The sequence below is a fragment of the Arachis stenosperma genome, chromosome 2 (assembly GCF_014773155.1).
Source record: "Arachis stenosperma cultivar V10309 chromosome 2, arast.V10309.gnm1.PFL2, whole genome shotgun sequence".
NCBI lineage: Eukaryota > Viridiplantae > Streptophyta > Magnoliopsida > Fabales > Fabaceae > Arachis > Arachis stenosperma.
The window spans coordinates 111,627,124-111,699,212 of NC_080378.1; the positions used below are offsets into that span (position 1 = coordinate 111,627,124).

The 72,089-nt window shown below is 40.2% G+C and overlaps 2 non-coding genes across 2 annotated transcripts; one reads left to right on the forward strand and one right to left on the reverse strand.

The window, feature by feature from the left end:
- Positions 1-30,072: 30,072 nt before the first annotated feature.
- Positions 30,073-30,180, reverse strand: LOC130965053 (small nucleolar RNA R71). The gene has a single exon (XR_009081110.1). It is a non-coding gene; the product is annotated as a small nucleolar RNA R71 (small nucleolar RNA).
- A 7,027-nt stretch (positions 30,181-37,207) lies between these two features.
- On the forward strand, positions 37,208-37,316 carry LOC130964704 (small nucleolar RNA R71). The gene has a single exon (XR_009080782.1). It is a non-coding gene; the product is annotated as a small nucleolar RNA R71 (small nucleolar RNA).
- The last annotated feature ends 34,773 nt before the right edge of the window (positions 37,317-72,089 follow it).

The window sequence follows — 72,089 nt, forward strand, 5'->3', positions numbered from 1 at the left end:
GTGGGATCGACCCTTACTCGCGTAAGGTTTATTACTTGGACGACCCAGTGCACTTGCTGGTTAGTTGTGCGAAGTTGTGTTTATGCCATGGTATTGAGCACTAAGTCCTTGGAGCCATTACTAGGGATTGTTTGTGTTTTATTGATCACAATTTCGTGCACCAAAACGCCAGAAAGCCTTTGTCACTGGGCGTTTTTCTAAACGCCCAGGATGCTGCACACCTGGCGTTAAACGCCCAGAATGGTGCCCATTCTGGCGTTTAACGCCCAAAATGGCACCATTCCTGGCGTTAAACGCCCAGAATGATACCCATTCTGGCGTTTAACGCCCAAAATGCCCCTTACTGGCGTTTTTTTGCCAGTAAGCTCATTTTCTCTTCTTTTTGAGCTGAATCCTTCTGTAACTCTGTGAATTCCTTCATTTTTGATACTTGCCTCTGTAAGAACAAATCATATAACCTCCTAATGACTGGGTTGCCTCCCAGCAAGCGCTTCTTTATTGTCTTTAGCTGGACCTTTACTGAGACTCACTCAAGTCTCAGTTTTGAGCATTCCTGCTCAAAATTGCTTTCAAGATAATGCTTGATTCTCTGTCCATTAACAATGAACTTTTTGTCAGAATCAATATCCTGAAGCTCAACATATCCATATGGTGACACTCCTGTGATCACATACGGACCCCTCCATCGGGATTTGAGTTTTCCTGGAAACAATTTGAGCCGGGAGTTGAAGAGCAGAACTTTTTGTCCTGGCTCAAAGACTCTGGTTGACAACTTCTTGTCATGCCACTTCTTTGCCTTTTCCTTATAGATTTTTGCATTTTCAAAGGCATTGAGTCTGAACTCCTCTAGCTCATTTAACTGGAGCAATCTTTTTCACCAGCTAACTGAGCATCCATGTTTAGGAATCTGGTCGCCCAGTAGGCTTTATGTTCCAGTTCCACAGGCAAATGACAGGCCTCCCATACACCAGTTGGTATGGAGAGGTCCCTATAGGAGTCTTGAATGCTGTTCTGTATGCCCACAGAGCATCATCCAAGCTCTTTGCCCAATCCTTTCTCGAGCTATCACAGTCCGTTCTAGGATTCTTTTTAGCTCTCTGTTAGAGACTTCAGCTTGCCCATTTGTCTGTGGATGATACGGAGTTGCCACTTTATGGCTGATTCCATATCTAACCATAGCAGAGTATAGCTGTTTATTGCAGAAATGAGTGCCCCCATCACTGATTAGTACTCTGGGAACACCAAATCTGCTGAAGATGTGTTTCTGGAGGAACTTAAGCACGGTCTTAGTATCATTAGTGGGTGTAGCAATTGCTTCTACCCACTTAGATACATAGTCCACTGCCACCAGAATGTAAGTGTTTGAGTATGATGGTGGGAATGGACCCATGAAGTCAATTCCCCATACATCAAACAATTCTATCTCTAATATCCCTTGTTGAGGCATGGCATATCCGTGAGGCAGGTTACCAGCTCTTTGGCAACTGTCACAGTTACGCACAAACTCTCGGGAATCTTTATAGAGAGTAGGCCAGTAGAAGCCACACTAGAGGACTTTAGTGGCTGTTCGCTCACTTCCAAAATGTCCTCCATACTGTGATCCATGGCAATGCCATAGGATTCTTTGTGCTTCTTCTCTGGGTACACATCTGCGGATCACTCCGTCAGCACATCTCTTAAAGAGATATGGTTCATCCCAGAGGTAGTACTTGGCATCTGAAAGCAATTTCTTTCTTTGCACACTGCTGTACTCCTTGGGTTTGAACCTCACAGCTTTATAATTTGCAATATCTGCAAACCATGGAGCTTCCTGGATGGCAAAGAGTTGCTCGTCTGGGAAAGTCTCAGAGATCTCAGTAGAAGGGAGGGACGCCCCAGCTACTGGTTCTATTCGGGACAGATGATCAGCTACCTGGTTTTCTGTCCCTTTTCTGTCTCTTATTTCTATATCAAACTCTTGCAGAAGCAACACCCATCTGATAAGCCTGGGTTTTGAATCCTGCTTTGTGAGTAAGTATTTAAGAACAGCATGGTCAGTGTACACAACCACTTTGGATCCTACTAGATAAGATCTAAACTTGTCAATGGCATAAACCACTGCAAGTAATTCTTTTTCTGTGGTTGTGTAATTCTTCTGTGCATCATTTAGAACACGGCTAGCATAATAAATGACATGCAGAAGTTTGTTATGCCTCTGTCCCAACACTGCACCAATGGCATGATCACTGGCATCACACATTAATTCAAATGGCAATGTCCAATCAGGTGCAGAGATGACTGGTGCTGTGACCAGCTTAGCTTTCAGGGTCTCAAACGCCTGCAGACACTGTGTGTCAAACACAAATGGTGTGTCAGCAGCTAGCAGGTTACTCAGAGGTTTTGCAATTTTCGAAAAATCCTTTATAAACCTTCTGTAGAATCCTGCATGCCCCAGAAAGCTTCTGATTGCCTTAACATTGGCAGGTGGTGGTAACTTTTCAATTACCTCTACCTTTGCCTTATCCACCTCTATTCCCCTGCTTGAAATTTTGTGCCCAAGGACAATTCCTTCAGTCACCATAAAGTGACATTTCTCCCAGTTTAAAACCAGGTTAGTCTCTTGGCACCTTTCAGGACAAGTGATAGGTGGTTCAGACAGGAGCTGAATGAGTCTCCATATACTGAGAAGTCGTCCATGAAGACTTCCAGAAATTTCTCTACCATATCTGAGAAGATAGAGAGCATGCACCTCTGAAAGGTTGCAGGTGCATTGCACAGACCAAAAGGCATCCTTCTGTAGGCAAACACGCCAGAAGGGCAAGTAAATGCTGTTTTCTCTTGGTCCTGAGGATCTACTGCAATTTGGTTGTAGCCTGAATAGCCATCCAAAAAGCAGTAATAATCATGACCAGCTAGTCTTTCTAGCATTTGGTCTATGAATGGTAAAAGAAAATGATCCTTTCTGGTGGCTGTATTGAGCCTTCTGTAGTCAATACACATACGCCACCCTGTGACTGTTCTTGTAGGAACCAGTTCATTTTTTTCATTATGAACCACTGTCATGCCTCCCTTTTTGGGGACAACTTGGACAGGGCTCAACCAGGGGCTATCAGAAATAGGATAAATAATCCCAGCCTCCAGTAATTTAGTGACCTCTTTCTGCACCACCTCCTTCATGGCTGGATTTTGCCTCCTCTGTGGTTGGACCACTGGTTTGGCATTATCCTCCAACAGGATCTTGTGCATGCATCTAGCTGGACTAATGCCCTTAAGATCACTTATGGACCACCCAAGAGCTGTCTTGTGTGTCCTTAGCACTTGAATCAGTGCTTCCTCTTCCTATGGATTCAAAGCAGAGCTTATAATCACTGGAAAAGTGTCACCCTCTCCCAGAAATGCATACTTCAGGGATGGTGGTAGAGGTTTGAGTTCAGGTTTGGGAGGTTTATCCTCCTCCTGAGGAATTTTCGAAAATTCCTTTGCTTCCTCTAGTTCTTCTTGATCAGGTTGAGCATCCTTGAAGATGTCCTCAAGCTCTGATTCTAGGCTTTCAGCCATATTGATCTCTTCTACCAGAGAGTCAATAATGTCAGCGCCCATGCAGTCATTTGGTGTGTCTGGATGCTGCAAAGCTTTTACAGCATTCAACTTGAACTTGTCCTCATTGACTCTCAGGGTTACTTCCCCTCTTTGTACATCAATGAGAGTTCGTCCAGTTGCTAGGAAAGGTCTTCCTAGAATGAGAGTTGCACTCTTGTGCTCCTCCATTTCTAGCACCACAAAGTCAGTTGGAAAGGCAAATGGCCCAACCTTGACAATCATGTCCTCTATTATGCCTGATGGGTGTTTAATGGAGCCATCAGCAAGTTGGAGGCATATCCTGGTTAGTTTGACTTCTCCAGTCAACCCAAGCTTTCTGATAGTGGATGCAGGTATTAGATTGATGCTTGCTCCAAGATCACATAGGGCTGTCTTGGTACAAGCGCCCTCTAATGTGCATGGTATCATAAAGCTTCCAGGATCTTGAAGCTTTTCTGGTAAGCTTTTCAAAATGACTGCACTGCATTCTTCAGTGAGAAATACTTTTTCAGTTTCTCTCCAATCCTTCTTATGACTTAAGATCTCTTTCATGAACTTAGCATAGGAAGGTATTTGCTCAAGTGCCTCTGCAAACGGAATCTTTATTTCAAGAGTCCTTAGATAGTCTGCAAAGCGGGCAAATTGCTTATCCTGTTCCGCTTTGCGGAGTTTCTGAGGATAAGGCATCTTGGCTTGATATTCTTCAACCTTAGATGCTGCAGGTGGTGCACGAAATTGTGATCACTACAACTTCGCACAACTAACCAGCAAGTGCACTGGGTCGTCCAAGTAATACCTTACGCGAGTAAGGGTCGATCCCACGGAGATTGGTGGTATGAAGCAAGCTATGGTCATCTTGTAAATCTCAGTCAGGCAGACTCAAATGGGTATAGTGATGAACGAAAATAACATAAAAGATAAAGATAGAGATACTTATGTAATTCATTGGTAGGAACTTCAGATAAGCGCATGAAGATGCCTTCCCTTCCGTCTCTCTGCTTTCCTACTGTCTTCATCCAATCCTTCTTACTCCTTTCCATGGCAAGCTCATGTAGGGTTTCACCGTTGTCAATGGCTACCTCCCATCCTCTCATTGAAAGCGATTGCATATGCCCTGTCACGGTCATAGCGGAATTCATCTGTCGGTTCTCAATCAGGCCGGAATAGAATCCAGTGATTCTTTTGCGTCTGTCACTAACGCCCCGCCCTCAGGAGTTTGAAGCACATCACAGTCATTCAATCATTGAATCCTACTCAGAATACCACAGACAAGGTTTAGACCTTCCGGATTCTCTTGAATGCCGCCATCAGTTCTCGCCTATACCACGAAGATTCCTTTTAAAGAATCCAAGAGATATTCACTAAGCCTCATATGCTTGTAGAACAAGAATGGTTGTCAGTCACCTTGTTCGTGAGTGAGAATGATGATGAGTGTCAATCATCACCTTCATCAAGTTGAAGAACAAGTGATATCTTGGACAAAGAACAAGCGGAATTGAATAGAAGAACAATAGTAATTGCATTAATACTCGAGGTACAGCAGAGCTCCACACCTTAATCTATGGTGTGTAGAAACTCCACCGTTGAAAATACATAAGAACAAGGTCTAGGCATGGCCGTGAGGCCAGCCTCCCAATGATCTAAGAACTAGATGTCCAAAGATGATCTAGAGATCTAAAGTGATCAAAAGATGAAAATACAATAGTAAAAGGTCCTACTTATAGAAAACTAGTAGCCTAGGGTGTACAGAGATGAGTAAATGACATAAAAATCCACTTCCGGGCCCACTTGGTGTGTGCTTGGGCTGAGCAATGAAGCATTTTCGTGTAGAGACTCTTCTTGGAGTTAAACGCCAGCTTTTATGCCAGTTTGGGCGTTTAACTCCCATTTAGGTGCCAGTTCCGGCGTTTAACGCTGGAATTTCTTGAGGTGACTTTGAACGCCGGTTTGGGCCATCAAATCTTGGGCAAAGTATGGACTATCATATATTGCTGGAAAGCCCAGGATGTCTACTTTCCAACGCCGTTGAGAGCGCGCCAATTGGGCTTCTGTAGCTCTAGCAAATCCACTTCAAATGCAGGGAGGTCAGAATCCAACAGCATCTGCAGTCCTTTTGAGTCTCTGGATCAGATTTTTGCTCAGATCCCTCAATTTCAGCCAGAAAATACCTGAAATCACAGAAAAACACACAAACTCATAGTAAAGTCCAGAAAAGTGATTTTTAACTAAAAACTAATAAAAATATAATAAAAACTAACTAAAAGATACTAAAAATATACTAAAAACAATGCCAAAAAGCGTACAAATTATCTGCTCATCAGCAGGTTTATTCCTTACAGAAGTGGTTGAAGAAGCCTTGTTAGAGGGATTACTGTCAGCACTCTCAGGTGTCTGATCTTCCCTTGGCGTTTGAACGCCAGGATTGGGAGGAAAATGGGCGTTAAACGCCAACTTTTCCCCCTTTTCTGGCGTTTGAACGCCAGAACTGGGCAAGGAATGGGCGTTTAACGCCAGCTTTCCTTCCCTTTCTGGCGTTTGAACGCCAATATCATTCCTCTCTGGGCTCTTACTGTCCTCAGAGGGATTTTGAACATTGGTTTGGTTGTCCTCTGTCAATTGTTCCTTGTTTGGCTTTTTGCTCTTTTGAGCAGTGGTATTCAGTGTTCTCCCACTCCTTAGTTGAACTGCTTGACATTCTTCTGTTATCTGTTTAGATATTTGCTGTTTTGCTTGATTCAACTGCAGTTCTATGTTCTTGTTAGCAACCTTAGTATCATGGAGCATTTCTTTAAATTCTGCTAACTGTTCTGTCATCAGGAGCAATTGTTGATTAAGCTCATTCATCTGTTCCTGAGGATTAGGATCAGTGGCTAATGCCATGACTTCCTCTTTTGGAACGAACTCATTGCTAGAATATAAGTATTGGTTTCTAGCAACAGTGTCTATAAGCTCTTGAGCTTCTTCAATTGTCTTCCTCATGTGTATAGATCCACCAGCTGAGTGGTCTAAAGACATCTGAGCTTTTTCTGTGAGCCCATAGTAGAAGATGTCTAACTGTACCCACTCTGAAAACATTTCAGAGGGGCATTTTCTAAGCATGCCTCTATACCTCTCCCAGGCATTATAAAGGGATTCATTATCCTCTTGTTTAAAGCCTTGGATGTCCAGCCTTAGCTGTGTCATCCTCTTTGGAGGGTAAAAATGATTCAGGAATTTGTCTGATAACTGTTTCCATGTTTTTATGCTTGCTGTAGGTTGGTTATTCAACCACCTTTTAGCTTGATCTTTTACAGCAAATGGAAACAGTAATAGTCTGTAGACATCCTGATCTACCTCTTTATCATGTACTGTGTCAGCAATTTGTAAGAACTGTGCCAGAAACTCAGTAGGTTCTTCCTGTGGAAGACCGGAATACTGGCAGTTTTGCTGCACTATGATAATGAGTTGAGGATTTAGCTCAAAGCTGCTTGCTTTGATGGGAGGTGTACAGATACTACTCCCATATGCAGCTGTAATGGGGTTAGCATATGACCCCAGAGTCCTTTTGGACTGATCAATCCCTCTTAGGTCCATAATGGACAAAAGGGAAATGATAATGATTGCAAGTAGAAAATTTTTTTTTTTGAATTAAACGAAAAATTAAAATAAAACAAAAGGAAAAATAAAAAAAAAATTCGAAAATAAAAAAGAAAACAAGATCAAAGCAAATTGAGAACTAAATCAATCAGTTAATTAAAAAGATTTTGAAAATAGCAATTAAAAAGATATGATTGAAAAATTTTTATGAAAAAGATTTGATTTTTGAAAAGAGGAAAGAGAAAAACCACACAAAGACACCAAACTTAAAATTTTTAGAAAATCAAACACTAATTTTCGAAAATTTTAAAGGAAAAACACAAAGAGGACACCAAACTTAGAATTTTTTTTGAATCAAAAAGGGACTAAGAACATGCAAAATCGAAAATTTTAAAAGAAAAACAAAAGCATGCAATTGACACCAAACTTAGAATATGAAACTAGACTCAACTAAAAGACTCTAAACCAACAAAAATAAAACAGTCCTAATCTAAGCAACAAGATAAGCCGTCAGTTGTCCAAACTCGAACAATCCCCGGCAACGGCGCCAAAAACTTGGTGCACGAAATTGCAATAACACTTTTGCAATCCCGCACAACTAACCAGCAAGTGCACTGGGTCGTCCAAGTAATACCTTGCGTGAGCAAGGGTCGATCCCACGGAGATTGTCGGCTTGAAGCAAGCTATGGTTATCTTGTAAATCTTAGTCAGGATATCAGAAATTATCAGGATTGATTGTGAAAAGCAAAAGAACATGAAATAGGTACTTGTTTTGCAGTAATGGAGAATAGGTTGAGGCTTTGGAGATGCTCCATCTTCTGAATCTCTGCTTTCCTACTGTCTTCTTCATCAAACACGCAAGGCTTCTTCCATGGCAAGCTGTATGTAGGGTTTCACCGTTGTCAGTGGCTACCTCCCATCCTCTCAGTGAAAATGTTCCTATGCTCTGTCACAGCATGGCTAATCAACTGTCGGTTCTCGGTCAGGCCGGAATAGAATCCATTGATTCTTTTGCGTCTGTCACTAACGCCCCGCCTGCTAGGAGTTTGAAGCACGTCACAGTCATTCAGTCATTGAATCCTACTCAGAATACCACAGACAAGGTTTAGACCTTCCGGATTCTCTTGAATGCCGCCATCAGTTCTAGCTTATACCACGAAGATTCTGGTTAAGGAATCCAAGAGATATCTACTCAATCTAAGGTAGAACGGAGGTGGTTGTCAGGCACACGTTCATAATTGAGAATATGATGAGTGTCACGGATCATCACATTCATCCGGGTTAAGAACAAGTGATATCTTAGAGTGGAAGCAAGCATGATTGAATAAGAAACAGTAATAATTGCATTAATCCATCAAGACACAGCAGAGCTCCTCACCCCCAACCATGGGGTTTAGAGACTCATGCCGTGGAAAATACACAAAGAAACGTGTAAAGTGTCATGAGGTCCAGATACAATGTCAAAAGGTCCTATTAATAGTAAACTAGTATCCTAAGGTTTACAGAAATGAGTAAATGACAGAAAAATCCACTTCCGGGCCCACTTGGTGTGTGCTTGGGCTGAGCAATGAAGCATTTTCGTGTAGAGACCTTTTCTGGAGTTAAACGCCAGCTTTTATGCCAGTTTGGGCGTTTAACTCCAAGTTTTATGCCAGTTCTAGCGTTTAACGCTGGAATTCCTGAGGGTGATTTGCCACGCCGGTTTGGGCCATCAAATCTTGGGCAAAGTATGGACTATCATATATTGCTGGAAAGCCCAGGATGTCTACTTTCCAACGCCGTTGAGAGCGCGCCGATTGGGCTTCTGTAGCTCCAGAAAATCCACTTCGAGTGCAGGGAGGTCAGAATCCAACAGCATCTGCAGTCCTTTTCAGTCTCTGAATCAGATTTCTGCTCAGAACCTTCAATTTCAGTCAGAAAATACCTGAAATCACAGAAAAACACAGAAACTCATAGTAAAGTCCAGAAAAGTGAATTTTAACTAAAAACTAATAAAAATATACTAAAAACTAACTAAAAGATACTAAAAACATACTAAAAACAATGCCAAAAAGTGTACAAATTATCCGCTCATCAGTGCTCAATACCATGGTCTAAACATAATTTCACAACTTCGCACAACTAACCAGCAAGTGCACTGGGTCGTCCAAGTAATAAACCTTATGTGAGTAAGGTTCGATCCCACGGAGATTGTTGGTATGAAGCAAGCTATGGTCACCTTGTAAATCTCAGTCAGGCAGATTCAAATGGTTATGGATGATATACGAATAAAGCATAAAGATAGAGATACTTATGTAGTTCATTGGTGAGAACTTCAGATAAGCATATGGAGATGCTTTGTCCCTTCCGTCTCTCTGCTTTCCTACTGTCTTCATCCAATCCTTCTTACTCCTTTCCATGGCAAGCTGTATGTTGGGCATCACCGTTGTCAGTGGCTACAGTCCCGTCCTCTCAGTGAAAATGTTCAACGCACCCTGTCACGGCACGGCTAATCATCTGTCGGTTCTCAATCAGGTTGGAATAGAATCCATTGATTCTTTTACGTCTGTCACTAACGCCCAGCCTTTAAGAGTTTGAAGCTCGTCATAGTCATTCAATCATTGAATCCTACTCAAAATACCACAGACAAGGTTTAGAGCTTCTGGATTCTCTTGAATGCCGCCATCAATTCTAGCTTATACCACGAGGATTCCGATTAAAGAATCCAAGAGATAAACATTCAAGGCTTGTTTGCTTGTAGAACGGGAGTGGTTGTCAGGCACGCATTCATAAGTGAGAATGATGATGAGCGTCACATAATTATCACATTCATCAAGTTCTTGAGTGCGAATGAATATCTTGGAATAAGAACAAGCTGAATTGAATAGAAGAACAATAGTAATTGCATTAATACCTCGAGTATTAATGCAATTACTATTGTTCTTCTATTCAATTCGGCTTGTTCTTATTCCAAGATATTCATTCGCACTCAAGAACTTGATGAATGTGATGATTATGTGACGCTCATCATCATTCTCACTTATGAACGTGTGCCTGACAACCACTCCCATTCTACAAGCAAACAAGGCTTGAATGTTTATCTCTTGGATTCCTTAATTGGAATCTTCGTGGTATAAGCTAGAATTGATGGCGGCATTCAAGAGAATCCAGAAGGTCTAAACCTTGTCTGTGGTATTCTGAGTAGGATTCAATGATTGAATGACTGTGACGAGCTTCAAGCTCCTGAAGGCTGGGCGTTAGTGACAGACGCAAAAGAATCAATGGATTCTACTCCAACCTGATTGAGAACCGACAGATGATTAGCCATGCCGTGACAGGGTACGTTGAACATTTTCACTGAGAGGATGGGATTGTAGCCACTGACAACGGTGATGCCCAACATACAGCTTGCCATGGAAAGGAGTAAGAAGGATTGGATGAAGACAGTAGGAAAGCAGAGAGACGAAAGGGACAAAGCATCTCTATACGCTTATCTGAAATTCTCACCAATGAATTACATAAGTATCTCTATCTTTATCCTTTATTCATATATCATTCATAACCATTTGAATCTGCCTGACTAAGATTTACAAGGTTATCATAGCTTGCTTCATACCAACAATCTCCGTGGGATCGACCCTTACTCGCGTAAGGTTTATTACTTGGACGACCCAGTGCACTTGCTGGTTAGTTGTGCGAAGTTGTGAAATTATGTTTAGACCATGGTATTGAGCACCAAGTTTTTGGAGCTATTACCGGGGACTGTTGAGTTGTGAAAAGAATGAATCACAATTTCGTGCACCAGGGCTTTTTATACAAACTGATTTATTTTAAAGTGGAAATTGTTATAAATAGATATGCTGTACAAAATGTATTTTTGGTGGTTATGTGAGTCTTATGAATTGTCTGGTTTTATCTTGAATGAATATGGTTGCCTATTTGATAGTAACAATGTCTGATTATGATAAATTGGAGATTTCTGGATTGGTTGATTTGAATGATTTTTGATAATTTGAAAGTTGAGTTTTGTTTTATTAGAAACTGATTTGGTCTTGAACCTGTCAGAAAGAGTTGATGATTGGTTTTGTCGGGGCCCGAAAAGGGTGGCAAAGTCCAAGTTTTAGGGGAGATGCTGCCGAAATTTCTAGAAAAGCTGAGATTTTGATTGGAATTATTATTTTGGAAAAGAATGAATTATGCTTTGACTTAAACGGTTGAGAAATAAATTATGTTTGAACTTGCCTTATTAGGAAAATCTCTATATTTTTTATGTAATTATTAAGAAAGGAATTACGCCTTAAAAATCAATTTAAATATGAATTTTTTTGTTTTGGAATTTGATTTACGTAAACAGATTTTGGAGGGGTTTTAATGGATTTAAAATAAACCTGGTTTTCAATTAATCTATTTCACTTTACGACATTTAGGAAGATCTTGAAGTATTTTCTAGAACTTTGATTTATTAAAATTGAAACACTTCCCGAGCCCTTGGGAACAGATTTAAGAATGAAACTGAAATTGGTTTTCGGTTTAAAAATGATTTGATTTTGGCTTAAGTTTGGTTGGTTTTGAAATTGGTTCGGAATAATTGAAAACACAATTTGGTTTTGGGTTTAAACCCTATTCTATTTATTCAACTCAAGAAGTTAAAGTATCGGAGGTTTTCAAGGAATTTAAGAAATGAGTTAGGTCATTCTCCCCTAAAGTCTTGAGACTCTGCTGAGGAATCTTACGACCAAATCTTGATTTAGAAATGAATGATTTTGAGTCTTTCAAAGAGATTTTTAACTTGGCATGGTTTTGATATTTTTGGAAGTGTTGCAAAGATGTGGAAAGTGGCTCCGTTTTGAAAAGTGATTCTTGGCTAGCTGTGATTTGACTATGTTTGTTATTTAAAAGTAAATGGGCAAAGAATGATTTTGAAATAAGATATTGAGCCTAATTGATTGTGGATATAATCAAGATTGATGAGTTATTGTTTGGTAGGCGTAAGGGCCGGGTTCGTCCCGCTTATGCTGAGAGATTTGATAATTGACGAGATTGTTGATAAGTCGCTTGCGCATGGCAAGGACGGTGGTTAATCCCGCTTGTCGAGGTTGCAGCGCTTGCGTAAGGACGGTGGTTAATCCTGCTTACATGTAGATGTGAGGTCAGAGGCAAAGTATCCCGCTCACATCCTTTCGGATCACAGGAGTGTGCAGGCACTGATATCCTGGACCGTGTGGCGGGCACATTATCCCAGAGGGTTCCCATTTATACGTGAACGAAGGGCAACATTCCCATGGGAATGTGTCGGGTTGGCAATTGAACCGACAATGTGATATCACAGCCAGTAGGACAGGCATTCATCATTTGCATCTATGTGATATTGTTTGGGTGTGCATATTGTATTTGGTTTGCCTATGTGAATACTTATGTTAACTGCTAACTGTTATACTTGTTGTAATTGTTCTTGATTGTGCTTGAACCACATTAATTGTGATTGTGTTTGAATTGATTGGTTTGTGATGAGTTGGTTGCTGATTGAGCTGTTTGGGCCAGGGGCCGTGTTGGATTGGATGGGCTTGAGGCCGTGATTGGTATATTGAGTCTTAGTTCTGTATAAAGTATCTAACCGGTTCAGCATATACTTAATGAACCTATGCTTGGAACGGGATGATCATTTATACCGCGTAGGTAACTGCTTTCATGGTTATGGTCTAGGAAAAACTTTTTAGACATTTTCTTTAAGAAAGGAAAAATGTTTTGTTTTAGAATATTTGAGAAATTTAGCAAGTCTTCAAAGAGGAATTTTCTGGATTTCGAATGTGAACCTATGGTTTTTGGGAAAGACTCATAAGACGAGCAATGATCACTGAACTCTAAGAATGATTTTATCTTTACGTATCTTGTTATAGCAAATTCTGTAATCCTATAGTGAGGACAAGCGAGGACGACGTTCTTACTCCCCTACAGGTTATTCCTTTTCAGGATATGGAAGACGAAGCTTCAGGAGGGTTATGTTATTTTCTGTTCGGTCTTTTTGTATTACCATAGCTATTGCTTTCCCTCGCCTTTATCTTTATTAAGTTTGTAAGAGGGATAGGAAATTATGATATGTATATTTGTAAACTAGTGTTATGTATATGTATATATATATATATGTATCTGATTTGTATGTACATGTATGTTTATATTTTCACGAAAAAGAGTTATTAAAAGGTTATGCAGTTTTAAGTTTTAAACAGGCTCATATTTTAGTCTTAAATATTATAAAAGTCGTGGTAATACTCGAGCTATCAGAGTGGCGCAGCCGGAAGCGTGACATTATGATAGTTAGGGTGTTACATTTGTGGTATCAGAGCGGTCTTTCCTGTAGAGCCTGAGGAATGGACTGACTATGCTTCAATTGCATACTCTGAGCGTTTGTCATGTATTAGGTCTTGTTGAATGACAAGAATTAGAGCTTTATGCACATGACGGTCTATTGATTAATGCCATTAGTCTTGCGTTGGGTGATTCATGATATTAAGTTTGGCCGGCTTAATACTAGTGAATTATGTATATGAAAGCATTGATGGGTTATCATAGATGATATACGAGTTTTGAGTAAAGTAAATCGTGGGTTTTAGGAACGTTAGAGACAATTTCTCGAGGTTACTCAGTTATGTGCTTTGGATTTTGTTGGATGTCATGTGACTTATTGTTTCTCAACCTATCTTGATGTTCTTGTTGTCATTTCTTTTGGGAAGCAGTTTGGTGTTTTCAATCCTATCTTTCCGTTCATATGCATTCTTCTTTGATCCTAAATTGCATATGCCAGTTTGAATTTCTTGGTGTATCTGTCTTTCTTTGTTTGAACTCTTTTCTTGACTCATGTAATTTTTCGACATGACTTTGAACTTGTCTTGATGCAGTGTGCCTTTTTATGTCCTTGTTCCTAGTCTTTTTTTTTAAGAAATGGTGATTCAGTTTTTCTCTTAATTGACTATATTTATAAACAATTTTCAAACTTTTATAAAATCGCTTTTGATTTGATATACACCTATTTATATGGAACTTTGAAAATTCCTTATGTAATTTAAAAACTATTTATTTCTAGTACTTCGCATGTTCTTTTACTAGTTTACGGAACTACACTTGTTTTAAGTACAATTTGACTTTTCAAATAATTTTACTACGGTTCCTATATGTAACTTTATTTGATTATGTACTTAGGTAATTTCCTAAATTCTTAAAAGAAAGGATTTTTTTTCATTTCAGTTAGTTTTCGTTTGACAAATTGACTTTAATTTACATGATACATTATTTACGCATTTGTTGTTCTTTTGAAAATATTGGGTTCATATCTTTCCTCTCGAGTATGGGCTAATTCTTTAAGCTTTTGTATCTATGGTTGCGATACTTGATTTTGTTTTTAACTAATCTTTTTCTTTTATGAACACCAACAGTAGTCTCAGTTTTCCTTCTCTTGTGAATTTCATACTCATATAAGTCAGCTTGAAATTGTTTCTATCTAGTATGTTGTTTGTCCTCTTAATTGTCCTTCTTTAGTCAAAGGTTCCTTCTTGAAACTTCACCGTTGATTGAGTTGCCTTTCCTGACGAGTGTTGCATTCTTTTGGACCAATGGAAATCTTGTTTGGTGTCCCATGCTTCGTGGATCTTGTTTGAACTCCCTTGATTTAAGATCCTTTCTTGTTTGGTCTGATTTCTTTTTAAGTACATCTTAAATATTCTTGAATGTTCTTATGTGATGGCAATTTCAAGTGTATTCTTAGAGTTTTGATGTGAACTTTTAAAACAAATTTTGGGGTTCTCTTAAGAAGTCTAAATCAATTCTTCTCGCTTAAATTGCATCCATAGTTATTCTTTAAATTGACAAAGTTGTTTTGAAGTTGGTATGCACTAGTTTAAATGAAGTTTTGAAACCGACTGATAAGCAAACTTTTACCTCGGAGTTTTCTTTTCTAAATAGAGTTTAACTTGTTCCATAACTGCTATAAAAATTTTATACACGCTTGTTTGAATTTAAACTTTGAGAGTTCTTGAACACACGTTTGATTTTCTTACAACCTTGCCACAATATCAGTGTATGCCTTTATCTGATTGAGTACCTGAATGTCTTTCAGGATTTTCAAAAAAAAAAAAATTGTGTCGGCCTTAACCCAATTGACTTTCATTTTTCAAACCCCACCTATTCTATCTTTTACTTGAAACTATTTAGACAAAATGCAATTTAATTTTCTTTTAACCACATTGCAGTTTTGACATGTGTTTTTGTCACCCTTTTTGTGAAATGCGAGTTATATACCTTTCTTTTAGCACATGAGGTGATCTTCTTTCAGTTTTTTTATTCCTTATATTCAAATGTATTATGTGTACTAAAAAAAAATTTTTAAATCTTGAGAGTGTCATCACTAGCTTTGTTAACTTTTTTTTATGATTTTATACTTGTTACCTCAGCTTGATTTAGTTCTAAACTACTGCCTTGCTTATCCTTTTTGTGTTCCTATTAGTTATCTCTAATTCAAGGGTCTTCCTTGAGGTTGTTAAACTGAATTTCTTTCCAATACTCTTCGTCGATTGTACATCCTTGTTTACTTGTGGATTCAGCAGTTCTTTAAGAACTCTTGCGGAGATTATCCTTGTTGTTTTTTTTCTTTCTTTTTCAAAGTCTTTTATCTTTCTGAGTAAACTCGAGAATTGTTTTGATGTCACGTGCGATCTTTAGGTATAGTAATGCGATGCGTTAGTTCCTTAAGACCTGTTTGTGGATCCGGAAGGTGAAGCGGTAAGTGTGCAATGTCATGAGAAGCTGTGGGAGTTTTGTTTCTCGTGGAGGAGTCTGCGGATGTTAGGTTTGTGACCGGTTATATAGTTGTGAAGCAATTGATGGAGTTGGGAAGTTGAAGTTTCAATTGAGTAAGAGAACTGTGAGGGCACGCTATATCCGTTGTTTTAATACCAACTTGTCTTGTAGCCTTTTTGCCACCTTAACTATAGCTCTGCCTTATGAACGCCTATCTTGACTTGCACCCTATATTGTTTCTCCAAGCTTTTGTAAGGTTTTGAAACCATATAACCTTTTTGCATTGAGCCTATCTTGTATCTTTTAGCTTACACTATACCTTACCCTTATATTTAAATCTTATGGTTATCCGGTATTTGAAATTTTATATATATGTGTTAAGATTTCTTACTTTCCTAAAAAGTATTTAAAAAGTGGAGTGCTAAGTCTGTATTATCTTATGTATTACTTTAATTTTCGAGGACGAAAATTTTTATAAGGTGGGTGGAATGTAAGACCCAAGACTTTTAAAAAGTCCTATTTTACTCTAATCTCAAATCATATATTTATTTACAGTTTTATTTTCAGGAAATCAGTTTATTGAAAATAATTTGAAGCAATTTTGATTAATTGGATTTGAAATAAATTAGATTTTATCCAAACTCTATAATTATGGATTATTTTACTATTTACAATTTAAAGTTTTAGAAATTCAAAAATTGAGGTTTGGCTATTCAAAATTAGAGTTTTATCTAATTTTACAACTATTGAATTATTTTCTATATTTAAATTGTAAAGTTGGTAGTTGTGAAATAATAAAGATTTTATATGATTTGGATAAATAAATAATATTTTAAATATTAATACTACTATCTTGAAAAATGAAGAAAATAAGTATATTATCTCTAATTATTTAATTTGGACATTTTATTGAAAATAATTTGTAAAATTGATGAACAAATAGTATTTTCTATATACCATTAGTGTTGGATTTAAATTGGGTTCAATTTCTTTATTATCCCTACTTTAAATTGAAATAACAAAATTACCCTTATACCTAATTTTACCATAATCCTAAAACTCAACACACACAACCCTAACCCTGAAAAACCCTAACCCAAGACCCGGTTCCCTTCTTCCCCCACACCCAGAAGCAGCTGAATCCCCTTCTTCCCCGCTTCCCCTTCAACAACACAACGCACACACTCAAAGGAAGAAGAAATGGAAATAAGGAAAGGGATGAGAGTAGAGGGGGATCCGAGAGAGAGGCCCGAGCCAGCGCCGGTGGGACTCACCGTCGCCGCCGAGCTGCTCGCCACTCGCCACCATCGTGTCAGCGCCTCGCCGCCTTCATCCTTGTAGGCATGGAGGAAGCCTTGCTGCCGCTGCTACCCGTGAAGCCGACGCCGCCGCGGGTCAGGACTCAGGCAAGAGAGAGAGAGAGAGATCGGGCAGAGAGAGAGAGAGAGAGAGGACTCGTGAGGGAGTCATCGCGGGAAGGAGTTCGCCGCCGTCGCCCTCACTGCGTCGCCGTCATCCTCATCACGGAGCCAGCCGCCGTTGAGCTTTCATAGCCACCATGTTTCACTGCGGTTGAGAACGTCTCCACCACCGCACCTTGGCCGACGGTACTGCCGATCTGCTAGTCCGCAGTGCCTAGCGGGAGCTTCTGTTGCTGTCGCCGGAGATCGGTGGTTGCTGGAAAACACCACTGCTGTCGCTGCCAGAGAAGGGAGCTGCGTCGCCAGAGATCTGGCTGCCAGAAAACCTCACCGCCGTCGTCAGAAAATCCTGCCAGTAAGGGTTCAAGTTGATCTTCATTTCCTTTGGGTTTCCGGAAGCTTCATTGTTGTTGTATGATTAGTTTCAGTTATCATCGCCGGAGGTCTGGTCGCCGCCGCCACTCGAGGTGGTTACCGGGTGCCGCCGCCGAACCGGTTCGGAGACTGCCGCTGTTTCGGTTCATCCGTTCCTTCTTCGTTCGGTAAGCATTTTCCATTTGAAAGCCCTTTAGATTATTGTTCTGATAATTTAGGCTGAGGTGTTGTGGCGTTATCAATCGTAGGGTTGTGTATCGATTGCTTGCGTCATGTGCTCGGAGTTCGCGACTGCTTCGTTTCGCCAGTTCATTAAGTATTTATGTTTTGGAATGTCTTGCGTTAGTATTCTAGTATGTTTGGTAATAAACTCTGAGGTTTGGTAACGTAGGTCTGAGTTCTGTATGTTGAATACCGCTCTTAAGTTGCTGTGAGTGCTGCGAAAGTGATCAGAGGTTGAGTTTGTGGATTGCTGTTGAATTTGGTTGAGAGAAAAGGTTTCGTAATGCATTTTGGGTTATGGTTTCGACGAGTCGAGGTAGGTGTTTTTTATACAAACTGATTCATTTTAAAGTGGAAATTGTTATAAATAGATATGATGTACAAAATGTATTTCTGGTGGTTATGTGAGTCTTATGAATTGTCTGGTTTTATCTTGAATGAATATGGTTGCCTGTTTGATAGTAACAATGTCTGATTATGATAAATTGGAGATTTCTGGATTGGTTGATTTGAATGATTTTTGATAATTTGAAAGTTGAGTTTTGTTTTATTAGAAATTGATTTGGTCTTGAACCTGTCAGAAAGAGTTGATGATTGGTTTTGTCGGGGCCCGAAAAGGGTGGCAAAGTCCAAGTTTTAGGGGAGATGCTGCCGAAATTTCTAGAAAATTTGAGATTTTGATTGGAATTATTATTTTGGAAAAGAATGAATTATGCTTTGACTTAAACGGTTGAGAAATAAATTATGTTTGAACTTGCCTTATTAGGAAAATCTCTATATTTTTGATGTAATTATTAAGAAAGGAATTACGCCTTAAAAATCAATTTAAATATGAATTTTTTTGTTTTGGAATTTGATTTACGTAAACAGATTTTGGAGGGGTTTTAATGGATTTAAAATAAACCTGGTTTTCAATTAATCTATTTCACTTTACGACATTTAGGAAGATCTTGAAGTATTTTCTAGAACTTTGATTTATTAAAATTGAAACACTTCCCGAGCCCTTGGGAACAGATTTAAGAATGAAACTGAAATTGGTTTTCGGTTTAAAAATGATTTGGTTTTTGCTTAAGTTTGGTTGGTTTTAAAATTGGTTCGAAATAATTGAAAACACGATTTGGTTTTGGGTTTAAACCCTATTCTATTTATTCAACTCAAGAAGTTAAAGTTTCGGAGGTTTTCAAGGAATTTAAGAAATGAGTTAGGTTATTCTCCCCTGAAGTCTTGAGACTCTGCTGAGGAATCTTACGACCAAATCTTGATTTAGAAATGAATGATTTTGAGTCTTTCAAAGAGATTTTTAACTTGGCATGGTTTTGATATTTTTGGAAGTGTTGCAAAGATGTGGAAAGTGGCTCCGTTTTGAAAAGTGATTCTTGGCTAGCTGTGATTTGACTATGTTTGTTATTTAAAAGTAAATGGGCAAAGAATGATTTTGAAATAAGATATTGAGCCTAATTGATTGTGGATATAATCAAGATTGATGAGTTATTGTTTGGTAGGCGTAAGGGTCGGGTTCGTCCCGCTTATGCTGAGAGATTTGATAATTGACGAGATTGTTGATAAGTCGCTTGCGCCTGGCAAGGACGGTGGTTAATCCCGCTTGTCGAGGTTGCAGCGCTTGCGTAAGGACGGTGGTTAATCCCGCTTACGTGTAGATGTGAGGTCAGAGGCAAAGTATCCCGCTCACATCCTTTCGGATCACAGGAGTGTGCAGGCACTGATATCCTGGACCGTGTGGCGGGCACGTTATCCCAGAGGGTTCCCATTTATACGTGACCGAAGGGCAACATTCCCATGGGAATGTGTCGGGTTGGCAATTGAACCGACAATGTGATATCACAGCCAGTAGGACAGGCATTCATCATTTGCATCTATATGATATTGTTTGGGTGTGCATATTGTATTTGGTTTGCCTATGTGGATACTTATGTTAACTGCTAACTGTTATACTTGTTGTAATTGTTCTTGTTTGTGCTTGAACCACATTAATTGTGATTGTGTTTGAATTGATTGGTTTGTGATGAGTTGGTTGCTGATTGAGCTGTTTGGGCCGGGGGCCGTGTTGGATTGGATGGGCTTGAGGCCGTGATTGGTATATTGAGTCTTAGTTCTGTATAAAGTATCTAACCGGTTCAGCATAGACTTAATGAACCTATTCTTGGAACGGGATGATCATTTATACCGCGTAGGTAACTGCTTTCATGGTTATGGTCTAGGAAAAACTTTTCAGACATTTTCTTTAAGAAAGGAAAAATGTTTTGTTTTAGAATATTTGAGAAATTTAGCAAGTCTTCAAAGAGGAATTTTCTGGATTTCGAATGTGAACCTATGGTTTTTGGGAAAGACTCATAAGACGAGCAATGATCACTGAACTCTAAGAATGATTTTATCTTTACGTATCTTGTTATAGCAAATTCTGTAATCCTATAGTGAGGACAAGCGAGGATGACATTCTCACTCCCCTAAAGGTTATTCCTTTTCAGGATGTGGAAGACGAAGCTTCAGGAGGGTTATGTTATTTTCTATTCGGTCTTTTTGTATTACCGTAGATATTGCTTTCCCTCACCTTTATCTTTATTAAGTTTGTAAGAGGGATAGGTGGTGCACGAAATTGTGATCAATAAAACACAAACAATCCCTAGTAATGGCTCCAAGGACTTGGTGCTCAATACCATGGCATAAACACAACTTCGCACAACTAACCAGCAAGTGCACTGGGTCGTCCAAGTAATAAACCTTACGCGAGTAAGGGTCGATCCCACGGAGATTGGTGGTATGAAGCAAGCTATGGTCACCTTGTAAATCTCAGTCAGGCAGACTCAAATGGGTATAGTGATGAACGAAAATAACATAAAAGATAAAGATAGAGATACTTATGTATATCATTGGCGAGAGCTTCAGATAAGCGAATGAAGATGCCTTCCCTTCTGTCTCTCTGCTTTCCTACTGCCTTCATCCAATCCTTCCTACTCCTTTCCATGGCAAGCTCGTGTAGGGTTTCACCATTGTCAGTGGCTACCTCCCATCCTCTCAGTGAAAGCGATTGCATATGCCCCTGTCACGGTCATAGCGGAATTCATCTGTCGGTTCTCAATCAGGCCGGAATAGAATCCAGTGATTCTTTTGCGTCTGTCACTAACGCCCCGCCCTCAGGGTTTGAAGCATGTCACAGTCATTCAATCATTGAATCCTACTCAGAATACCACAGACAAGGTTTAGACCTTCCGGATTCTCTTGAATGCCGCCATCAGGTCCTGCCTATACCACGAAGACTCTGATCTCACGGAATGGTTGGCTCGTTTGTCAGGCGAGCACCCATGCATCATGCAATCAGAAATCCAAGAGATATTCACTAAGCCTCAAATGCTTGTAGAACAAGAATGGTTGTCAGTCACCTTATTCATAGGTGAGAATGATGATGAGTGTCACGGATCATCACATTCATCAAGTTGAAGAACAAGTGATATCTTGGTAAAAGAACAAGCGGAATTGAATGGAAGAACAATAGTAATTGCATTAATACTCGAGGTACAGCAGAGCTCCACACCTTAATCTATGGTGTGTAGAAACTCCACCGTTGAAAATACATAAGAACAAGGTCTAGGCATGGCCGAATGGCCAGCCTCCCAGAGTGAGTTCAATCATCAAAACATGATCAAAAGACTCTCTATCGATCCGAAGATCTCTCTAATACAATAGTAAAAGGTCCTACTTATAGAAAACTAGTAGCCTAAGGTGTACAAAGATGAGTAAATGACATAAAAATCCACTTCCGGGCCCACTTGGTGTGTGCTTGGGCTGAGCAATGAAGCATTTTCGTGTAGAGACTTCTCTTGGAGTTAAACGCCAGCTTTTATGCCAGTTTGGGCGTTTAACTCCCAATCAGGTGCCAGTTCCGGCGTTTAACGCTGGAATTTCTGTAGGTGACTTTGAACGCAGGTTTGGGCCATCAAATCTTGAGCAAAGTATGGACTATCATATATTGCTGGAAAGCCCAGGATGTCTACTTTCCAACGCCGTTGAGAGCGCGCCAATTGGGCTTCTGTAGCTCCAGAAAATCCACTTCGAGTGCAGGGAGGTCAGAATCCAACAGCATCTGCAGTCCTTTTCAGTCTCTGAATCAGATTTTTGCTCAGGTCCCTCAATTTCAGCCAGAAAATACCTGAAATCACAGAAAAACACACAAACTCATAGTAAAGTCCAGAAAAGTGAATTTTAACTAAAAACTAATAAAAATATACTAAGAACCCAACTAAAACTACTAAAAACATACTAAAAATAATGCCAAAAAGCGTACAAATTATCCGCTCATCACAACACCAAACTTAAATTGTTGCTTGTCCCCAAGCAACTAAAGATCAAATAAGATAAAAAGAAGAGAATATGCAATGAACTCCAAAAACATCTATGAAGATCAGTATTAATTAGATGAGCGGGGCTTTTAGCTTTTTGCCTCTGAATAGTTTTGGCATCTCACTTTATCCTTTGGAACTCAGAATGATTGGCTTCTTTAGGAACTCAGAATCCAGATAGTGTTATTGATTCTCCTAGTTAAGTATGATGATTCTTGAACACAGCTACTTTATTGAGTCTTGGCGGTGGCTCAAAGCACTCTGTCTTCCAGTATTACCACCGGATACATACATGCCACAGACACATAATTGGGTGAACCTTTTCAGATTGTGACTCAGCTTTGCTAAAGTCCCCAATTAGAGGTGTCCAGGGTTCTTAAGCACACTCTTATTTCCTTGGATCACAACTTTATTTCTTTCTTTCTCTTTCTCTTTCTTTCTTTTTTTTCGTTTGCTTTTTGCTTCTTTTTTTTTGTATTCACTGCTTTTTCTTGCCTCAAGAATCATTTTTATGATTTTTCAGATCCTCAGTAACATGTCTCCTTTTTCATCATTCTTTCAAGAGCCAACGTTCATGAACCACAAATTCAAAAGACATATGCACTGTTCAAGCATACATTCAGAGAACAAAAGTGTTGCCACCACATCAAAATAATTAAACTGTTATAAAATTCAAAATTCATGCAATTCTTCTCTTTTCAATTAAGCACGTTTTTATTTTAAGAAAGGTGATGGATTCATAGGACATTCATAGCTTTAAGGCATAAACACTAAGACACTAATGATCACAAGACACAAACATGGACAAACATAAAGCACAAAAATTCGAAAAATAGAAGACTAAAGAACAAGGAAATCAAGGAACGGGTCCACCTTAGTGATGGCGGCTCTTCCTTCCTCTTGAAGGTCCTATGGAGTGCTTGAGCTCCTCAATGTCTCTTCCTTGCCTTTGTTGCTCCTCTCTCATGATTCTTTGATCTTCTCTAATTTCATGGAGGAGAATGGAGTGTTCTTAGTGTTCCACCCTTAGTTGTCCCATGTTGGAACTCAATTCTCCTAGGGAGGTGTTTAGTTGCTCCCAATAGTCTTGTGGAGGAAAGTGTATCCCTTGAGGCATCTCAGGGATCTCATGATGAGAGGGGTCTCTTGTGTGCTCCATCCTTTTCTTGGTAATGGGCTTATCCTCATCAATGGTGATGTCTCCCTCTATGTCAACTCCAACTGAATAACAGAGGTGACAAATGAGGTGAGGAAAGGCTAACCTTGCTAAGGTAGAGGACTTATCCGCCACCTTGTAGAGTTCTTGGGCTATGACCTCATGAACTTCCACTTCTTCTCCAATCATGATGCTATGGATCATGATGGCCCGGTCTAAAGTAACTTCGGACCGGTTGCTAGTGGGGATGATTGAGCGTTGGATAAACTCCAACCATCCTCTAGCCACGGGTTTGAGGTCATGCCTTCTCAATTGAACCGGCTTGCCTCTTGAATCTCTCTTCCATTGTGCGCCCTCTTCACATATGATTGTGAGGACTTGGTCCAACCTTTGATCAAAGTTGACCCTTCTTGTGTAAGGATGTTCATCTCCTTGCATCATAGGCAAGTTGAACGCCACCCTCACACTTTCCGGACTAAAATCCAAGTATTTCCCCCGAACCATAGTAAGATAATTCTTTGGATCCGGGTTCATACTTTGATCATGGCTCTTGGTGATCCATGCATTGGCATAGAACTCTTGAACCATCAAGATTCCAACTTGTTGAATGGGGTTGGTAAGTACTTCCCAACCTCTTCTTTGGATCTCATGGCGGATCTCCGGATATTCACCCTTTTTTAGTGAAAAGGGAACCTCGGGGATCACCTTCTTCAAGGCCACAACTTCATAGAAGTGGTCTTGATGCACCCTTGAGATGAACCTATCCATCTCCCATGACTCGGAGGTGGAAGCTTTTGCCTTCCCTTTCCTCTTTCTAAAGGTTTCTCCGGCCTTGGATGCCATAATGGTTATGGAAAAACGAAAAAGCAACGCTTTTACCACACCAAACTTAAAGGTTTGCTCGTCCTCGAGCAAAAGAAGAAAGAAGAGAGGAGAAGAAGAAGAAATGAAGAAGAAGGGAAAGGCTTAGTGTATTCGGCCAAGGGGGGAAGAAGTGGTGTTTTGGTTGTGTGAAAATGAAGGAGTGAAGAAGGGTATTTATAGGAGAGAGGGGAGATGGGGTTCGGCCATATTGGGTGGGTTTGGGAGGGAAAGTGGTTTGAATTTGAAGGGTGAGGTTGGTGGGGTTTTATGAAGGATGGATGTGAGTGGTGAAGAGAAAGATGGGATTTGATAGGTGAAGGGGTTTTGGGGAAGAGGTATTGAGGTGATTGGTGAATGGGGGAAGAAGAGAGAGAGTGGTGGTGGGGTTGGTGGGGATCCTGTGGGGTCCACAGATCCTGTGGTGTCAAGGAAAAGTCATCCCTGCACCAAATGTTTTTCAAAATCACGTTTTGAGCCATTTCTGGCGTTAAACGCCGGGCTGGTGCCCATTCCTGGCGTTTAACGCCAGGGTCTTGCCCTTTTCTGGCGTTTAACGCCAGTCTGGTGCCCCTTTCTGGCGTTAAACGCCCAGAATGGTGCCAGACTGGGCGTTAAACGCCCAACTGCTAGGCTTACTGGCGTTTGAACGCCAGCAGCTTCTTCCTTCAGGGTGTGCTATTTTTCTTCCTGTTTTTCATTTTGTTTTTGCTTTTTCAATGGATTTTGTGACTTCTTATGATCATCAACCTACAAAAAACATAAAATAACAAAAGAAACTATATAAATTATAATCATTGGGTTGCCTCCCAACAAGCGCTTCTTTAATGTCAGTAGCTTGACAGAGGGCTCTCATGGAGCCTCACAGATACTCAGAGCAATGTTGGAACCTCCCAACACCAAACTTAGAGTTTGAATGTGGGGGTTCAACACCAAACTTAGAGTTTGGTTGCGGCCTCCCAACACCAAACTTAGAGTTTGACTGTGGGGGCTCTTCTTGACTCTGATTTGAGAGAAGCTTTTCATGCTTCCTCTCCATGGTGACAGAGGGATATCCTTGAGCCTTAAACACAAAGGATTCTTCATTCACTTGAATGATCAATTCACCTCTATCAACATCAATCACAGCCTTTGCTGTGGCTAGGAAGGGTCTGCCAAGGATGATGGTTTCATCCATGCACTTCCCAGTCTCTAGGACTATGAAATCAGTAGGGATGTAATGGTCTTCAATCTTAACCAAAACATTCTCTACAAGTCCATGAGCTTGTTTCCTTGAGTTGTCTGCCATCTCTAATGAGATTCTTGCAGCTTGTACCTCAAAGATCCTTAGCTTCTCCATTACTGAGAGAGGCATGAGGTTTACACTTGACCCTAAGTCACACAGAGCCTTCTTGAAGGTCATGGTGCCTATGGTACAAGGTATGGAAAACTTCCCAGGATCTTGTCTCTTTTGAGGTAATTTTTGCCTAGACAAGTCATCCAGTTCTTTGGTGAGCAAAGGAGGTTCATCCTCCCAAGTCTCATTTCCAAATAACTTGTCATTTAGCTTCATGATTGCTCCAAGGTATTTAGCAACTTGCTCTTCAGTGACATACTCATCCTCTTCAGAGGAAGAATACTCATCAGAGCTCATGAAAGGCAGAAGTAAGTCCAATGGAATCTCTATGATCTCATGTTGAGTCCCAGATTCCCATGGTTCCTCATTGGGGAACTCATTGGAGGCTAGTGCACGCCCATTGAGGTCTTCCTCAGTGGCGTTCACTGCCTCTCCATCCTCTCCAAATTCGGCCATGTTTATGGCTTTGCACTTTTGATGAGCGGATAATTTGTATACTTTTTGGCATTGTTTTTAGTATGTTTTTGATATGATCTAGTTAGTTTTTAGTATATTTTTATTAGTTTTTAGTTAAAATTCACTTTTCTGGACTTTACTATGAGTTTGTGTGTTTTTCTGTGATTTCAGGTATTTTCTGGCTGAAATTGAGGGACCTGAGCAAAAATCTGATCCAGAGACCAAAAAGGACTGCAGATGCTGTTGGATTCTGACCTCCCTGCACTCGAAGCGGATTTTCTGGAGCTACAGAAGCCCAATTGGCGCGCTCTCAACGGCGTTAGAAAGTAGACATCCTGGGCTTTCCAGCAATATATGATAGTCCATACTTTGCCCAAGATTTGATGGCCCAAACCCGCGTTCAAAGTCACCTCAAGAAATCCCAGCGTTAAACGCTGGAACTGGCACCCAAATGGGAGTTAAACGCCCAAACTGGCACCAGGGCTGGCGTTTAACTCCAAGAAGAGTCTCTACACGAAATTTGCTTCATTGCTCAGCCCAAGCACACACCAAGTGGGCTCGGAAGAGGATTTTTATGTCATTTACTCATTTCTGTACACCTTAGGCTACTAATTTCTTATAAGTAAGACCTTTTGCTATTGTATTAGAAATCTTTGGATTATTTTTAGATCCTTTGATCATTGGGAGGCTGGCCTCACGGCCATGCCTAGACCTTGTTCTTATGTATTTTCAACGGTGGAGTTTCTACACACCATAGATTAAGGTGTGGAGCTCTGCTGTACCTCGAGTATTAATGCAATTACTATTGTTCTTCCATTCAATTCCGCTTGTTCTTCAACTTGATGAAGGTGATGATTGACACTCATCATCATTCTCACCTATGAATAAGGTGACTGACAACCATTCTTGTTCTACAAGCATCTGAGGCTTAGTGAATATCTCTTGGATTTCTGATTGCACGATGCATGGTTGATCGCCTGACAACCGAGTGCTCGCCTGACAAACGAGCCAGCCATTCCGTGAGATCAGAGTCTTCGTGGTATAGGCAAGAACTGATGGCAGCATTCAAGAGGATCCGGAAGGTCTAACCTTGTCTGTGGTATTCTGAGTAGGATTCAATGATTGAATGACTGTGACGTGCTTCAAACCTGTAACCTACTGGGCGTTAGTGACAGACGCAAAAGAGTTATTCTATTCCGGTAGGGGAGGGAACCACACCGGTGATTGGCAGCACTGTGACAGAGTGTATGCATTAGCTTTCACTGCGAGGATGGGAGGTAGCTGCTGACAACAGTGAGACCCTACACGAGTTTGCCATGGAAAGGAGTAAGAAGGGCTGGATGAAGGCAGTAGGAAAGCAGAGAGACGGAAGGGAAGGCATCTTCATGCGCTTATCTGAAGTTCCTACCAATGAATTACATAAGTATCTCTATCCTTATCCTTTATGTTATTTTCGTTCATCACCATATACATCTGAGTTTGCCTGACTAAGATTTACAAGATGACCATAGCTTGCTTCAATACTAACAATCTCCGTGGGATCGACCCTTACTCACGTAAGGTTTATTACTTGGACGACCCAGTGCACTTGCTGGTTAGTTGTGCGAAGTTGTGTAATGCCATGGTATTGAGCCACCAAGTTCTTGGAGCCATTACCGGGATTATTTGAGTTGTGAAAAAGTATTGTTCACAATTTCGCGCACCAAGTTTTTGGCGCCGTTGCCGGGGATTGTTCAAGTTTTGAGCAAGCTTTTGGTAACATCAGTGCCAAGATCCGGCAACAACATCAAGTTTTGGTGTTATTGCCCGGGATTGTTTAGGCTGGACAACTGACGGTTCATCTTGTTGCTTAGATTAGGTATTATTTTTTTTCGAAATTCTTGAAGATGAATTCTAGAGTTTCATGATGATTTGTTGAAATCTGGCTGGCTGAGAAGCCATGTCTAATCTGATTGGACCGAGGTTTCAACTTATCACCACAAGAGCTTGTTGATTTCTCGTCAATCTTGCTTTTGGAGCAGTGATTTGCTAAGGCTTGGCTGGCCTCTGGCCATGTCTAGTGTTTTGGACCGAAGCTTTCTTTGAAGCTTGGCTGGCTGTGAAGCCATGTCTAATTCCTGGACCGGAGTCTTAGACTAGCATTGCACTGATTCCTGGAATTCTCATTAAGAATTTTGATACCTTTTTCCACTTAATTTTCGAAAATCACAAAAAAAAAAATTTACAAAAATCATAAAATCCAAAAATATGTCTTGTTTGAGTCTAGAGTCTCATCTTAAGTTTGGTGTCAATTGCATGTTTTTGATATATTTTTCGAATCCATGCATGTACTTCTTTGTTTTGATCTTTGAATTCTATTGACTTGAATATCTTTGTGTCTCATATGCATTCTCATCTTGTTAGTGTCAGTAGTATACAAACTGCTAAGTTTGGTGTCCTGCATGCATAGTTATTTGATTCTTGTTGCATTTTGATTGGTTCTTATTATTAAAAAAATCCAAAAATATTTTTAATCTGTGTCCTTTCAAGTCAATTATACAGAGAATTGAAGATTCAGAACATACTGCAGAGGAATTATACAGAAAAAGCTGAGCATTCAAAAATGCCCAGTGAAGAAGACAGACTGGCGTTTAAACGCCAGCCAGGGTACCTGGTTGGGCGTTTAACGCCCAAAAAGGTAGCATTTTGGGCGTTAAACGCCAGAATGTATACCATTCTGGGCGTTTAACGCCAGGATGGTGCTAGGGGGAAGATTTTGTTTTCAAATCAATTTTTTTAGTTTTTCAAAATCAAATCTTTTTCAAATCAAATCTTTTCAATCAAATGTTTTTCAAAATCAATTTCTTTCCTTTTTAAAAGATACTTACTAACAATTAATGATTTGATTGAACATCTCAAAATTGTTGCCTTTTCTGTTGAGAAAGGTTTTATGTTTGAATCATATCTTTTCTTGTTAGGCAAGTTATTAATTTTTAAAATCAAATCTTTTTCAAATTGTTTTCAAATTATATCTTTTAAAATTGTTTTCAAATCATATCTTCTCAATCACATCTCTTTGACCATAACTTTTCAATCATATCTTCTTAACCACATCTTTTTTCAAAATAGTTTTCAATCAAATCTTTTTGATGTCTAATTTCAAAATCTTTTTTTTTTCGAAAATCACTTGATTTCTTTCCCACTTTTGTTTTCGAAAATCAATTAGTGTTCTTCAAAAATGTTTTCAAAATTTTATAATTAATTTTCGAAAATTATCCCCCCTTCTTCTTCACATCCTTCTATTTATGGAGTATCACTCCTTCTTAATGCACAATTCGAACTATATCTGATCAAGTTCGAATTCTCCTTCTTCTTTCTTCTATTTTTCTTTTCCTCTGACACCTAAAGGAATCTCTATACTGTGACATAGAGGATTCCACATTTTCTTGTTCCCTTCTCTTTCTTATGAGCAGGAGCAAAGACAAAGGCACTCTTGTTGAGGCTGATCCTGAACCTGAAAGGACCTTGAAGAGAAAGCTAAGAGAAGCCAAAACACAACTCTCTTTAGAGCAACTGACCGAATTCTTCAAGGAAGAAGAACAAATGGCAGCCGAAAACAACAACAATGCCAACAATGCAAGGAAGGTGCTTGGTGACTTTACTGCACCTACTCCTGATTTCTATGGGAGAAGCATCTCTATCCCTGCCATTGGAGCAAACAACTTTGAGCTTAAGCCTCAATTAGTTTCTCTAATGCAACAGAATTACAAGTTTCATGGACTTCCAATGGAAGATCCTCATCAGTTTTTAGCTGAGTTCTTGCAAATCTGTGATACAGTCAAGACTAATGGGGTTAACCCTGAGGTCTATAGACTGATGCTATTCCCTTTTGCTGTGAGAGACAGAGCTAGAATATGGTTGGACTCTCAACCTAAAGAAAGCCTGGACTCTTGGGAAAAGCTAGTCAATGCCTTCTTGGCAAAGTTCTTTCCACCACAAAGATGGAGTAAGCTTAGAGTGGAAGTCCAAACCTTCAGACAAAAGGATGGAGAATCCCTCTATGAAGCTTGGGAAAGATACAAACAATTAATCAGAAAATGTCCTTCTGACATGCTTTCTAAATGGAGCATCATAGGTATTTTCTATGATGGTCTCTCTGAACTATCCAAGATGTCTTTGGATAGCTCTGCTGGAGGATCTCTTCATCTGAAGAAGACGCCTACTGAAGCTCAAGAACTGATTGAAATGGTTGCAAATAACCAATTCATGTATACTTCTGAAAGAAATCCTGTGAACAACGGGACTAGTCAGAAGAAAGGAGTTCTTGAGATTGACACTCTGAATGCCATTTTGGCTCAGAATAAAATATTGACTCAACAAGTCAATCTGATTTCTCAAAGTCTGTCTGGAATGCAAAATGCACCAAACAGTACTAAGGATGCTTCATCTGAGGAAGAAGCTTATGATCCTGAGAACCCTTCAATGGAAGAGGTAAATTACCTGGGAGAACCCTATGGTAACACCTATAATTCTTCATGGAGAAATCACCCAAATCTCTCATGGAAGAATCAAGAGAGACCTCAACAAGGTTTCAATAATAATGGTGGAAGAAACAGGTTTAACAATGGTAAACCTTTTCCATCATCTTCTCAGCAACAGACAGAGAGCTCTAAGCAGAATACCTCTGACTTAGCAACCATGGTCTCTGATCTAATCAAAACCACTCAAAGTTTCATGACTGAAACTAGATCCTCCATTAGGAATTTGGAAGGACAAGTGGGTCAGCTGAGCAAGAAAATTACTGAACTTCCCCCAAGCACTCTCCCAAGTAACACTGAAGAAAATCCAAAAGGAGAGTGCAAAGCCATAAATATGGCCGAATTCTGGGAGGAAGAAGAGGCAGTGAACGCCACTGAGGAAGGCCTCACTGGACGTCCACTGGCCTCCAATGAGTTCCCCAATCAGGAACCTTGGGAATCTGAGGCTCAAACTGAGACCATAGAGATTCCTTTAGACTTACTGCTGCCATTCTTGAGCTCTGATGAGTATTCTTCCTCTGAAGAGGATGAGTATGTCACTGAGGAGCAAGTTGCTAAATACCTTGGAGCAATCATTAAGCTGAATGACAAGTTATTTGGAAATGAGACTTGGGAGGATGAACCTCCTTTGCTCACCAAAGAACTGGATAACTTGTCTAGGCAGCAATTGCCTCAAAAGAGGCAGGATCCTGGGAAGTTTTCTATACCTTGTACCATAGGCACCATGACCTTCAAGAAGGCCTTGTGTGACTTAGGGTCAAGTGTAAACCTCATACCCCTCTCTGTAATGGAGAAATTAGGGATCTTTGAGGTGCAAGCTGCAAAAATCTCACTAGAGATGGCAGACAACTCAAGAAAACAAGCCTATGGACTTGTAGAGGATGTTCTGGTTAAGGTTGAAGACCATTACATTCCTACTGATTTCATAGTCCTAGAGACTGGGAAGTGCATGGATGAATCCATCATCCTTGGCAGACCCTTCCTAGCCATAGCAAAGGCTGTGATTGATGTTGATAGAGGAGAGTTGATCATTCAAGTGAATGAAGAATCCTTGGTGTTTAAGGCCCAAGGATATCCCTCTGTCATCATGAAGAAGAAGCATGAAGAGCTTCTCTCAAAACAGAGCCAAACAGAGCCCCCACAGTCAAACTCTAAGTTTGGTGTTGGGAGGCCACAACCAAACTCTAAGTTTGGTGTTGAACCCCCACATTCAAACTCTAAGTTTGGTGTTGGGAAGTTCCAACACGGTTCTGAGCATCTCTGAGGCTCCATGAGGGTCCTCTGTCAAGCTAATGACAGTAAAGAAGCGCTTGTTGGGAGGCAACCCAATGTTTTATAATTAATTATTTTCTTTTGTTATTTTATCTTTTTTTTTTTTTGTAGGTTGATGATCATAAGAAGTCACAAAAACAATGAAAAAAGCAAAAACAAAATGAAAAACAGGAAGAAAAACAGCACACCCTGGAGGAAGATGCTGCTGGCGTTTAAACGCCAGTCAGCCTAGCAGTTGGGCGTTTAACGCCCAGTCTGGCACCCTTCTGGGCGTTTAACGCCAGAAAGGGGCACCAGACTGGCGTTAAACGCCAGTAAAGGGTAAAAACCTGGCGTTAAACGCCAGGAATGGGCACCAGCCCGGCGTTTAACGCCAGAAATGGGTCAAAACGTGGATTTTGATGCCATTTGGTGCAAGGATGCTTTTTCCTTGACACTACAGGATCTGTGGACCCCACAGGACCCTATCATCATTCTCTCTCTTCTTCCCCCATTCACCAATCACCTCAACACCTCTTCCCCAAAAACCCCTCACCTATCAAATCCCATCTTTATCTTCACCATTCACATCCATCCTTCATAAATCCCCACCAACCTCACCCTTCAAATTCAAACCACTTTCCCTCCCAAACCCACCCATAATGGCCGAACCATTCACCCCCCTCTCTCCTATATATACCCTTCTTCAACCCTTCATTTTCACACAACCTAAACACCACTTCTCCCCCTCTTTGGCCGAATACACCACCATCCCCCTCTTCCTCATTTCTTCTTCTTCTACTCTCTTCTTTCTTCTTTTGCTCGAGGACGAGCAAACATTTTAAGTTTGGTGTGGTAAAAGCGTTGCTTTTTCGTTTTTCCATAACCATTTATGGCATCCAAGGCCGGAGAAACCTCTAGAAAGAGGAAAGGGAAGGCAAAAGCTTCCACCTCCGAGTCATGGGAGATGGATAGATTCCTCTCAAGGGTGCATCAAGACCACTTCTATGAAGTTGTGGCCTTGAAGAAGGTGATCCCCGAGGTCCCCTTTTCACTCAAAAAGGGTGAATATCCGGAGATCCGCCATGAGATTCAAAGAAGAGGTTGGGAAGTTCTTACCAACCCCATTCAACAAGTTGGAATCTTGATGGTTCAAGAGTTCTATGCCAATGCATGGATCACCAAGAACCATGACCAAAGTGTGAACCCGAATCCAAAGAATTATCTCACTATGGTTCGGGGGAAATACTTGGATTTTAGTCCGGAAAGTGTGAGGGTGGCGTTCAACTTGCCTATGATGCAAGGAGATGAGCATCCTTACACTAGAAGGGTCAACTTTGATCAAAGGTTGGACCAAGTCCTCACAGGCATATGTGAAGAGGGCGCACAATGGAAGCAAGATTCAAGAGGAAAGCCGGTCCAATTGAGAAGGCATGACCTCAAACCCGTGGCTAGAGGATGATTAGAGTTCATACAACGCTCAATCATTCCCACTAGCAACCGGTCCGAAGTTACCATAGACCGGGCTATCATGATCCATAGCATCATGATTGGAGAAGAAATAGAGGTTCATGAGGTTATAGCCCAAGAACTCTATAGGGTGGCGGACAAGACCTCTACCTTGGCAAGGTTAGCCTTTCCTCACCTCATTTGTCACCTCTGTTATTCAGTAGGAGTTGACATAGAGGGAGACATTTCCATTTATGAGGATAAGCCCATTACCAAGAAAAGGATGGAGCACACAAGAGATCTCACTCGTCATGAGATCCCTGAGATTCCTCAAGGGATGAATTTTCCTCCACAAAACTATTGGGAGCAACTAAACACCTCCCTAGGAGAATTGAGTTCCAACATGGGACAACTAAGGGTGGAGCATCAAGAACACTCCATTATCCTTCATGAAATTAGAGAAGATCAAAGAATCATGAGGGAGGAGCAACAAAGGCAAGGAAGAGACATTGAGGAGCTCAAGCACTCCATAGGATCTTCAAGAGCAAGAAAGAGCCGCCATCACTGAGGTGGACCCGTTCTTTGATTTCCTTGTTATTTGTTCTTCTGTTTTTCGAATTTTATGCTTATGTTATCCATGCTTGTGTCTTATGATCATTAGTGTCTTAGTGTCCATGCCTTAAAGTTATGAATGTCCTATGAATCCATCACCTTTCTTGAATAAAAATGTGCTTAATTGAAAAAGGAAGAATTGCATGAATTTTGAATTTTATAATAGTTTAATTATGTTGATGTGGTGGCAATATTTTTGTTCTCTGAATGTATGCTTAAACAGTGCATATGTGTCTTGAATTTGTGGTTCATGAATGTTGGCTCTTGAAAGAATGATGAAAAAGGAGACATGTTATTGAGGATCTGAAAAATCAATAAAATGATTCTTGAAGCAAGAAAAAGCATTGCTATTCAAAAAAAAAAAAAAAAAAAAAAAAGGAGAAAAAGAAAACGAAAAAAAAAAAAGAGTTGTGATCCAAGGCAATAAGAGTGTGCTTAAGAACCCTGGACACCTCTAATTGGGGACTTTAGCAAAGCTGAGTCACAATCTGAAAAGGTTCACCCAATTATGTGTCTGTGGCATGTATGTATCCGGTGGTAATACTGGAAAGACAGAGTGCTTTGGGCCACAGCCAAGACTCAATAAATAGCTATGTTCAAGAATCATCATACCTTACTAGGAGAATCATTAACACTATCTGGACTCTGAGTTCCTAAAGAAGCCAACCATTCTGGATTTCAAAGGATAGATTGAGATGCCAAAACTGTTCAGAGGCAAAAAGTTAAAAGCCCCGCTCATCTGATTAATACTGATCTTCACAGATGTTTTTGGAATTCATTGCATATTCTCTTCTTTTTAACTTATTTGATTTTCAGTTGCTTGGGGACAAGCAACAATTTAAGTTTGGTGTTGTGATGAGCGGATAATTTGTATACTTTTTGGCATTGTTTTTAGTATGTTTTTGATATGATCTAGTTAGTTTTTAGTATATTTTTATTAGTTTTTAGTTAAAATTCACTTTTCTGGACTTTACTATGAGTTTGTGTGTTTTTCTGTGATTTCAGGTATTTTCTGGCTGAAATTGAGGGACCTGAGCAAAAATCTGATCCAGAGACCAAAAAGGACTGCAGATGCTGTTGGATTCTGACCTCCCTGCACTCGAAGCGGATTTTCTGGAGCTACAGATACCCAATTGGCGCGCTCTCAACGGCGTTAGAAAGTAGACATCCTGGGCTTTCCAGCAATATATGATAGTCCATACTTTGCCCAAGATTTGATGGCCCAAACCCGCGTTCAAAGTCACCTCAAGAAATCCCAGCGTTAAACGCTGGAACTGGCACCCAAATGGGAGTTAAACGCCCAAACTGGCACCAGGGCTGGCGTTTAACTCCAAGAAGAGTCTCTACACGAAATTTGCTTCATTGCTCAGCCCAAGCACACACCAAGTGGGCTCGGAAGAGGATTTTTATGTCATTTACTCATTTCTGTACACCTTAGGCTACTAATTTCTTATAAGTAAGACCTTTTGCTATTGTATTAGAAATCTTTGGATTATTTTTAGATCCTTTGATCATTGGGAGGCTGGCCTCATGGCCATGCCTAGACCTTGTTCTTATGTATTTTCAACGGTGGAGTTTCTACACACCATAGATTAAGGTGTGGAGCTCTGCTGTACCTCGAGTATTAATGCAATTACTATTGTTCTTCCATTCAATTCCGCTTGTTCTTTGTCCAAGATATCACTTGTTCTTCAACTTGATGAAGGTGATGATTGACACTCATCATCATTCTCACCTATGAATAAGGTGACTGACAACCATTCTTGTTCTACAAGCATCTGAGGCTTAGTGAATATCTCTTGGATTTCTGATTGCACGATGCATGGTTGATCGCCTGACAACCGAGTGCTCGCCTGACAAACGAGCCAGCCATTCCGTGAGATCAGAGTCTTCGTGGTATAGGCAAGAACTGATGGCAGCATTCAAGAGGATCCAGAAGGTCTAACCTTGTCTGTGGTATTCTGAGTAGGATTCAATGATTGAATAACTGTGACGTGCTTCAAACCTGTAACCTACTGGGCGTTAGTGACAGACGCAAAAGAGTTATTCTATTCCGGTAGGGGAGGGAACCACACCGGTGATTGGCAGCACTGTGACAGAGTGTATGCATTAGCTTTCACTGCGAGGTTGGGAGGTAGCTGCTGACAACAGTGAGACCCTACACGAGTTTGCCATGGAAAGGAGTAAGAAGGGCTGGATGAAGGCAGTAGGAAAGCAGAGAGACGGAAGGGAAGGCATCTTCATGCGCTTATCTGAAGTTCCTACCAATGAATTACATAAGTATCTCTATCCTTATCCTTTATGTTATTTTCGTTCATCACCATATACATCTGAGTTTGCCTGACTAAGATTTACAAGATGACCATAGCTTGCTTCAATACTAACAATCTCCGTGGGATCGACCCTTACTCACGTAAGGTTTATTACTTGGACGACCCAGTGCACTTGCTGGTTAGTTGTGCGAAGTTGTGTAATGCCATGGTATTGAGCCACCAAGTTCTTGGAGCCATTACCGGGGATTATTTGAGTTGTGAAAAAGTATTGTTCACAATTTCGCGCACCAACTTTCCTTTTGGATTTTCTTCTGTGTTGCTTGGGAGAGTACTTGGAGGGAGTTCAGTAACTTTCTTGCTCAGCTGTCCCACTTGTCCTTCCAAATTTCTAATGGAGGACCTTGTTTCATTCATGAAACTTTGAGTGGTTTTAATTAGATCAGAGACCATGGTTGCTAAGTCAGAGGGGTTCTCTGTCTGTTGCTGAGAAGATGATGGAAAAGGTTTGCCATTGTTAAACCTGTTTCTTCCACCATTATTATTGAAACCTTGTTGAGGTCTCTCTTGATTCTTCCATGAGAGATTTGGGTGATTTCTCCATGAAGAATTATAGGTGTTACCATAGGGTTCTCCTAGGTAATTCACCTCTTCCATTGAAGGGTTCTCAGGATCATAAGCTTCTTCCTCAGATGAAGCCTCCTTGGTACTGCTTGGTGCATTCTGCATTCCAGACAGACTTTGAGAAATCAAATTGACTTGTTGAGTCAATATCTTGTTCTGAGCCAATATGGCATTCAGAGCATCAATCTCAAGAACTCCTTTCTTCTGACTTGTCCCATTGTTCACAGGATTCCTTTCAGAAGTGTACATGAATTGGTTATTTGCAACCATTTCAATGAGCTCTTGAGCCTCTGTAGGCGTCTTCTTCAGATGAAGAGATCCTCCAGCAGAGCTATCCAAGGACATCTTAGATAGTTCAGAGAGACCATCATAGAAAATACCTATGATGCTTCATTCAGAAAGCATGTCAGAAGGACATTTTCTGATCAATTGTTTGTATCTTTCCCAAGCTTCATAGAGGGATTCTCCATCCTTCTGTCTGAAGGTTTGGACTTCCACTTCTAAGCTTACTCCATCTTTGTGGTGGAAAGAACTTTGCCAAGAAGGCATTGACTAGCTTTTCCCAAGAGTCCAGGCTTTCTTTAGGTTGATAGTCCAACCATATTCTAGCTCTGTCTCTTTCAGCAAAAGGGAATAGCATCAGTCTATAGACCTCAGGGTCTACCCCATTAGTCTTGACTGTGTCACAGATTTGCAAGAATTCAGCTAAGAACTGATGAGGATCTTCCATTGGAAGTCCATGGAACTTGCAATTCTGTTGCATTAGAGAAACTAATTGAGGTTTAAGCTCAAAGTTGTTTTCTCCAATGGCAGGGATAGAGATGCTTCTCCCATAGAAGTCGGGAGTAGGTGCAGTAAAGTCACCCAGCACCTTCCTTGCATTGTTTGCATTATTGTTGTTTTCGGCTGCCATGTCTTCTTTGAAGAATTCGGTCAGGTCCTCTAAAGAGAGTTGTGCTTTGGCTTCTCTTAGCTTTCTCTTCAAGGTCCTTTCGGGTTCAGGGTCAGCTTCAACCAGAATGCCTTTGTCTCTGCTCCTGCTCATATGAAAGAGAAGAGAACAAGAAAATGTGGAGTCCTCTATGTCACAGTATAGAGATTCCTTGAGGTGTCAGAGGAAAAGAGAAATAGAAAGAAGAAGGAGAAGAAGAATTCGAACTTTACTTAGATAAGGTTCGAATTGTGCATTGAGAAGGAGTGGTACTCCATAAATAGAAGGATGTGAGAAGGAGGGAAGTAATTGTTCGAAAATTAATTAAAACATTTTGAAAACATTTTTGAAAAACACTAATTGATTTTCGAAAATAAAAGTGGAGAAGAAATCAAGTGATTTTTGAAAAAGATTTTTAAATTAGAAATCAAAAAGATTTGATTGAAAACTATTTTGAAAAAGATGTAGTTAAGGAGATATGATTGGTTTTTAAAAAAATGTGATTGAAAAGATATGATTTGAAATTTTTTTTTTTTTAAAAAAAGAGATTTGATTTGAAAACAATTTTAAAAGATTTGATTTTGAAAGTTAATGTCTTGCCTAACAAGAAAAGATATGATTCAAACATTTAAGCCTTTCTCAACAGAAAAGGCAATATACTAGAGATGTTCAATCAAATCATTAATTGTTAGTAAGTATCTTTGAAAAAGGAAAGAAATTGATTTTGAAAACATTTGATTGAAAAGATATGATTTGAAAAAGATTTGATTTTGAAAAACTTTGAAAACTTGAAAAAAAATTGATTTGAAAACAAAATCTTCCCCCTAGCACCATCCTGGCGTTAAACGCCCAGAATGGTATCCATTCTGGCGTTTAACGCCCAAAATGCACCCTTTTTGGGCGTTAAACGCCCAACCAGGTACCCTGGCTGGCGTTTAAACGCCAGTCTGCCTTCTTCACTGGGCATTTTCGAATGCTCAGCTTTTTCTGTATAATTCTTCTGCAGTATGTTCTGAATCTTCAATTCTTTGTATTATTGACTTGAAAAGACACAAATTAAAAATATTTTTGGATTTTTAATAATCAAGATGCAACAAGAATCAAACAACAATGCATGCAAGATACCAAACTTAGCAGTTTGTATACTACTGACACTATATGAGACACATAAACACTCAAGTCAAGAGAATTCAAAGATCAGAGTAAGAAATCATCAAGAATTACTTGAAGATCCTTGAGACACATGAATGAATGTATGCAATTGACACCAAACTTAAGATGAAACACTAGACTCAAGCAAGAAAAAAGAAGAATTAGAAAATATTTGATGTTTCTTGTTTCTTGAAAAATTTTTTTTTTTGGTTTTTTTATGATTTTTGTGATTTTTTTTTTGTGATTTTCAAAAATTAAGTGGAAAAAGATATCAAAATTTTTAATGAGAATTCCAGGAATCAGTGCAATGCTAGTCTAAGACTCCGGTCCAGGAATTAGACATGGCTTCTCAGCCAGCCAGATTTCAACAAATCAGCATGAAACTCTAGAATTCATCTTCAAGAATTTCGAAAAAAAAATAAATGCCTAATCTAAGCAACAAGATGAACCGTCAGTTGTCCATACACAAGAACAATCCCCGGCAACGGCGCCAAAAACTTGGTGCACGAAATTGTGATCAATAAAACACAAACAATCCCTAGTAATGGCTCCAAGGACTTGGTGCTCAAGACCATGGCATAAACACAACTTCGCACAACTAACCAGCAAGTGCACTGGGTCGTCCAAGTAATAAACCTTACACGAGTAAGGGTCGATCCCACGGAGATTGGTGGTATGAAGCAAGCTATGGTCACCTTGTAAATCTCAGTTAGGCAGACTCAAATGGGTATAGTGATGAACGAAAATAACATAAAATATAAAGATAGAGATACTTATGTATATCATTGGCGAGAGCTTCAGATAAGCGAATGAAGATGCCTTCCCTTCTGTCTCTCTGCTTTCCTACTGCCTTCATCCAATCCTTCCTACTCCTTTCCATGGCAAGCTCGTGTAGGGTTTCACCATTGTCAGTGGCTACCTCCCATCCTCTCAGTGAAAGCGATTGCATATGCCCCTGTCACGGTCATAGCGGAATTCATCTGTCGGTTCTCAATCAGGCTGGAATAGAATCCAGTGATTCTTTTGCGTCTGTCACTAACGCCCCGCCCTCAGGGTTTGAAGCACGTCACAGTCATTCAATCATTGAATCCTACTCAGAATACCACAGACAAGGTTTAGACCTTCCGGATTCTCTTGAATGCCGCCATCAGGTCCTGCCTATACCACGAAGACTCTGATCTCACGGAATGGTTGGCTCGTTTGTCAGGCGAGCACCCATGCATCATGCAATCAGAAATCCAAGAGATATTCACTAAGCCTCAAATGCTTGTAGAACAAGAATGGTTGTCAGTCACCTTATTCATAGGTGAGAATGATGATGAGTGTCACGGATCATCACATTCATCAAGTTGAAGAACAAGTGATATCTTGGTAAAAGAACAAGCGGAATTGAATGGAAGAACAATAGTAATTGCATTAATACTCGAGGTACAGCAGAGCTCCACACCTTAATCTATGGTGTGTAGAAACTCCACCGTTGAAAATACATAAGAACAAGGTCTAGGCATGGCCGAATGGCCAGCCTCCCAGAGTGAGTTCAATCATCAAAACATGATCAAAAGACTCTCTATCGATCCGAAGATCTCTCTAATACAATAGTAAAAGGTCCTACTTATAGAAAACTAGTAGCCTAAGGTGTACAAAGATGAGTAAATGACATAAAAATCCACTTCCGGGCCCACTTGGTGTGTGCTTGGGCTGAGCAATGAAGCATTTTCGTGTAGAGACTTCTCTTGGAGTTAAACGCCAGCTTTTATGCCAGTTTGGGCGTTTAACTCCCAATCAGGTGCCAGTTCCGGCGTTTAACGCTGGAATTTCTGTAGGTGACTTTGAACGCTGGTTTGGGCCATCAAATCTTGGGCAAAGTATGGACTATCACATATTGCTGGAAAGCCCAGGATGTCTACTTTCCAACGCCGTTGAGAGCGCGCCAATTGGGCTTCTGTAGCTCCAGAAAATCCACTTCGAGTGCAGGGAGGTCAGAATCCAACAGCATCTGCAGTCCTTTTCAGTCTCTGAATCAGATTTTTGCTCAGGTCCCTCAATTTCAGCCAGAAAATACCTGAAATCACAGAAAAACACACAAACTCATAGTAAAGTCCAGAAAAGTGAATTTTAACTAAAAACTAATAAAAATATACTAAGAACTCAACTAAAACTACTAAAAATATACTAAAAACAATGCCAAAAAGCGTACAAATTATCCGCTCATCAATAGGAAATTATGATATGTATATTTGTAAACTAGTGTTATGTATATGTATCTGATTTGTATGTACATGTATGTTTATATTTTCACGAAAAAGAGTTATTGAAAGGTTATGCGGTTTTAAGTTTTAAACAGGCTCATATTTTAGTCTTAAATATTATAAAAGTCGTGGTAATACTCGAGCTATCAGAGTGGCGTAGCCGGAAGCGTGACATTATGATAGTTAGGGTGTTACAACATCAGGATATAGATCCACCAACTATTGTTGAACATCTTAAGAAGATGTATGGTGCACAAAGTAAGACGGCCCAATATCAATTGTCCAAAACTTTGTTTAGATCCACACTTGATATGGACTCTCCTGTTGGACCCCATGTTCCTAAGATGATTGATCTTATTGAACAACTTGAGAAGTTGGAATGCAAATTGGGCAAAGAACTTTCACAAGATTTGATCTTGCAATCTTCTAGAAAGCTTTTCACAATTCATTGTTAGCTTTAATATGATTAAAGTAAGCTGTGATCTTCATGAAATGCTCAACATGCTAATTAATTATGAGAATCAAATTGCATCTGAGAAAAAGAAAGGAGTTGCTATGGTAGTTGGCAGCTCTTCTAAGAAGAAAGGAAAGTGGAAAGCAAAAGGAAATGGAAAGAATAATTTTAAAAGAGAACCCATGGCACCTAAAGGTGGTGTGACCAAACCCAAGGGCAAACAAGAAAAGGCTGACAAAAATGATGCTGAATGCTTGTATTGTAAAGGCAAAGGTCATTGGAAAAGAAACTGCAAGGAGTACCTTGCTTCTTTGAAAACCAAAGAGGAAGGTAAGACATGCTTGAAAACAGTTTTCATGATTTCTTTAGCTACTATTAATTCTTCTATATGGGTATTAGATACCGGAAGTGCTCATAATATTTGCAATTCGTTGCAGGGACTACGAGTATGTAGATGGCTGAAGAAGGGAGAAACTTACCTTCAAGTCGGGAACAGAGCAAATGTTGCTGCTGTAGCTATAGGATCTATTTCTTTAGCAATGCCTACGGGCAAGACATTAGTATTGGAGAATCATCATTATGTTCCTAATTTTGTTGCAAATGTTATTTCTGTTTCTATGTTGGACAAACATGGTTTTTATTTTAATATTAAAAATGGATTTGTTCTACTTATTATAGTGATGACTTATACGTAAATGGCTATCTCCAATATGGCATTTATATTCTTCCTGATTTAAATGGTAATTCTGTCATGCATGTTTCTACTCTCAAAAGAGAGAGGAATAATCAAGTAAATGAATCATATCTTTGGCATTGTAGACTTGGTCATATAGGAGAAAAAAGGATTTCTAAGTTACATAAAAAAGGTTACCTTAACAAATATGATTATGAATCATATGTAACTTGTGAATCCTGTCTCAAAGGAAAAATGACCAAAATTCCATTTATGGGACATGGAGAAAGGGCTATAGAATTATTGGGACTAATACAGACAGATGTTTGTGGATCAATGAAAATTCAAGACAAAGGAGGATATTCCTATTTTATCACTTTTACTGATGATATGTCTAGATATGGCTTTGTGTATCTTATGAAACACAAATTTGAGTCATTTGAAATGTTCAAAATTTTTCGCAGTGAAGTTAAAAATCAAATAGGTAAAAGCATTAAGGTACTTAGATCTGATAGAGGAAGAGAATATCTAAATGATAATTTTCTTGAGTACTTAAAGAAAAATGGGATTCTTTCTCAATGGACACCTCCTGGTACTCCATAACACAATGGTGTTTCAGAGAAGAAGAATCGAACTTTATTAGATATGGTTCGATCCATGATGGGTTTTACTGATCTTCCATTGAATTTATGGGGCTATGCTTTAGAAACAGCAGCATATTTGTTAAATACAGTACCCACTAAAGCAGTTTCTTCAACACCATATGAGATATGGAAAGGACGAAAACCAAATCTCAAGCACATTAGAGTTTGGGGATGTCCAGCATATGTTATGAAATTGCAAAGTAATAAACTTGATGCTAGGTCCGATAAATGTAGATTCATTGGTTATCCTAAAGAAACAATGGGTTATTATTTCTATCACCCTTCTGATCACAAAGTATTTGTGGCAAGAGGTGGAACCTTTTTAGAAAAGGAATTTCTTTCTGAAGGAAGACAAGGTGAAGAAATAGAACTTGATGAAGTTCAAGAAACCAATGAAATAGTACAAGCTCAAGAATATGAAATTCAAGTTGAGCAACCAACTTTGGATGTACTCAAACTAACACCAAATTTATCATCTTCAAGAGTTGAGGATAACGAACCAATAGTAGTTCAAAGAGATATTAATGAACCAATCCTTAAACTACCTTTGGAACCGGTTCAGCAACCTCCAAATTTGGTGTAAGAACTACCTCTTCGACGGTCCACAAGAGAACATCGTCCACCACTAAGGCTAAACCTAATGGTGCAAGATGATGTGAAAAATGGGATCGATTATGATGATAATGATCCTAAGACTTATGAAGAGGCAATGCAAAGTTTCGAAAGTCTAAAATGGCAGAGTGCCATGGAATCCGAAATAGAGTCTATGAGGATCAACAATGTTTGGACTTTGGTTGAACCCTCAAAAAACATAAAACCTATTGGTTGCAAATGGGTTTACAAGAAAAAGATTGGAGCAGATGGTAAGGTAGAGACCTATAAAGCCCGTCTAGTTGCCAAGGGATACCGTCAAAAGGAGGTAATAGATTATAAAGAAACATTTTCTCCTGTGGCAATGCTTAAATCTATTCGGATTCTACTTGCTATAGCAGCTTACTATGATTATGAAATATGGCAAATGGATGTGAAAATAGCTTTTCTTAATGGAGAACTCAAAGAGGAAGTGTACATGACACAACCTGAAGGTTTCACACTTCAGTCTGATCATAGTAAAGTTTGTAAGCTGCAACGCGCCATTTATGGGCTAAAGCAAGCTTCTAGAAGTTGGAACATTTGCTTTAATAAGACAAAATAGAAAAGTTCGATTTTATCCGGTGTGAAGAGGATCCTTGCATATATAAAAAGTTTAGTGGGAGTACAGTCATTTTCTTAATACTCTATGTTGATGACATATTACTAATAGGAAATGATGTACCAGCATTGCAAAATACCAAAACTAGGCTATCTCAACAATTCTCCATGAAAGATTTGGAAGAAGCAGCCTATATTCTAGGAATAAAGATCTATAGTGCTCGGACTCTCACAATCTATGTACATTGATACCATATTGAAAAGGTATAACATGGAAGACTCCAAAAAGGGCTATTTACCAATAGGCACTGGAATTACTCTCAGTAGAAAGGATTGTCCTAAAACTTCTGAAGAAAGAGTACGCATGAGTAGAATACCATATGCTAGTGCAGTGGGAGCTATCATGTATACCATGACATGTACACGTCCTGATGTCGCATATGCGCTCGGAGTAGCCAGTCGATATCAGGCAAATCCTGGTGAGGAACATTGGAAGGTGGTTAAATCCATTCTTATATTTAAGAAGAACCAAAGACCAATTCCTCATCTATGGAGATTCTGAACTTATACCAAAAGGGTTCACTGACGCAAGTTTTACCTCAGACAAAGATGATAGCAAATCTACTTCAGGTTATGTTTTCACCTTAAACGGTAGTGCAGTAAGTTGGAAAAGTTCCAAACAAGCTACTGTAGCTGATTTAACAACTGAAGCTGAGTACATAGCATCAAGTGAGGCTGCTAAAGAAGCTGTGTGGATGAAGAAGTTCATAAACGAGCTTGGTGTGGTGCCTTCAATTAAAGAACCACTTCCATTACTGTGCGACAATAATGAAGCCATTGCACAAGCAAAAGAGCCAAGATCACATAAAAAATCTAAGCATATCTTGAGAAGGTATAATTTGATAAGAGAGATCGTTGAACGTGGAGACGTTGAAATTTAAAAGGTTGCTGGGAAGGATAATGCAGCAGACCCATTCACTAAGGCACTTGGATCAAAAGAGTTTGATAAGCACATGAGGGAATTGGGATTGAAATATATGACTGATTGGCTCTAATGCAAGTGGGAGATTATGTTGGAAATATATGTATGTCCTAGATCCAATCTGTCATTGGCTCTAGTGCAAGTGGGAGATTGTTGGAGATAAGTGTGCATGTCCAACAAAATACTATCGTGAATTATTATTATTATTATTATTATTCCTTTTTATAAGAATAAAATTTTATAATTTGTGATAGTGTCCTTAATTAAAATTAGAAACGAATAATTACGATAGGGATCGTAATAATGAGATATACTTTTTTTGAGTACTTTTAATTTAAATTGTTCTTAATCATAGAATCACTAAAAATGGGATATTAGTGATTCGGATAGATTAATATATATATATATATATATATAATAGTCTTCATTGGATGAAGATTAATAGATCTCATTTATTAAATTATATATATAAATGGTATATATAGAGATATAACCATTGAACTGACTCACTCTAAGAATTCCTAATGGTTATAGTTACCGTATATTTGTCAATAGGATATTCTTATGATGAACATAATATTAGAATTTTCCTTTGACATGCGACTATCATAGTAATTGACAATGTATTTGTTATACTTTGATTCCGGATACCTAACACCCTACGATGTTAGTTGAATGGACATTGGGTATGATTTAAATACTCGTAGAATTAATGATTAGTCAAAATGGAATCCATCAACTATGGTAATGAGTTTGAGCTCTACGATTATAATGAATGAAATAAACAATGCCTTGGCCAAGGGGTTTGAATGAATTAAGAAATGAGTTTCTTAATTCATTCATAATTCATTATAATAATGGTAACAAGTTAGAGTTTGACAATCAAACCGTACTCTAAAAGTTAGCCAAGAGCTGAAAAGATGGAAGGAGTTGTATTTTTTGTTCATCTTGGGTTCTTAGTAGAAATATTATTACTTCATACTATCGGGTCGTCAAGGAGCGTTGCTAGACGCTAACCTTGATTAGTAAATTTAGTATGACTAATTTACTACCCGCTTAGTATTGAACCTATGGGGTCACACACTAACGAGTGTTCTAATCCTTGGTAAATAATCATTTAATTATTATTTTGATTAGATCAAATAAATAATTATATTAATTCAAATGGAATATTATTATATTCTTTGCTAGCACCATGAATATAATAATATGATAATTGAGAATATTAAATAATTAATTATTTATCCTATGATGAGTTTTAAATATGGATAAGATCCCAACTGATTCTGTTTCAAATTAAGTTGTAATTTGATTCACAAATCAGTCACCAATCTCATACTATATATATGTGTATATGATAAAAGAAAGAACACACAAGTTTTTCTTTTACCTCCACATACACAAATATTCTAATTCTTAGTGAAGAATTTCTGGTGCAAGGAGTTGCAAGAAATTTCTCAGTTAAATCCATTGGTTAAGGAGTTGACAACAAGGATCAGTCTCGGTGTGGATACACATAGTACCTTCGTACAATCGAAGGAGAAAGGTTTCATTCACTAGGGTACTCGGGTATTGGCATCTAACCCATCTTATTTCAATAATATTTTAAGCACAAAATAGATCAATAGGATTACTTTATTACTTCCGCTGCGTGTTATGAACACTTGTAATCCTACAGCTGGGGTTGGAGATGGATTATTGGATGATCCAGAGGACGATGATGTGGAGCCAGATATGATTGCTGATGACAGTGGCGATGATATTGGAGCGAGTGAGCCTGCTGGGGCGGGAGGTGGTTCTAGCTTTAGCACATAGCAGTACCCTCCACATTTTTCATCTTTGGACTTGGATGCCATGAGGCAGGAGGGGGTTCCTGGGCAGCCTGCTGGTTTTGGCGCTAGAGATGCGGAACAGTCTGCAAGTCTGACAGAGTTTCAGGTTGGTCAGCAATTTTCGGATAAAGATGAAGCCCTGTTACGTATCAAGACTTACAGCATCCGCCGAGGGGTACAGTACAAGGTAGTGGAGTCTGACTATCGCCGGTATGTGGGCAAGTATTCTGAGTTCGGAAATGGGTACACATGGTTGATTCGGCTGAGTCTCCGGCAGCGCAAGGGTATTTGGGAGGTCAAACGGTACAATGGACCGCATACGTGTCTCGCGACCTCCATCTCCAGCGACCACAGGAGTTTGGATTATCATGTGATATCGGCATTCATTATGCCAATGGTTAGGGCTGATGCATCCGTCAGCATCAAGGTGCTCCTAAATGCCACGGCTACACACTTTGGGTTTAGGCCGACGTACAGGAGGGTCTGGTTGGCGAAGCAGAAGGCTGTTGTCGTCATCTATGGTGACTGAGATGAGTCGTATAACGAGCTCCCTAGGTGGGTGTTAGGAGTTGGTGCACGAAATTGTGATCATCAATGGCTCCATCAACATGGTACGCTCAATTGTAATCTCAACTCTTTATCACAACATCGCACAACTAACCAGCAAGTGCACTGGGTCGTCCAAGTAATAAACCTTACGCGAGTAATGGTCGATCCCACAGAGATTGTTGGTATGAAGCAAGCTATGGTCATCTTGTAAATCTCAGTCAGGTAGATTCAAATAAGTATGGGTGATATATGAATAAAGCATAAAACAAGATAGAGATACTTACGTAATTCATTGGTGAGAATTTCAGATAAGTGAATGGAGATGCTTTGTCCCTTCCGTCTCTCTGCTTTCCTACTGTCTTCATCCATTCCTTCTTACTCCTTTACATGGCAAGCTGTATGTTGGGCATCACCGTTGTCAGTGGCTACAGTCCCGTCCTCTCAGTGAAAATGTTCAACGCACCCTGTCACGGCACGGCTAATCATCTGTCGGTTCTCAATCAGGTTGGAATAGAATCCATTGATTCTTTTGCGTCTGTCACTAACGCCCAGCCTTCAGGAGTTTGAAGCTCATCACAGTCATTCAATCATTGAATCCTACTCAGAATACCACAGACAAGGTTTAGACCTTCCGGATTCTCTTGAATGCCGCCATCAATTCTAGCTTATACCACGAAGATTCCGATTAAGGGATCCAAGAGATATCCACTCAATCTAAGGTAGAACGGAGGTGGTTGTCAGGCACACGTTCATAGGTGAGAATGATGATGAGTGTCACGAATCATCACATTCATCAAGTTGAGGAACAAGTGATATCTTAGAACAAGAACAAGCTGAATTGAATAGAAGAACAATAGTAATTGCATTAATACTCGAGGTACAGCAGAGCTCCACACCTTAATCTATGGTGTGTAGAAACTCCACCGTTGAAAATACATAAGAACAAGGTCTAGGCATGGCCGTGACGCCAGCCCCCATGATCTAAGATAGCATAAAACTACTCAAAGATAGCTACCCAGATGAGAATACAATAGTAAAAGGTCCTATATGTAGAGAACTAGTAGCCTAGGGTTTACAGAGATGAGTAAATGACATAAAAATCCACTTCCGGGCCCACTTGGTGTGTGCTTGGGCTGAGCATTGAAGCTTTCATGTGTAGAGACTTTTCTTGGAGTTAAACGCCAACTTTTATGCCAGTTTGGGCGTTTAACTCCCATTCTTGTGCCAGTTCCGGCGTTTAACGCCGGGTAGTTTTTAGCTGATTTGAAACGCCGATTTGGGCCATCAAATCTTGGGCAAAGTATAGACTATTATACATTGCTGAAAAGCCCAGGATGTCTACTTTCCAACGCCGTTGAGAGCGTGCCAATTGGGCTTCTGTAGCTCCAGAAAATCCACTTCGAGTGCAGGGAGGTCAGAATCCAACAGCATCTGCAGTCCTTTTTAGTCTCTGAATCAGATTTTTGCTCAGGTCCCTCAATTTCAGCCAGAAAATACCTGAAATCACAGAAAAACACACAAACTCATAGTAAAGTCCAGAAAAGTGAATTTTAACTAAAAACTAATAAAAATATAATAAAAACTAACTAAAACATACTAAAAACAATGCCAAAAAGCGTATAAATTATCCGCTCATCAGGAGTCCAGTTGACGATGCCTGGTACTGTTGCAGTCCTTAGGACAAGCCCTGTTCGCGTTGGGGGATAGCTGGACAAGTCTCAAGGTTATTTTCACAGACTGTTCTGGACATTTCCACCGTGTATCGAGGCATTTCATCATTGCAAGTCATTGGTGAGTATTGACGGCACCCATCTGTATGGCAAGTATGGGGGAATGTTGCTTGTCGCAATTGCATAGGACGGGAACTCCAACATACTCACTGTTGCATTCGCACTAGTCGAGGGTGAGAATGCTGAGTCCTGGTCCTTCTTTCTCTCCCACCTGCGTCAGCACGTGACACCACAGCCGAGTCTTCTGGTTATATTGGACAGGTATAACGGCATCAAGGCCGCGCTTGAGGCTCCCGACGGAGGATGGCTACCTCCATCTGCATAGCGGGCATTCTGCATTCGACATGTAGCAGGAAATTTCGCCCTAACCTTCAAGGGCAAAGATGCAAGGAGGCTTCTTGTGAACACGGCGTATGCTAAGACCGAGGTAGAGTTCGATTACTGGTTTGATATTCTACGGTCTGAAGACCCGGCGATGTATGACTGGGCAAACCGGATTGAGTATTCATTGTGGACACAGCATTGTGATGAGGGCCGGAGATTCGGGCACATGACGACGAATATCTCTGAGTGTGTGAACTCAATCCTCAAGGGTGTCAGAAACCTCCCCGTGTGCTCGCTGGTGAAGGCAACATACGAAATGTTGGCCTAACTATTTGTCCGCAAGGGAAGAGAGGCTGAGGCCCAGCTGGGTACCAAACAACAATTCAGTCAATACTTGGTGAAGTGTATCGAGGCCAACTTGAAGACGGCGAGGTGCTTCACGGTGACTTTGTACGACTGGGATAACTCGGAGTTCACCGTCGTAAAGACGACTCCGACTGGTTCGTTCTCACTGGGTAGCTACAGGGTCTCACTTGGATCTCAGACATGTGACTGCGGATACTTCCAAGTACTTCATTTCCCGTGTCCGCATGCACTGGCATGTTGTGCATACTCACGGCTTACTTGGCAGCTTTACGTCCACCAGGTGTATCGTCTTAGTTCGGTTTTCAATGTGTATCGGATGGGATTCACACCTTCCATTCCGGAGGATTTCTGGCCACCATATGACGGGTCGACAGTGATCCCGGACCCGAATAAGAGGCGTGCGAGGGAGGGTCGTCCTAGGTCCACTCAGATACGGACCAATATGGACGAGGCAGATCCGAACCGGCCAAAGAGATGTGGCCTCTGTCGGCAACCCGGACACACACGTCAGAGTTGCCCACAGGTTGGAGGACTAGAGCATACAGGGGGACATGAGTAGGTGTATTGTTAGCTTTGGTACTTTGTTGATTTCACTTTGGCGTTTAGATTCCACTGTTATAGGTTTCCGTAGTTGCAGTTGATAAGTGATAGAGTTTGTTAAACTTAACACGATGTACTTTGCATGGGATATTAATTAATGAATATGTTCCGTTTCCAAATTTTTTTCGAAATGTCTGTTGAAAACACAAGGCAAAAAATAATTCTACAAATTAAATGAATACACGATGGGGAAAATATCATAGTTACTGAAAGTAACAATGAACAACCATTTTCAAAGTACAACATCATGATAAGCCAAGAACATACTGAAACATAAATAACCAAAGTACAAGTTTGAGGATAAGACTACATCAAAGAAAATAATAAAGTTGGCTAAAATACAACAATGAACATGAAAAAAAGCCATACAATATACATCAATCATCTAAACAGATGCGAACCGGTGAAGCAACGACGGGGTACCCGTATCCTCTGGCCTCTCCGGATAAGCGGCTCCTCGTCCTCGATCTCATCCTCGTCCTCATCCGGGGCAGGCTGTGCAGGTGGCCTAGTCTGGACAGGTGCCCTAGACAGCCCGACAACTGAATGTGAGGCAGCAGTATAGGCGGAAGGAGGGGTACCACCCAATGCAAAATGGTCAGCAGCAGGCATCGTAGGAGGCTCGTTCAGATTGACAGCTAAAGGTGCCTATGTGCCGGAACTCTGACCATGCTGACGGGCCGCATCATCCTCCTGCATGATGGCAGTAATCTCATCTAGAAAGTGTGATCCACTGAAGTCCGCATCAAGCCCATCACCTGCCAGCAAGTCTAAAAACATCGTCCCCGGGCTAACCCATGGCGTACTCTCCTGAAGCGTGTGATCATTGGCGGGGATACCAACAAAGTAATCGCGTAGCGGCCCTGAGCCAAGTCCACCATCACCCTAATCTGTCCCGTCACCCACACCGGTCCCGTCCACTCACCTCCATGCCCGCCATGATGGGGACTAACACCCCCAACTGCAGCATGCCTTCCAGCGTCTCCCCCGCCTGGACCGTGCTGATGACTGCCGTCGTCGTCGTCACCATGATCACCGTGAACATGCCCCGCAGCACGCGCTCTCCGTCTGCCGCCACGCCCTCGTCGTCCACCTCTACCCCTACCCGCCGCATCACCCTCCTCCATAGCCTGGTCCAGCCACCTCCACTCACGCTGGCTCCGTCGTGTACCCACACGAGCTCTCCTCTCAACCCGACGCCTATTAGGAACGTCGTCAACAAGGTCCATGTCAGGAACTTGCCCGATACCCCTCTGCGTCACCTCAACAGGAATAGGAACGAGTCTTGGATCCCCCAGGTATATCTCTGGTGACAAGAACCTCTTTCCATGCTGACTCCACCAGTCCAAGAAGTCATGTGAGGGTCCTGGGTCTGTGACAGCGTCGAACCAGAGAACATGGTCCACACGGTTCTCCCAGTGAAGATGCCAGAACTGTAAAGCGGACGGGAACCAATTATCACCTCCTCTCTCGTCCTTGGACATCAAGAAGTCGATGTTCAGGGCGGGCTGGGGGCGGGGCTGCACTCTGCCGAACTGGGGTAAGACCCTGTCAATTTGATGCCACTCAACGACGGCAAAATATATCAGTGCCGTCACACACCTCCATAAGGCCGTATGACGAAGCTCCAACACCTCTGGATGCACAACCTGAAGGACGTCGGGGGAGGTATATGGCATCCAGATAAACTGAAAAAACATATCAACATTGTAATTTCAAATCGTAAACCGAATTCTAAAACTTTAATTAACTAGTCTTGAGAGGTTAGTATACTCACATCCCTGGCATGTAACATGTCTATCCTGAGCCTCCACATCTGCACCTGAGGTCCCTTCTCGCTACCGAAAGGATTGTGACCTGACCATCTGCATATCACATCGGTGTTATAGCTTGTAAAAAGTGTCACAAAATAGTATAACATTGTAAGACATGCAATTACATAATTTAACTCGAAATAGAAAACTCCAAGAATGGTACCTCGAGACCAAGGGCCAGCTGAACTCATCATAGCCAGCAGGTCTGAATCCAAGAAATCGCCAGAAGATCCAGGACTGAAGCAACTATAACAGGCCTGCTAACTTCACCACATGCCTGTTGGCCACTCGGCACATACACCTGCACAACCAAGCTAGTGCCGCCGACCCCCAGCTATATCCACCCATCTCCTCAAGCCTAGCCACGTAGGGTAGCCATCTGATGTGAATACGGTTGCTGGACTTGTCGGCAAACAACTGGGTGCCCAACAACATCATGATATAGGCACGAGCAAAGCGCCTCACTGTCTCCTCATCGGCGCCCGCGGGGCACTCTCCAAAAGTCTCCTGGAACCAGGTGCAGTTCACTGCGAACTTCTTGACTTGGTTCGCAGGAGGTAACACACCAAGCAAGTCTTGGAACCACACCCAAGCCGGACGGCCACCCTGGATGTATATATGGAAATTTGTCAAGCAACCACTGACATAACGTCTGTCTACTGGAAAGCCCAACTCGTAGGCCACGTCCTGAAGTGTGATCGTGCACTCTCCAAACGGCATGTAGAACATGTGCGTCTCCGGATGCCACCGCTCGACGAAGGCACTGACAAGGGGCTCATCTAATCGGAACCATCTATCGTTCAGTCTCGCAAGATGGTATAATCTGGCCATCTGCAAGTTCAGAACGTACCGCTCATCGAGTCGCATGCCCTGCTGCCGCCGCATGCTCGAGATGCAACGCTGGAGCTGCATGATGTGTGAGCATCTTCTCTATCTTTTTCTAGTAAATTTGCATTCAAATTGTTGAGTTTAATCAAGATTTAAATATCTTTTAGCGACTATGGATGCTACTTTGAGTTGTGTGCATTTCTGTTTATTTTAGGTAGCATTCGAATGGATTTGACGGAGTTTTGTAGCAGAAAGGGGAGAAAGCGAATGATGCTATCAACCCCGACCCCTTGCACTCAACCAGGAATAACTTGAGCTACAGAGGTCAAATTGACGTGGTTCTAGCGGCATTAGGAAGCTAACTTCTTTCCAATGATATATAATAGTGCACACTTCTTCTCTAGAAAACTCTGCCCACTCCACGTTGAACTTGGCCCCTGCCAAGTTCAGCGTGAGCTTGAAATCTTCCAGGGGAAAACCACATGTTACATCCCACGCTGAACTTGGGAAAAGCCAAGTTCAGCATGGACTCAAACATATGCGCACAAGACTCCACTGTATCATCCACGTTGAACTTGATAAAAGCCAAGTTCAGCGTGGACCTGAACGAATCCAATGATCCCTCGTACAAGGTTGCGCAGAAAGTTTAATGAATTTTGATTTTATTTTATTTTATTTATAATTAGGAAAAGATATTATTTTAGTTTTAAAAAATATATTTTACATTAATTAGGATTAGATATAAAAGGGAAAAGAATCAGCCCTTTGGGCTCATCTCTTCTCTTCTACCTCATTCCGCCATTTACAGTTTTTCAGAATCCTAGTTTTTTCTTTGAACCATGAGCAACTAAACCTCCACTGTTAAGGTTAGGAGCTCTGTCTATTGTATGGATTGATACTATTATTTTTCTATTTTAATTCATGTACTGATTTATAATTCAAGAATTGTTTTCGTTCTTTATCTTATGAATTTGGGTGGAACGGAAGTATGACCCTCTTTCTAATTGAGTTCTTGTATAACTTGGAAAAGCTCTTTACTTGAACAACAGCTTGAAAACATATTTTCCTAAATTTCTAATTATCTGGACTTAACGGGATACATGACATATAATCCTCTTATATTTGGGTAATTAGAATTTCTGTGGCATATAAACTAGAATTGAACTTCACTCTCTAATTGGAATTAAGTGACCAAGGAATTGGCGGTTGATGAAAGTTAGAGTAGACTAAGAAGGTCTAAGGAATTAGGGCTTAGTCATATATAGTTTGCCATGAATTGAATCTTGCATGATTAAAATAGTTAGTAAGAAAAGTCAATCCGGAAAATAGATATCTCTGAAGCCTTAACTGTTTCTCTATATATTATTCTCATCAATTTACTGCTTTCTGTTTTAATTTCTGAATTATTGTTTAATACTTTTGAATACTGGTGGACGAAATTGTGATCATGCTTGAATTGTTTGTGATCAATGTTCTAATTATTTTAAGATGAAGGCTTTCTTATGGCACTGGTTGAATTCACAACTCCGTTCAACTAACCAGCAAGTGCACTGGGTCGTCCAAGTAATAAATCTTACGTGAGTAAGGGTCGATCCCACAGAGATTGTTGGTATGAAGCAAGCTATGGTCACCTTGTAAATCTCAGTTAGGCAGATTAAATTGTTTATGGTTTCGAAAATTAATAAAAAGAAGAAATAATAAAAGGGATAGAATACTTATGCAGATTCATTGGTGGGAATTTCAGATAAGCATATGGAGATGCTGCATGGCTCAAGGACGCCTGCTTTCCTACTGCTTCAACTCAATCTTTCTTACTCCTTTCCATGGCAAGCTGTGTATAGGGGTTCACCATCAGCGGTGGCTACTTTCAATCCTCTCGGGAAAATGGTCCTCTGCGGCTGTCACTCGCATGGCTAATCGTCTGGAGGCATCACCCATGGTTGATGGCTACATCCCATCCTCGCAGTGAAAACTACGCTCACGCACTCTGTCACAGCACGGCTAATCACTGGTTGGTTCCCGCTCCTACTGGAATAGAATCCCTTGATTCTTTGCGTCTGTCACTAACGCCCAGTACTTGCGAGTCTGAAGCACGTCACAGTCATTCATTACCGGAATCCTACTCGGAATACCACAGACAAGGTTAAACTTTCTGGATTCCCAGGATCCTACTCGGAATACCACAGACAAGGTGAGACTTTCCGGATCCTCATAAATGCCGCCATCTATCTAGCTTATACCACGAAGATTCTGTTGGGGAATCTAAGAGATACACATTCAAGCTCGGTTGCATGTAGAACGGAAGTGGTTGTCAATCACGCGCGTTCATAAGTGAGAATGATAATGAGGGTTATCTAATCATCACATTCATCATGTTCTTGGGTGCGAATGAATATCTTGGAATAAGAATAAGAGAGAATTGAATAGAAGAAAGTAGAATTGCATTAATACTTGAGGTACAGCAGAGCTCCACACCCTTAATCTATGGTGTGCAGAAACTCCACCGTTGAAAATACATAAGTAAAAGGTTCAGGCATGGCCGAATGGCCAGCCCCCTAAAACGTGATCAATAGCCTCTTAGGATGAAGAATAAAACAAAACTGAGACCAAAGATATCTAATACATTAATAAATCATCCTATTTATAATAAACTAGCTCCTAGGGTTTACATGAGTAAGTAATTGATGCATAAATCCACTTCCGGGGCCCACTTGGTGTATGTTTGGGCTGAGCTTGATCAATCCACGAGCTGAGGCTTCTCTTGGAGTTGAACTCCGAGTTATGACGTGTTTTGGGCGTTCAACTCCGGATCATGACGTTTTTCTGGCGTTTAACTCCAGACAGCAGCATGTACTTGGCGTTCAACGCCAAGTTACGTCGTCAATTCCCGAATAAAGTATGGACTATTATATATTGCTGGAAAGCCCTGGATGTCTACTTTCCAACGCCGTTGAGAGCGCGCCAATTGGAGTTCTGTAGCTCCAGAAAATCCAATTCGAGTGCAGGGAGGTCAGATTCCAATAGCATCAGCAGTCCTTTTGTCAGCCTTCTTCAGAGTTTTGCTCAAGTCCCTCAATTTCAGCCAGAATTTACCTGAAATCACAGAAAAACACACAAACTCATAGTAAAGTCCAGAAATGTGAATTTAACATAAAAACTAATGAAAACATCCCTAAAAGTAGCTTAAACTTACTAAAAACTACCTAAAAACAATGCCAAAAAGCGTATAAATTATCCGCTCATCACAACACCAAACTTAAATTGTTGCTTGTCCCCAAGCAACTGAAAATCAAATAGGATAAAAAGAAGAGAATATACTATAAATTCAGAAATATCAATGAATATTAATTATAATTAAATGAGCGGGACTTGTAGCTTTTTGTTTCTGAACAGTTTTAGCATCTCACTTTTTCCTTTGAAGTTCTGAATGATCGGCTTCTCTAGGAACTTAGAATTTCGGATAGTGTTATTGACTTTCCTAGTTAAGCATGTTGATTCTTGAACACAGCTACTTATGAGTCTTGGCCGTGGCCCTAAGCACTTTGTTTTCCAGTATTACCACCGGATACATAAATGCCACAGACACATAACTGGGTGAACCTTTTCAGATTGTGACTTAGCTTTGCTAAAGTCCCCAGTTAGTGGTGTCCAGAGCTCTTAAGCACACTCTTTTGCCTTGGATCACGACTTTAACCACTTAGTCTCAAGCTTTTTGCTTGGACCTTCATGACACAAGCACATGGTTAGGGACAGCTTGATTTAGCCGCTTAGGCCTGGATTTAATTTCCTTGGGCCCTCCTATCCATTGATGCTCAAAGCCTTGGATCCTTTTTACCCTTGCCTAGGGCTCATGGCTTTTTCTGCTTGCTTTTTCTCGCCATTTTTTTTTCACTGCTTTTTCTTGCTTCAAGAATCAATTTCATGATTTTTCAGATCCTCAATAACATTTCTCTTTGTTCATCATTCTTTCAAGAACCAACAATTTTAACATTCATAAACAACAAGATCAAAAGACATATGCACTGTTCAAGCATTCATTCAGAGAACAAAAAGTATTGTCACCACATCAATATAATTAAATTAAATTCAATAATAAATTCGAAATTTATGTACTTCTTGTTCTTTTGAATTAAAACATTTTTCATTTTAAGAGAGGTGAAGGACTAATGGATTTTATTTATAGCTTTAAGGCATGGTTACACACTAATGATCATGAAGTAGAGACACAAAAACATAGGTAAACACAATACTAAAAACCGAAAACAGAAAGAAATAAAGAACAAGGAATGAATCCACCTCTAGTGGCGTCTTCTTCTTGAAGGACCAATGATGTTCTTCAACTCTTCTATGTCCCTTCCTTGCCTTTGTTGCTCCTCCCTCATTACTCTTTGATCTTCTCTTATTTCTTGGAGAATGATGGAGTGCTCATGATGTTCCACCCTTAATTATTCCACATTATGGCTCAGATCTTCTAAGGAGGTGTTGAGTTGCTCCCAATAGTTGTTGGGAGGAAAGTGCATTCCTTGAGGCATCTCAAGGAATTGTTGATGATGAGCTCCCTCATGCATCTCTTGAGGGCCGTGAGGAGCTTCTCTTGATTGCTCCATCCTCTTCTTGGTGATGGGCTTGTCTTCTTCAATGGAGACATCTCCCTCTATGATAACTCCAGCTGAGTAACATAGATGGCAAATAAGGTGAGGGAAGGCTAGCCGTGCCATGGGTGAGGACTTGTCGGCTATTTTGTAGAGTTCATTGGAGATGACCTCATGAACTTCTACTTCCTCTCTAATCATGATGCTATGGATCATGATGGCCCGATCCACAGTAACTTCAGATCGGTTGCTTGTAGGGATGATGGATCTTTGGATGAATTCCAACCATCCTCTAGCTACAGGCTTGAGGTCCAATCTTCTTAGTTGGACTGGTTTGCCTTTGGAGTCTATTCTCCATTGGGCGCCTTCCACACATATGTCCATTAGGACTTGGTCCAACCTTTGATTAAAGTTGACCCTTCTTGTGTAGGGGCGTTCATCACCTTGCATCATGGGTAAGTGAAACGCCAACCTCACATTTTCCGGACTAAAATCTAAGTATTTCCTCCGAACCATTGTGAGATAGTTCTTTGGATTCGGGTTCATACTTTGATCATGGTTCCTAGTGATCCATGCATTGGCATAGAATTCTTGAACCATCAATATTCCGACTTGTTGCATGGGGTTGGTTAAGACTTCCCAACCTCTTCTTTGAACTTCATGTCGGATCTCCGGATACTCATTCTTCTTGAGCTTGAAAGGGACCTCAGGGATCACCTTCTTCTTTGCCACAACATCATAGAAGTGGTCTTGATGGCTCTTGGAGATGAATCTTTCTATCTCCCATGACTCAGAGGTGGAAGCTTTTGCTTTCCCTTTCCCTTTTCTTGAGGAAACTCCGGCCTTAGGTGCCATTGGTAATGGAAAAACAAAAAAAAGCTTATGCTTTACCACACCAAACTTAAAATTTGCTCGTCCTCGAGCAAGAAAGAAAAGAATAGTAGAAGAAGAAGAAGAGCATATGGTAGAGAGGTAGAGAAGTAGGTTTGGCTATATGGGAGAAGAAGGGTTTTGTGTTGTGTGAAAATGAAGAAGAATGGAAGGTTATTTATAGGGAGATGGAGGGTGGGAGTTCGGCCATTTTGGGTGGGAATGGGTGGTAAATTGAATTTGAATTTTATGAGGGTAGGTGGGGTTTATGGGGAAGAGGAGGTTGATGTGAATGGCGAATGGGGTAATTGGGAAGAGGACTTGAGGTGATTGGTGAAGGTTTTTGGGAAGTGTGATATGGGGAAGAGTGAAATGAGATTTGGATTAGGAGAGTGTGATTAGGATTAAAAGGTAAGGTGGGAATATGGTAGGTGGGGATCCTGTGGGGTCCACAGATCCTGAGGTGAAAAGAAATACCATTCCTTCACCATATAGGCGTGTAAAATGCCTTCATGCATCATTCTGGCGTTCAAACGCCCATTGGTGCATGTTCTGGGCGTTCAACGCCCATGTAATGCATGTTTCTGGCGTTGAACGCCAGTTTCATGCTTGTTTCTGGCGTTCAGCGCCAGTTTGTCCTCTCTGTGCACGTTCCTGGTGTTTAACGCCAGGTTGTTGCTTGTTTCTGGCGTTCAGCGCCAGAATGGTGCTCTGTTCTGGCGTTGAACGCCAGCCAGATGCACCTTACTGGCGTTGAACGCCAGTCTGCGCTACCTCCAGGGTGAAAAATTTTTTCTTCTGTTTTTGACTCTGTTTTTAATTTTTTTGATTTTTTTTCGTGACTCCTCATGATCATGTACCTAATTAAACATAAAAATAACAAAGAAACAAAATAAAATAAAATTAGATAAATAAAATTGGGTTGCCTCCCAACAAGCGCTTCTTTAATGTCAATAGCTTGACAGTGGCTCTCATGGAGCCACAAGGTGATCAGGTCAATTTAAGTGTGGTCCCAACACCAAACTTAGAGTTTGGATATGGAGTTTGAACACCAAACTTAGAGTTTGGTTGTGGCCTCACAACACCAAACTTAGAGTTTGACTGTGTGGGCTCTTCTTGACTCTGAACTGAGAGAAGCTCTTCATGCTTACTCTCTTCTGTCACAGAGGGATGGCCATGTGCCTTAAACACAAGGTATTCCCCATTCAATTGAAGGACTAATTCACCTCTGTTGACATCTATCACAGCTCCTGCTGTGGCTAGGAAAGGTCTTCCAAGAATGATGCAGTCATCCTCTTCCTTCCTAGTGTCTAAGATTATGAAATCAGCAGGGATGTAAAGGCCTTCAACCTTTACTAGCACATCTTCTACTAATCCATAAGCTTGTCTCAATGACTTGTCTGCCAGTTGTAATGAGAACAAGGCAGGTTGTACTTCAATGATCCCCAGCTTCTCCATTACAGAGAGTGGCATAAGATTTATCCCTGACCCCATATCACACAGAGCTTTTTCAAAGATCATGGTGCCTATGGTACAAGGTATTAAGAACTTGCCAGGATCTTGTTTCTTTTGAGGTAGAATTTTCTGAATCCAAGTATCCAGTTCATTAATGAATAAGGGAGGTTCACCTTCCCAAGTCTCATTACCAAACAACTTGGCATTCAGCTTCATGATAGCTCCTAAATATTGAGCAACTTGCTCTCCAGTTACATCTTCATCCTCTTCAGAGGATGAATAGTCTTCAGAGCTCATGAATGGCAGAAGGAGATTTAATGGAATCTCTATGGTCTCTGTATGAACCTCGGATTCCTTTGGATCCTTAATAGGAAACTCCTTCTTACTTGAGGAACGTCCCAGGAGGTCTTTCTCACTAGGATTTTCGTCCTCCTCCTCCCTTGTGCATTCGGCCATATTGACTATGTCAATGGCCTTGCACTCTCCTTTTGGATTCTCTTCTGTATTGCTTGGGAGAATACTGGGAGGAGTTTCAATGACTTTCTTACTCAGCTGGCCCACTTGTGCCTCCAGATTTCTAATAGAGGATCTTGTTTCATTCATGAAACTAAAAGTGGCCTTTGACAGATCAGAGACTATATTGGCTAAATTAGAATTGTTTTGTTCAGAATTCTCTGTCTGTTGCTGAGAGGATGATGGATATGGCTTGCTATTACCTAGCCTATTACGTCCACCATTGTTAAAGCCTTGTTGAGGCTTTTGTTGATCCTTCCAAGAGAAATTTGGGTGATTTCTCCATGATGAGTTATAGGTGTTTCCATAAGGTTCACCCATGTAATTAACCTCTGCCATGGCAGGGTTCTCAGGATCATAAGCTTCTTCAGAAGCTGCCTCTCTAGTACTGTTGGATGCATGTTGCCATCCATTCAGATTTTGAGAGATCATGTTGACCTGTTGAGTCAACACTTTGTTCTGTGCCAATATGGCATTCAGAGTATCAATTTCAAGAACTCCTTTCTTCTGAGGTATCCCATTGTTCACAGAATTCCTCTCAGAAGTGTACATGAACTGGTTATTTGCAACCATGTCAATGAGTTCTTGAGCCTCTTCAGGCGTTTTCTTCAGGTGAATAGATCCACCTGCAGAATGGTCCAATGACATTTTTGAAAATTCAGAGAGACCATAATAGAATATATCTAAAATGGTCCATTCTGAAAACATGTCAGATGGACATCTTTTGGTCAGCTGCTTGTATCTTTCCCAAGCTTCATAGAGGGATTCACCATCTTTTGTTTGAAGGTTTGAACATCCACTCTCAGCTTGCTCAGCTTTTGAGGAGGAAAGAATTTATCCAGGAAGGCAGTGACCAGCTTATCCCATGAGTCCAGGCTATCCTTGGGTTGTGAATCCAACCATATTCTAGCTCTGTCTCTTACAGCAAAAGGGAAAAGCATGAGTCTGTAGACTTCAGGATCAACTCCATTCATCTTTACAGTCTCACAGATCTGCAAGAACTCAGTTAAAAACTGATAAGGATCTTCAGATGGAAGTCCATAAAACTTGCAGTTTTGTTGCATCAAGGCAACTAGCTGAGGTTTTAGCTCAAAGTTATTAGCTCCAATGGCAGGAATGGAGATGCTTCTTCCATCAAACTTGGACGTTGGCTTTGTGAAGTCACCAAGCATTCTCCTTGCATTATTATTATTTTCGGCTGCCATCTCCTTCTCTTGTTCGAAAATTTCTGAAAGGTTGTTTCTGGATTGTTGTAATTTAGCTTCTCTTAATTTTCTTTTCAGAGTCCTTTCAGGTTCTGGATCAATTTCAACAAGAGTGCCTTTATCCTTGTTCCTGCTCATATGAAAGAGAAGAAAACAAGGAAAGAAAGAGGAATCCTCTATGTCACAGTATAGAGATTCCTTTATGTTAGTAGAAAAAGAAAGGAGGTAGAAGAATGAAGAAGGAGGTTTGGATTTTTGGATGAAGAGAGGTGAAGAGAAGTGTTAGTAATTAAATAATTAAATAGAAGAAGAAAAGAGAAGGGAATTTTCGAAAATAATTTTTGAAAAAGAGGTTAGTAATTTTCGAAAATTAGAGATACAATGTAATTAAAATTAAACATGAAACAATTAATTAATTAAAAAGAACTTTTGAAAAAGGGAAGAGATATTTTCGAAAATTAGAGAGAGAAAAGTAGTTAGGTGGTTTTGAAAAAGATAAGAAACAAACAAGAGGTTAGTTAGTTGATTGAAAAAGATTTGAAATCAAAATTGAAAAAGATAAGAAGATAATAAGTTAGATAAGATATTTTGAAATCAAATTTTGAAAAAGATAAAATTTTTGAAAAAGATAAAATAAAAGATAAAAAATTTAATTCAAAAATTTTAAAAATTATTTACTTCACTAACAAGAAACTACAAGATAAGATTCTAGAACTTAAAGATTGAACCTTTCTTAACAAGAAAGTAACAAACTTCAAATTTTTGAACCAATCACATTAATTGTTAGCTAATTTTCGAAAATTTGATGTAAAGATAAGAAAAAGATTTTGAAAAAATAATTTTTAAAAATTTTCGAAAATAATAAAAAAATGAAAAAGATATGATTTTTGAAAAAGATTTTGAAAAGATAAAATTTTTAAAATTGAAATTTTGACTTGACTTTGTAAGAAACAACTAATTTTAAAAATTTTTGACCAAGTCAACCCAAAATTTCGAAAATTTGGAGGGAAATAAGGAAAAGATATTTTTTTTTTATTTTTGAATTTTTAATTATGAGAGAGAAAAACAACAAAAATACTCAATGCATGAAATTTTTAGATCAAAACAATGAATGCATGCAAGAATGCTATGAATGTCAAGATGAACACCAAGAACACTATGAAGATCATGATGAACATCAAGAACATAATTTTGAAAAATTTTTGATGCAAAGAAAACATGCAAGACACCAAACTTAGAAATTTTTCATGTTTAGACTCTATGAATGCAAGAATGCATATGAAAAACACCATACAACACAAAACAAGAAAATATGAAGATCAAACAAGAAAGTTCATCAAGAACAACTTGAAGATCATGATGAACACTATGAATGCATGAATTTTTCGAAAATTTTATGCAAGAAAAAGATGAACATGCAATTGACACCAAACTTATGACTTGACACAAGACTCAAACAAGAAACACAAAATATTTTTTATTTTTATGATTTTTCTAATTTTTTTTTTTGTATTTTATTTGATTTTTTTCGAAAAACATATAAGAAAAGGAAAATAAGAAATTCAAAATTTTTAATATGAATTCCAGGAATCATGCAATGTTAGTCTAAAGCTCCGGTCCAGGAATTAGACATGGCTTAATAGCCAGCCAAGCTTTCAATGAAAGCTCCAGTCCAAAACACTAGACATGGCCAATGGCCAGCCAAGCTTTAGCATACAGCTAATAATCAAATTAACTTGCCTCTATGAAGATGGTTTTGAAGCCTCAGTCCAAAAGAATTTAGACATGGCTTTACAGCCAGCCAGGCTTCAACATGCTTCATGAAACTCTAGAATGCATATAAAAAAATTTTTGAATAATTTTTGAAAATAGGGAGAAGATTTTGAAAAGATTTTCGAAATTTTTTTTTTACTAAAATAAAAATTACCTAATCTGAGCAACAAGATGAACCGTTAGTTGTCCATACTCGAACAATCCCCGGCAACGGCGCCAAAAACTTGGTGGATGAAATTGTGATTCATTCTTTTCCAACTCGAAACAATCCCCGGCAACGGCGCCAAAAACTTGGTGGACGAAATTGTGATCATGCTTGAATTGTTTGTGATCAATGTTCTAATTATTTTAAGATGAAGGCTTTCTTATGGCACTGGTTGAATTCACAACTCCGTTCAACTAACCAGCAAGTGCACTGGGTCGTCCAAGTAATAAACCTTACGTGAGTAAGGGTCGATCCCACAGAGATTGTTGGTATGAAGCAAGCTATGGTCACCTTGTAAATCTCAGTTAGGCAGATTAAATTGTTTATGGTTTCGAAAATTAATAAAAAGAAGAAATAATAAAAGGGATAGAATACTTATGTAGATTCATTGGTGGGAATTTCAGATAAGCATATGGAGATGCTGCATGGCTCAAGGACGCCTGCTTTCCTACTGCTTCAACTCAATCTTTCTTACTCCTTTCCATGGCAAGCTGTGTATAGGGGTTCACCATCAGCGGTGGCTACTTTCAATCCTCTCGGGAAAATGGTCCTCTGCGGCTGTCACTCGCATGGCTAATCGTCTGGAGGCATCACCCATGGTTGATGGCTACATCCCATCCTCGCAGTGAAAACTACGCTCACGCACTCTGTCACAGCACGGCTAATCACTGGTTGGTTCCCGCTCCTACTGGAATAGAATCCCTTGATTCTTTTGCGTCTGTCACTAACGCCCAGTACTTGCGAGTCTGAAGCACGTCACAGTCATTCATTACCGGAATCCTACTCGGAATACCACAGACAAGGTTAAACTTTCTGGATTCCCAGGATCCTACTCGGAATACCACATACAAGGTGAGACTTTCCGGATCCTCATAAATGCCGCCATCTATCTAGCTTATACCACGAAGATTCTGTTGGGGAATCTAAGAGATACACATTCAAGCTCGGTTGCATGTAGAACGGAAGTGGTTGTCAATCACGCGCGTTCATAAGTGAGAATGATAATGAGGGTTATCTAATCATCACATTCATCATGTTCTTGGGTGCGAATGAATATCTTGGAATAAGAATAAGAGAGAATTGAATAGAAGAAAGTAGAATTGCATTAATACTTGAGGTACAGCAGAGCTCCACACCCTTAATCTATGGTGTGCAGAAACTCCACCGTTGAAAATACATAAGTAAAAGGTTCAGGCATGGCCGAATGGCCAGCCCCCTAAAACGTGATCAATAGCCTCTTAGGATGAAGAATAAAACAAAACTGAGACCAAAGATATCTAATACATTAATAAATCATCCTATTTATAATAAACTAGCTCCTAGGGTTTACATGAGTAAGTAATTGATGCATAAATCCACTTCCGGGGCCCACTTGGTGTATGTTTGGGCTGAGCTTGATCAATCCACGAGCTGAGGCTTCTCTTGGAGTTGAACTCCGAGTTATGACGTGTTTTGGGCGTTCAACTCCGGATCATGACGTTTTTCTGGCGTTTAACTCCAGACAGCAGCATGTACTTGGCGTTCAACGCCAAGTTACGTCGTCAATTCCCAAATAAAGTATGGACTATTATATATTGCTGGAAAGCCCTGGATGTCTACTTTCCAAGGCTGTTGAGAGCGCGCCAATTGGAGTTCTGTAGCTCCAGAAAATCCATTTCGAGTGCAGGGAGGTCAGATTCCAACAGCATCAGCAGTCCTTTTGTCAGCCTTCTTCAGAGTTTTGCTCAAGTCCCTCAATTTCAGCCAGAATTTACCTGAAATCACAGAAAAACACACAAACTCATAGTAAAGTCCAGAAATGTGAATTTAACATAAAAACTAATGAAAACATCCCTAAAAGTAGCTTAAACTTACTAAAAACTACCTAAAAACAATGCCAAAAAGCGTATAAATTATCCGCTCATCAAATACCAAAACACTCTTTTCTATTTGTCTGACTAAGCCAATCACTCAACCATTGTTGCTAGATCCATCAATCCTCGTGGGATTGACCCTCACTCACCTGAGGTATTACTTGGTACGACCCGGTTCACTTGCCGGTTAGTTTGTGGTAATAAATTCCGCACCAAGTTTTTGGCGCCGTTGCAGGGGATTGATTGTGATTAACAACTATTAGTTGTTTGATTGCTTAGATTAGGCATTTTAATTTTAATTTTATTAAAATTTTGTTTATTTATTTTCGAAAAAAATAAATAAATAGTACTTATATTTTTCTTAATTTCTGAAATTAAGTTTGGTGTTTCCTAGTTAGTTTTATTTTAATTTTTCTTATTTTAATTTTTAGAATTATGTTCTTTCTTCTCTACTTTCCTGTTTACCACATGGTGTGTTTAATTCTTTTTGGTGTTTTGTGCTAAGAAAAAATAATGGAGAGAGATCACATGGGTTACTACTCACACCCAGGGAGTGATTCTTATTATTGTGAATGGGGGAACTACCCAAATTTTGGTTGGCAAAGTCAAAACCAAAAAAACTTCAATGCTCCATATCCCAACTATCAAGAACCACCATCTCCATATTCATATCAAGAACCACCATCTCCATATTCATACCAAGAACCACCACCTCTCTATCCATATCAAGAACTATCATCTTTTTACCCATATCAAGAGCCACTATCTCCCTATCCATACCAAGAACCATCATCTCCTTCTTATTCATATCAAGAGTCACCATCTCCTTATTCATCTCAAATACCATCAGATCTTGAGCTTCTCATGAAAGAATTCTTACATGATATAAAGACGAGTGTCAAAAATATAGAGAAACATGTGCAGTCGATTATCAAGTCACAGGAAGAGGATCAAGCAAACTCCTTCCCAAGAGATATAATACAAGATCCTATAGAAGTAAGTGAGGAAATCAATCAAAGGAGTTTACACTCTAATAAATTATAGTACTTTCCACCCTCACACATGGAAGAAGAGGAAGATGCAAAAACAAAGGAGGAAGATGTGCCAACAAAGAAGGAAGATGTAGAAACAAAGGAGGTTGTAAGGGATGAAGACAATTATGGAAATCTACACTCCAATGAAGTAGAGACTGGCATAGATAGTGAGTTCATTGAACCACCAATTCAAGAAGTTCTTGATGAAGGGTACACTCTAACTATCACACAACACCCAGATTTTGAAATCAAAGAAGTGAAGGCTGGTGCACGAAATCGTGATTGTTCATTCCTTGGTAACGGTGCTAAAAACTTAATACGCACGTTCATAATCTTAGTCCTTCTTCACAACTTTGCACAACTAACCAGCAAGTGCACTGGGTCGTCCAAGTAATAAACCTTACGTGAGTAAGGGTCGATCCCATGGAGATTGTCGGCTTGAAGCAAGATATGGTCATCTTGTAAATCTCAGTCAGGCGGATTCAAATGGTTATGGTGAATTGATAATTAAAATATAATTAAAACATAAAATAGGATAAAGATACTTATGCAATGCATTGGTAAGAATTTCAGATAAGCGTATGGAGATGCTTTGTTCCTTCTGAACCTCTGCTTTTTTATTGCCTTCATCCAATCCTTTATACTCCTTTCCATGGCAAGCTGTATGTTGGGATCACTATTGTCAATGGCTACTTCCCGTCCTCTCAGTGAAAATGGTCCAAAATGCGCTGTCACCGCATGGCTAATCATCTGTTGGTTCTCGATCATGTTGGAATAGGATCCAGTAATCCTTTTGCGTCTGTCACACGCCCAACACTCGCGAGTTTGAAGCTCGTCATAGCCATCCCTTCTCAGATCCTAGTTAGAATACCACAGACAAGGTTTAAACTTTCCGGATCTCAAGAATGGCCGCCAATAATTCTAGCCTATACCACGAAGACTCTGATCGTAAATCAGGAGGCTAAGAGATATGCATTCAAGCTTGTTTTCATGTAGAACGGAAGTGTTTGTCAGGCACGCGTTCATAAGTGAGAATGGTGATGAGCGTCACATAATCATCACATTCATCATGTTTTTATGTGCGAATGAATATCTTAGAGAAGAAATAGGCTTGAGTTGAACAGAAAAATAATAGTACTTTGCATTAATTCATGAGGAACAGCAGAGCTCCACACCTTAATCTATGGTGTGTAGAAACTCCACCGTTGAAAATACATAAGAAAAAGCTCTAGGCATGGCCGTGTGGCCAGCCTCCTAGCATACGAATACAATAGTAAAAAGTCCTATTTATACTAAACTAGTTACTAGGGCTTACTGGTGCACGAAATTGTGATCAATAAAACACAAACAATCCCTAGTAATGGCTCCAAGGACTTGGTGCTCAATACCATGGCATAAACACAACTTCGCACAACTAACCAGCAAGTGCACTGGGTAGTCCAAGTAATAAACCTTACGCGAGTAAGGGTCGATCCCACAGAGATTGGTGGTATGAAGCAAGCTATGGTCACCTTGTAAATCTCAGTCAGGCAGACTCAAATGGGTATAATGATGAACGAAAATAACATAAAAGATAAAGATAGAGATACTTATGTATATCATTGGCGAGAGCTTCAGATAAGCGAATGAAGATGCCTTCCCTTCTGTCTCTCTGCTTTCCTACTGCCTTCATCCAATCCTTCCTACTCCTTTCCATGGCAAGCTCGTGTAGGGTTTCACCATTGTCAGTGGCTACCTCCCATCCTCTCAGTGAAAGCGATTGCATATGCCCCTGTCACGGTCATAGCGGAATTCATCTGTCGGTTCTCAATCAGGCCGGAATAGAATCCAGTGATTCTTTTGCGTCTGTCACTAACGCCCCGCCCTCAGGGTTTGAAGCACGTCACAGTCATTCAATCATTGAATCCTACTCAGAATACCACAGACAAGGTTTAGACCTTCCGGATTCTCTTGAATGCCGCCATCAGGTCCTGCCTATACCACGAAGACTCTGATCTCATGGAATGGTTGGCTCGTTTGTCAGGCGAGCACTCGGTTGTCAGGCGATCAACCATGCATCATGCAATCAGAAATCCAAGAGATATTCACTAAGCCTCAAATGCTTGTAGAACAAGAATGGTTGTCAGTCACCTTATTCATAGGTGAGAATGATGATGAGTGTCACGGATCATCACATTCATCAAGTTGAAGAACAAGTGATATCTTGGTAAAAGAACAAGCGGAATTGAATGGAAGAACAATAGTAATTGCATTAATACTCGAGGTACAGCAGAGCTCCACACCTTAATCTATGGTGTGTAGAAACTCCACCGTTGAAAATACATAAGAACAAGGTCTAGGCATGGCCGAATGGCCAGCCTCCCAGAGTGAGTTCAATCATCAAAACATGATCAAAAGACTCTCTATCGATCCGAAGATCCCTCAATTTCAGCCAGAAAATACCTGAAATCACAGAAAAACACACAAACTCATAGTAAAGTCCAGAAAAGTGAATTTTAACTAAAAACTAATAAAAATATACTAAGAACTCAACTAAAACTACTAAAAACATACTAAAAACAATGCCAAAAAGCGTACAAATTATCCGCTCATCACAACACCAAACTTAAATTGTTGCTTGTTCCCAAGCAACTAAAGATCAAATAAGATAAAAAGAAGAGAATATGCAATGAACTCCAAAAACATCTATGAAGATCAGTATTAATTAGATGAGCGGGGCTTTTAGCTTTTTGCCTCTGAATAGTTTTGGCATCTCACTTTATCCTTTGGAACTCAGAATGATTGGCTTCTTTAGGAACTCAGAATCCAGATAGTGTTATTGATTCTCCTAGTTAAGTATGATGATTCTTGAACACAGCTACTTTATTGAGTCTTGGCTGTGGCCCAAAGCACTCTGTCTTCCAGTATTACCACCGGATACATACATGCCACAGACACATAATTGGGTGAACCTTTTCAGATTGTGACTCAGCTTTGCTAAAGTCTCCAATTAGAGGTGTCCAGGGTTCTTAAGCACACTCTTATTGCCTTGGATCACAACTTTATTTCTTTCTTTCTCTTTCTCTTTTCTTCTTCTTTTTTTTTTCGTTTGCTTTTTGCTTCTTTTTTTTTTTGTATTCACTGCTTTTTCTTGCCTCAAGAATCATTTTTATGATTTTTCAGATCCTCAGTAACATGTCTCCTTTTTCATCATTCTTTCAAGAGCCAACATTCATGAACCACAAATTCAAAAGACATATGCACTGTTCAAGCATACATTCAGAGAACAAAAGTGTTGCCACCACATCAAAATAATTAAACTGTTATAAAATTCAAAATTCATGCAATTCTTTTCCTTTTCCATTAAGCACGTTTTTTTTTTATTTTAAGAAAGGTGATGGATTCATAGGACATTCATAGCTTTAAGGCATAAACACTAAGACACTAATGATCACAAGACACAAACATGGATAAACATAAAGCACAAAAATTCGAAAAACAGAAGACTAAAGAACAAGGAAATCAAGGAACGGGTCCACCTTAGTGATGGCGGCTCTTCCTTCCTCTTGAAGGTCCTATGGAGTGCTTGAGCTCCTCAATGTCTCTTCCTTGCCTTTGTTGCTCCTCTCTCATGATTCTTTGATCTTCTCTAATTTCATGGAGGAGAATGGAGTGTTCTTGGTGTTCCACCCTTAGTTGTCCCATGTTGGAACTCAATTCTCCTAGGGAGGTGTTTAGTTGCTCCCAATAGTCTTGTGGAGGAAAGTGTATCCCTTGAGGCATCTCAGGATCTCATGATGAGAGGGGTCTCTTGTGTGCTCCATCCTTTTCTTGGTAATGGCTTATCCTCATCAATGGTGATGTCTCCCTCTATGTCAACTCCAACTGAATAACAGAGGTGACGAATGAGGTGAGGAAAGGCTAACCTTGCTAAGGTGAGGACTTATCCGCCACCTTGTAGAGTTCTTGGGCTATGACCTCATGAACTTCCACTTCTTCTCCAATCATGATGCTATGGATCATGATGGCCCGGCTAAAGTAACTTCGGACCGGTTTGCTAGTGGGGATGATTGAGCGTTGGATAACTCCAACCATCCTCTAGCCACGGTTTGAGGTCATGCCTTCTCATTGAACCGGCTTGCCTCTTGAATCTCTCTTCCATTGTGCGCCCTCTTCACATATGATTGTGAGGACTTGGTCCAACCTTTTATCAAAGTTGACCCTTCTTGTGTAAGGATGTTCATCTCCTTGCATCATAGGCAAGTTGAACGCCACCCTCACACTTTCCGGACTAAAATCCAAGTATTTCCCCCGAACCATAGTAAGATAATTCTTTGGATCCGGGTTCATACTTTGATCATGGCTCTTGGTGATCCATGCATTGGCATAGAACTCTTGAACCATCAAGATTCCAACTTGTTGAATGGGTTGGTAAGTACTTCCCAACCTCTTCCTTGGATCTCATGGCGGATCTCCGGATATTCACCCTTTTTGAGTGAAAAGGGGACCTCGGGGATCACCTTCTTCAAGGCCACAACTTTATAGAAGTGGTCTTGATGCACCCTTGAGATGAACCTATCCATCTCCCATGACTCGGAGGTGGAAGCTTTTGCCTTCCCTTTCCTCTTTCTAGAGGTTTCTCCGGCCTTGGATGCCATAATGGTTATGGAAAAGCGAAAAAGCAACGCTTTTACCATACCAAACTTAAAGGTTTGCTCGTCCTCGAGCAAAAGAAGAAAGAAGAGAGGAGAAGAAGAAGAAATGAAGAAGAAGGGAAAGGCTTAGTGTATTCGGCCAAGGGGGGAAGAAGTGGTGTTTTGGTTTTGTGAAATGAAGGAGTGAAGAAGGTATTTATAGGAGAGAGGGGAGATGGGGTTCGGCCATATTGGGTAGGTTTGGGAGGGAAAGTGGTTTGAATTTGAAGGGTGAGGTTGGTGGGGTTTTATGAAGGATGGATGTGAGTGGTGAAGAGAAAGATGGGATTTGATAGGTGAAGAGGTTTTGGGGAAAAGGTATTGAGGTGATTGGTGAATGGGGGAAGAAGAGAGAGAGTGGTGGTGGGGTTGGTGGGGATCCTGTGGGGTCCACAGATCCTGTGGTGTCAAGGAAAAGTCATCCCTGCACCAAATGTTGCTCAAAATCACGTTTTGAGCCATTTCTGGCATTAAACGCCGGGCTGGTGCCCATTCCTGGTGTTTAACGCCAGGTTCTTGCCCTTTTCTGGCGTTTAACGCCAGTCTGGTGCCCCTTTCTGGCGTTAAACGCCCAGAATGGTGCCAGACTGGGCGTTAAACGCCCAACTGCTAGGCTTACTGGCGTTTGAACGCCAGCAACTTCTTCCTCCAGGGTGTGCTGTTTTTCTTCCTGTTTTTCATTTTGTTTTTGCTTTTTCAATGGATTTTGTGACTTCTTATGATCATCAACCTACAAAAAAAAACATAAAATAACAAAAGAAACTATATAAATTATAATCATTGGGTTGC